Source organism: Phacochoerus africanus, chromosome 5 (genome assembly GCF_016906955.1).
Source record: "Phacochoerus africanus isolate WHEZ1 chromosome 5, ROS_Pafr_v1, whole genome shotgun sequence".
Taxonomy (NCBI): Eukaryota; Metazoa; Chordata; class Mammalia; order Artiodactyla; family Suidae; genus Phacochoerus; species Phacochoerus africanus.
The window spans coordinates 50,375,182-50,426,087 of record NC_062548.1 but is presented as its reverse complement, the minus strand read 5'-3'; the positions used below and the strand labels follow the sequence as shown (position 1 = coordinate 50,426,087).

The 50,906-nt window shown below is 44.4% G+C and overlaps 1 protein-coding gene and 1 long non-coding RNA gene across 2 annotated transcripts; one reads left to right on the top strand and one right to left on the bottom strand.

Annotated features, from left to right (window-relative positions):
• Positions 1 to 23,206: 23,206 nt before the first annotated feature.
• Positions 23,207 to 30,331, top strand: LOC125127748 (uncharacterized). Its single transcript, XR_007135049.1, has 3 exons — positions 23,207 to 23,317; positions 23,634 to 23,697; positions 30,193 to 30,331. It is a non-coding gene; the product is annotated as an uncharacterized LOC125127748 (long non-coding RNA).
• Positions 30,332 to 32,507: 2,176 nt separating this feature from the next.
• LOC125128434 (spermatogenesis-associated protein 31E1-like) lies at positions 32,508 to 38,073 on the bottom strand. Its single transcript, XM_047782787.1, has 5 exons — positions 37,992 to 38,073; positions 37,389 to 37,449; positions 33,456 to 37,130; positions 32,727 to 32,769; positions 32,508 to 32,657 (listed from the first exon to the last, which is right to left on the bottom strand). Exons 1-5 carry the CDS (start codon positions 38,044 to 38,046, stop codon positions 32,508 to 32,510), a joined length of 3,984 nt encoding a protein of 1,327 aa, XP_047638743.1. The 5' UTR covers positions 38,047 to 38,073.
• Between the last annotated feature and the right edge of the window lie 12,833 nt (positions 38,074 to 50,906).

The window sequence follows — 50,906 nt, the reverse complement described above, 5'->3', positions numbered from 1 at the left end:
GTCCCGAATATATGGAATCCTCCTTGCCCAAACTGATTCCATTTAATTTGTTCACTGAGGAACAAATGCACATTTGTTTAGGTAGAGGTACACTGACATTCAAGTATCTGAGTATATTTAAAGCAACATGGAACAGATATTTCATTTTCTACACAGCTCTCAGAAGTTGTCTATTAAGCAGTGTTAATTTTTAAACTTTAATGAAAAATTGTTGTATCCAGCTAAATTAGGTTTAGTTTGCAATTCATATATAGATTTTAAAAAAATTCTCTCCACTGAGAAACACATTTATTTGCATATACTTCATTTTTTTTTAAACAGAGGGTAAGTTTTTCCTATGAGAATATTCTATTGACTTATATTAAAAATATTAATAGAAAGATGAAGGGTACATAAAGTGATAATTCACCCATTAACCCTTCCTCTTGACTTCTTGACACAAACCCAGTCCATGTCCACTTGTCATTCCCACACCAACTCCATAACTCTGAGCCTTCCTCAGTGATGGGAGGGCTTTGGAAAGGCTTGCAGATGTCTGCTCACTGGGAAGCCCACTCACAGGGCCAGAGGCAGCCCCACTCAGTTGCTCAGGGACCAGGTGGAGGTCTTCAGTCCACCCACACTCTGAATGGGGAGACCAGTCATTCAGCTGCCATCCAATTGTACATTTACCTGCTTGTACAATATTACTTTGATTTTATTCCCTGCCAATTCACTCACAAAATATGATGTCACCCTACAATATTTTTACTATTAGATTATACCGTAAATTGTGTTTTGTACATAGGAAATCCATAGTGCCTGCTTTGTTCAGATAGCTCTTAGAGTAAGGAAAGATTAAAAGTCAAAAAATAGAAATATATAAATACTAAGCCTAAAATGGATTTTCATAGATATTTGCCAATGTAGGGATAGACCTAGGTATTAAGTTATTATTATTATTATTATTATTTTGTCTTTTTAGGGCTGCACCCACAGCATACGGAAGTTCCCAGGCTAGGGGCAAACCAGAACTGAACAGCTGGCCTACACCACAGCCACAGCAATGCCAGATCCGAGCCATGTCTGTGACCTACACCACAGCTCACAGCAACACCAGATCCTTAACCCACTGAGTGAAGCCAGGGATTGGACCCGAGTCCTCATGGATACTAGTCAGATTCATTACCACTGAGCCACAATGGGAACTCCATGTTGTTGTTGTTATTATTATTATTATTTGAACAAAAGTTTCAGCTAATGGAAAATAGCTGTGGGTTCTTTAGATGACACAGAGATTTAAAAAAAGTGGTTATTTTATACTTGGATTGGTTTAACTTCTGAAATCCCCTCTTACATTATTTTCCTACTCCTGAAAGGAAGATTTTCTTTTTCTTTGTCATTTATGCCATACTACTTACATGATTTTCAAGGCACCATTAAATGGATCACTTCAGGAAAGGAGAGGGGGGGAAATCACAATTTCAGTTAATTCTCACAAAACTCCTATGAGTTGCATCTTCCAAAAGCAGACAGCACAGCAACATCGAGCAAGTTACTGGGAGTTCCGCCCAAAGGTGGGGCAGAGGGGGGCCTCGGGTGCAGGCCCTGCTTTCAGTGCACCTGCTGCCCCTCTGCAGGCCTCCTAAGAGCAAGGCCAACTGTGCTGATATAGGCAGATTCTGCTATTGAAACAAGAGTGGTTTATATCAATTAAATGATATATACCATATAGAGAACTTAATTATATATACATATATATCCTTATATATACAACACATATATACATATATACATGTATATATATGCATTGTATACCTATATAGCACATATATACATACGTATATATGTATATCTAAAATGCCTAAGAGGTTTTCAATGGTTTAAATTATGCTATAAATTATTTTTAAAGTGCACAACAATTTTAGAAATATGTTTAAGGGGGTTCCCATCACGGCTCAGCAGAAAGGAATTTGACGGGTGTCTGTAAGGATGTGGGTTCAATCCCTGGCCTTGCTCAGTTGGTTAAGGATCTGGTGTTGCCGTGAGCTGTGGTGTAGTTTGCAGACGCAGCTTGGATCCTGCATTGCTGTGGCTGTGGTGTAGGCTGGTGGCTATAGCTCCATTTGGACCCCTAGCCTGGGAACTTCTATATGCTGTGAGTGTGGCCCTGAAATGCAAAAAAAAAAAAAAAAAAAAGGATGTTTGACATTTAAACTATAATAAGAACCACAAATCTCAACAACACTAATTCATCTGGAAAATGTGCCCCTCATCCAGAAGCTGCAGCAGATGCTTTATCTGGGAGTAGAGGTCTCCTCTGGGACACAGTCCTGGAGAGGACAGCAGAAAACCTGCTGTGTTTCAGACTCTAGGTTTCAGGTATTAGATAACCAAGGTTTACACGGGCCCCCAGGCTCCCAAGAACACCATCTGGAGCACCCCTGATGGAGTTGTGAGCCATGCCTGGACCATGCTGAGCAGGCCATGTTCCCCTCTTCCCACCCCTCGTCCCTTTCTTTGCATCAACCTCCAATGTTCTTGACAACATCTTGTGCTATATTTAAGGTTTTTTTTTTTTTTTTTTTTTAATATTTGAGGCGTTCCATCATGGCTCAGTGGTTAACGCACCTGACTAGGATCCATGAGGACATGGGTTCAATCCCTGGCCTCGCTCAGTGGGTTAAGAATCCAGCATTGCCATGAACTGTGGTGTAGGTCACAGATGTGGCTCGGATCCTACGTTGCTGTGCCTGTAGTGTAAGCTTGCAGCTGTAGCTCCAATTCGACCCCTAGCCTGGGAACCTCCACATGCTGCCAGTGCGACCCTAAAAAAGACAAAAGAATATTTGACAGTATATGTACATGATAATCATTAATCATAAATTCTCTGTAAATTCTTCCAAATACTCTACCAAACCTTTGTTAGGTAACCCAGAAAATGTACAAAAATATTATCATGTAACTTGACATCTTTAAAAAATATGTGGAATTGAGCATAATCTTAAAGATTTCAATTGTGTCAACAGAATTGTGACAGTTGCTTTTGTCCAAGAGGGGATGAGAGACTGGAACCTCCCGCAGGAACCTCATCCACCCGGTCTGCCTCTTAGGGACTTATGCTTGTATCCATGGTTCCTCCACCCAGAAGCCTGACACACAAACTTGACCACACTTTGGTCCTTCAGGTATTTCAACAGTCATGATCTTGGGTGCCTGCTACTTCCCTTCTTGTTGATTGCAACAATGTTCATAATCTTTAATGCTGTCTGAATGAGACAGGATTGGACCATTTGTTGCTGTGGCTGCAGTGCTTGCACCAGCACAAACATCTCCTGGAGCAAAAGATACAAAGAAACAATAAGGGTCTAAAAATAGCTGTGTACATGCAGTTGAGGCAAGAAGATACAAAAAACCTGAAACCCCAGCTGCCACTCCTGAAGAGCTGAGAACAAAAGCAGGTGTTGGGAGAAAAAGCAGGGTGCAGCACCCAATACCACGGAAGGGGTGGTGGACCATCCAAGCCACCCCACTGACCCCATACCTGGATCTGTTCTACCCTCACCCCATATAAGGAACCAGCTTGCCTCCCCCACAGCCAGGGATCCAACAAGCCAAGGAGCCTAATGTTTTTATTTGCTCCCTTCTGCTGCCACAGGGGCCCCAGGAAAGCCTTGCCTGAATTTTCCTTCTGGCCTCTTAGCAATTTCTATCCTTGGAGGAAGGCCAAGAACTCAGGTCATAGCACAATCACGCAATCTCTGATTCTAGTCCTTCTCAAATGCAGAAGCATCTCTTGTGTGGTGAGCATGGGGCACACCCTCTTGACAAGGAGACTGCTTCTCTGAGTGTGGACCAAGCGGAGCCAGTGTCACTGTCACATATGGACCCAAGACCTTTAGCTGTGGTTCACTCAGGGCTTGAGGACAGTGAGCTCTTGGGGGTCTGGGAAGGCCAGGGAATGTGCGGGGCCCTCAGCTCCTCCTCAAAGGAGCCCCAGATGGGCAAAAGCAGCCCCTCAGACCTCCTGTCAGCCCCCATCTTGCCAGCTTCTTCCTAAGCATTGACCTTCACTGCCACCAAGGGGTCTCACCTCAGACCTCCTGGCCCCTCTCCTCCCCCTCCCCCATAATCTCTCCTTTCCCACCCTGGCCTCTCAGAGAGACCATTTGAGACTCCATTTCCTCCTCCCTCTCCCACAACATTCCTGTTTTATCATCTATGAAGAGACATGCATTTGTTTATTAGCAACTGTGTGGGAACATGTCAAGGAGAGTTGAGTCTCCTTAGTCCTTGAATGTTCTACAAAGTCTCTTTTGACAGTGAATTAAGGAATATTGAACCACTGCTCCTCAGCGATATATGGACACATAGCTCACATAATCTATCCTCTTTCAAAGAGTTCATCTTGGAAGATTTTACCTTTATTTTACAACACAGAATTCTGGGTTCAGATGTGTTAAGTGACTTGCCACTCCACTAGCAGGTGCCAGAGTTGACACTTCCTTTCAACTCACCCCAGAGCCAGAACTGCTCTCACTGTCCTGGCTCCTTCTGTTTCTATCCTTAGTCATTTCTACCTGAGAGCCAAGGCCACACAACAGTTGTCTCATTCATCTTCAGTTAGTAACACACTCATGGAGGGATTCAATTTTTTTTTTTTTTTTTTGGTCTTCTTAGGGCCACACCAGTAGCATATAGAAGTTTCCAGGCTAGGGGTTGAATTGGAGCTGCAGCTGCTGGTCTACACTACAGCCAGAGCAACACCAGATCCAAGCGGTGTCTGTGACCTACACCACAGCTCACCAGAACACCGGATCCTTAACCCACTGAGTGGGGCCAGGGACTGAACCTCTGTCCTCATGGATGCTAGTCAGGTTTGATTCTGCTGAGCCACTATGGGAACTCCTCCATCACTTTTCCATCCCTTTTCAGGTTGGAATGCACAGGCCTTCAGGATGCCCGGGTGTAACTCCGCCCTACATCCAGGCTGGGTCAGCTCACTGCTGCTTACCTGGCCTGTGCTTCTCCAGGCAGCTTCCAGCGCTAAACTACCCACCAGCTCTCCACCAAGTAAACCCTACCTGGCACTTTCATTTAAATACAGGTGGGGACCCAGTAAGCGAATTTATGCCCCTTTGTTCATGGCCCCTGCTTCCCCTTTTGTGTATATCATCTCTCTCCTCCTTCCCTGCTTCCTGAAAGTCCTTGAAAGGCTTTGTACCCATGACCTATGGAGGTTTCCAGATTCCTAGGGGTTGAATCTGAGCTGTAGCTACCAGCCTACACCCCAGCTCACAGCAGTGCCAGCTCCTGAACACACTGAGTGAGGCCAGGGATTGAACCCGTGTCCTCATGGATGCTACTCAGATTCGTTTCTGCTGAGCCTCGGCAGGAACTCCATTTTTTTCCCCCCAAGCTATGGGCTTTAATTCCCCAGGATTCTCTCATCCATCTGCTGATTGGTACTCCAGCTGTACTTAAAGCCTGGTTTGTGTGCACAGCGGGAGACAGTGAGATGGGTAGGTCTGGTCACTTGGCCTTTTTCATAAAAATGTGTGTTCTCTGTTTTTTTTTTTTTGGAAGTTCAATTATATGAATTGAATTCTCATCTGCAGAACATTTATGGAAAATAGCTTTTAAACCAACTTAATTTTTTTCCCTTTTATTTATTTTTGTGAAGTTGCGGAAAAAGAGGAAGACAGGGCACGCAGGGGAGCTGAGCCAGGGCCGACCAGCTCAGAGTGTGGAGAGCTGGAGGTGCAGTGGCTGCAGCTCCAGCCTCAGAGCCTGCGCTTCCAAGTGGCCAGGGCTGCACTGGGAGGGAGGCGGAGGGAGGAGGGAGGGGAACTGGGGCTGGAGGGAGTGTCGAGTCCGGTCCAGGTTTTGCTGGCAATCCCCCACCCCCCCACCCCCGCGCGCGGCGGCGGAGGCGGCTGCAGAGGCAGCGGAGACGAGAGCAGGTGCTGGAGCTGGAGCCCAGCGAGAACCAGTGGCAGGACCTTGTTCCCCGAAGCAGGGCCCCGCCTCCCAGCCCTGCCCGGCCGGCGCCCAGCCTTGCGTGCCACCTGCGGAGTCCAGCCGCCTCACGCTGCCCCCTCCGCCAGCCGCGCCGCCCTTCCTGGGGGCGATTAGGTGCCTTTTGCTGTTTTTTTTTTAATTTGGGCCATGGGAGGGGGAGGAGGGGCAGGTGCTGCAGGCCCCACCCCTCCTCCCCGCCTCCGGCCAGCCTTGGCGGCTTGACTCCACCCTGTCTCTGGGCACCGCGTGCTGCGTGGTTGGAGGGATCGCACAGCCGAGGCTTCGCCCAGAGAGGAGCGCAGTTCTCCACCCCACCAGGCGGCAGCGGCTAGGACGACTCTGAGAGCCGGTAGGTGTCCGGCCATGGCCCTCCGCCGACCCCGGCAGAGGCCGGCTCTCTCCCCTTCCCTGCCTCCCTCCCTCTCCTCCCCCGGGGGCCCTGTGGGTGGCCAGGGCCGGAGTTTGCTGCAAGTAGGCAGAACGTTTGGCTGCGCGGGCTCCCCTGAAATTCAGGTGTGGAGAACCAGGGACGGGAAAGGAGGGGTCCGGGTTTGGGTGGGTCAGAGGGTGCCGGTGGCCTGAGTCCGGGAGCCCCGGCGGCTGGGAGCCCGAGCTCGGGGAATCACTCGGTGGCCCCTGCTGTACTCCAGCCTCCCCAAGCCGCAGTCACCTCGGTTGCAGATCATTGAGTTGAGACCAAAAGAGGGGTTTTAGGGGCGGGGAGGGCAATTTGGGAGCCATGGCTTGGGGCTGGGGCTCTGCCTGCGGGCTACTGTCCCCTCCCCAGGTCCTGGAGCCTCTCAATTTTTTTTTAATGAGGAGGTGCTGCTGGCTTGTAAAATCATATTCCTCTCTCTCAAAGAAGAATTGTATTTGTAACATGGTTTGAAGCAGGCAAAGGGTATAGTTACTGCAAAATTTAAAAATTGGTTATAACATGCATATTTGGATAGTAGCACACCATTTAGGAAGATTGAACTCATGTACTGCAGCTATTCAATTACCATGAAGCAGTAGTAGAACCCCAGTTCCTCACTTAATTACAGGATTTAATTCTGAATTCCAGACACCATGACTTTGAAAAGAAGCTTCCATTTCTATAGCATGTAAGGTTCAAATCTGCAAGTTTTCCCAGTGATATTTCTTGAGATTTACTCTGCTTTTTAGGATCCTTTTACCTTATTTAAAAGAAAGAAAGAATAGTTACCTGGAGAAAATATAAAGATAATGCAAAATGACACTCATTAGCCAGTGGCTTACAGTATGCTTGTCATAGGCCTTCCTTCACATTTAAATACTGAACATTCTTTGCTTCTTCCTTTGATGATGAACATATATCAAATTTGCATTTTGTAGGAGCCATGTTATATTACTCTGGTAATAAAATAAATTTACTTTAATACAAAATACTTCTTTGAAATTCTCTTATGGTGCAGTGGGTTAAGGAGCTGGCACTGTCACTGCAGTGCCTTAGGTCACTGCTGTGGCAGTGGTTTTATCCCTGGCCCAGGAATTTACACATGTTGCAGGTGTGGCCAAAACAAAAACAAAAATAAAAACAAAAGAGAACCAACCCCCCCCCCAAACTCCCAAACCTCTTTTCCCCTTTTATTCAGATCAAATCTAGTTTCATGTATATTCATGACAAATGATGTTTGATATATATCATAGAGTAGCAATGCAAAACCGAGACTCCTTTGAGATCCTAACTAAAAATATGGAGAGATTCATTCTCTTATCTTCCACTTTGGAAGTGTGTGGAACACTTTGGACACGGTGGTTCTTTGCAGCTTTTTTTGTTTTACTGCCACACCTGCAGAATGTGAAGGTTCCCAGGTTAGAGGTTGAATTCGAGAGAGAGCCGCCAGCCTCCCACAGCCACAGCCAATGGGATCGTACCCATGACCTCATGGATAGTGGTCAGACTCATTTCCACTGAGCCCCAACAGGAACTCCCTTTGGCAGCTTTCTAGGAGCATCTAAGAAGCCCACAGCACAAGGGTGATCTCTTGGGCTTTCCTCTTCCAGACAGATGGAAGAGGTCCCCTGGAGTCATTTCCTGTGTATTGCAGCGTTATAGCAATGCCAACATTCCCATTCATCTAGCTCCTTTTTATACACAACATCTCAAGAATCCAGGTGGAAGAGTTACCTCTTTGCCTCTTTGTTTAAATGTGGATTGTGGTAGTTGCATAATTCTCAAGTGGAGATGTTAGACATTGTCCAATGGTACTAATCCACAATTAAATCATGATTACTGTGTATGTGCTATCTTTGTAGAGCACCTAAAGAAAAATCTTCTTAATAATAATCTGAAACTAACATTTTCACTGTATCTTTTGATCAGAGTCCATAACCATGGAATTCTTAGACTAATTCTCTTCTAACCCAAACTAAAGTAACCATCCTTCTTTAATAGAACCGTTCCTGTGTTTCACGGGTGGTTTGGAATAACAGTTTTCTTCAGTAGGGGCAGTTGTCAGACAGCATATTAATATTTAATATTTCTTTTCCTTTGCCAAATCCTGAGGACAAGCTGAGAAGGAAATCTCCTCAGCAGGCATTAGGGAGGTGGGAGTCATCGTATCACCTCTTTTTGAGGGGCCCAGACATAAATACAGTCTTCCAAGGAAACAAATTTCCATGGGTAGATGTATGATAGAAGTCTGCGAATAGCTTAAAAGCATCAGGAAAATTATTTCCTTACAATCTACTCTTTAATGCAGTGTACAGTCTGAGCATTTCTGAAGTAGTCAGGACCTTTTATGAGAAGTGACCTAGTGAAAGTGATATAGCAAAACCCAGTTTCTCAGGGTATTGCCATTGTCAATTAGTCTCCCCCGCTGGGAGTTTGGCCAGCATTTCATCATTAACACTGAGAAAAACTTTACAGTGTGATGACAGAATTTTATTTATTTTTAATTTTTTATTAGAGTATAGTTGATTTACAGTGTTGTGTCAATTTCTGTTGTACAGCATAGCGACCTAGTCATCTATCTCTCTTGTCATCTACCCTTATATATACATTCTTTTTCTCCTATTATCTTCCATCATATTCAATCCCAAGAGGTTGGATATAGTTCCCTGTGCTATCCAGTAGGACCTCATTGTTGATCCACTGGAAATGCAGTCATTTGCATCTACTAACCCCAAACTCCCCATCCATCCCACTTCCTTCCCCCTCCCCCTTGGCAACCACAAGTCTGTTCTCCATGTCTAGACATAAACTTTCTTTTAGGTTGAAAATTGGGAAATTGAAGATGAAAACAATAGATAATTTATAGAATCTTTCTATTGAAGAAACTAGAAGATTAGAAATTGCTTTTAGGAGTTCCCATTGTGGTTCAGTGGCTAACAAACCCAACTAGTACCCACAAGGACCCAGGTTTGATCCCTGGCCTCACCCAGTGGGTTAAAGATCCAGCATTGCTGTGAGCTGTGGTGTACGTCACAGACTCATCTGAGATCCCACATAACTGTGGCTGTGCCTGTGGCCAGAAGCTACAGCTCTGATTAGACCCCTAGTCTGGGAATCTCCATATGCCTCAGGTGCAGCCCTGGAAAAAAAAAAAGAAAGAAAAGAAAATTGCCTTTTAAAAAAAGCTATTTGCCAATCTTATGATTCTAGGGCTGATGACAAAACTCCAGGTTGCTCACTTTCCTCTGTTTTTCTTCCTGTTACTGTGGTTGAAGACAGTGGCCTTTGTGGGAACCATGACAAGTGCTGCCTCTGGCTTAGCTTAGCCTTATTCCCTCCAACATCTGGGACAGGGTGTGTGAGACATCTGAATGGGGCCCTCATCCTCCCTCCACTCAGTAAAAGAGGAGCACAAACACCACAATATCCTTGACTTTGACTGATGTAGAAACACAGGAGGAGCTCGTCTCTCTGAGACCTATGACAGAGGTTGGCAAGGCTTTGGTAAGATGCTGAAAATAGTCTCTTAAAAAAGAAGACTTCCTAGGAAAATGCTCAGGTGGCACACCTGGCTGCATTATGTATATTAAGTCCCTTGATTTAACTCTGTTCCCACTGATGTTTTCATGTCAAATATGGGAGAGGCATTGGATATCTTGCTGAACTTAGTTGATGGCTTTCCAACTAGTTTAGCATAAGATGGTTTAGTAATCTTTGGGAATCTTCATCCATTCATGTGATAAAGTTGGATACTCTAAATGTGGGTGAGTTCATTTTTGTAGGACTCAGTTTACTCATGTATATTCAAGAGTGTTCATCTAGATAAAGCATAGACTCTAATCCGTGTGCATGTCTCATTCAAGAGAGTAAGTAGTGGAAGACAATCTGAGATGGGGCTCCAATTCTCAGAGCCACAGTTTTGTGCTTCCACAAATAGCTGTCTGTGTTTTCATCAGCCTGTCTTTATTCATCACCGAGCATGCACCTCCTTGATACACTTGATATCTAGACATAAAATGTGACAGGAAAAATCATCGATGTGTATTTTCTCCTCCATTTCATCATGAGTTGTATTTCCTTTTCCCATCGGAATCAATTTTCTGCATTTCTTAAAGGAGAGTCTTTTGACAAAAATGTGAATTGTTTATAGGCTGCTAAGAGAGAGGATTTTGCCCTCATTTTGCTGAAGATACAATTCCAAATCATGAATGACAGCTCCCATAGTAGCATCAGTTTTCTTGACGTGGTCTTTATTTTCGTTTTCCTCTTGGGCACATGGGAATGAGCATGGTAAGTGTGCTCCTGATTTTTGTTTTTTTTTCTTTTACCTTATGTGAAAAATCAAAGTCTAGTTTTCTTGTCCATTAAAAGACAATTTTCTTTTCTTTCAAGTTAGAGATGGTCTGTAAAAAGACTCTTTGGGGGACTCAAGAAACAATTTTTTTAAAGTGAAAGTAAATGTTGCAAAATTACAAAGCAGATATCATTTCACAAAATGAAGCAAAATGAGGAATTTTTAGAATAGTCAAGAGTAAAGTCTATATATTCATCCTGCTAAGCCCAATCAAATCATACTGTTAACTTAGCTTAATTTACAAAATTGTACATTTATTTGAGCTTTAGAGGGCAGGCAAGGGTCAACTAATAACTACCCTCTTAATGAGCTAAGAAAACAGGTTCCAGTGAGTCCGAATAAACAAATTCGGAGGTGTCTGACTCAGTGGCATTACACAAACCTTTTCCAAATGTAGCCATTGTTGTAATGAACCTCTCTACAACCTAATTCATGATTTAAGCTGTGTGAACAGCAAACATAATTTTTTCCATCATGTAGGCCTCTTGAAGTACTTTAGGATTTAGTTCTTCACCAATAAAATAATAATGTATAAGGGTTATATTAATGATCTCTAGAGCCTTACTCCAAGGGTCTGCCAATATTCCCCCAAACTGTGAGGATCCCCTGTCGTGCGCTCTCAGGGAAATGCAGCATGGTTCTGTCCTTGTTTGACTCTTCAGTGAGTGATGTGATAAGAGGCAGCACTTTCAATAAAAAGAAAAGGCCCTCAGACTCGATGTTGTAGTCTGCTCTTCAGAAAGGCCGTTTTATAGATATGGTCACTCAGCCCATCCCTTCCCTTCCCTCTACTGGAGGGAGATTCCTGGTATTACTTTTTAACTATGGCTGATGATAAGTGTACCACAGTGACCGCCCCCCACCCCAGTCAGTAGGAAATATATGGGTACATCCATTTTCTCCCACTGCTATAACCCATGAACAAAATGATACAGAATTGATTAACTTCAAAGCTTAATGTACTCTTCTTGAAAGTCTCTTTATACTTGAATTATTTGATAGAAGAGACTTATCGTGAGAATGCAGAGCAGATAGTGTGCAAGAAATGACACATGCATTGTTAACAATGTCTCATAAAAATTGCAGAGTACACAATGCCTTAAAAGAACATGATTAAAGAGGGAAAAAAATCTTTGGAATTCAGATGACTCCTGGAAAATTCACGGACTCCTTTAGTATTGCCATCTCTCTTCTCTTTTGGTTACTATTTGCATGAAGTAGCTTTTCCCATCTTTTCGCTTTTAACCTATTTGTAGATCTAAAGTGAGTTTCTTGTAGACAGTTGGTAGTTGGATCATATACTTAAAAAAAAATCCTTCTGCCAATTCTGACTTTTGATTAGAAAGTGTAAACCTCTTAATTTAAGGTAATTATAGTAATTAGGAGGGATTTACTTCTGTCATTTTGCTATTGGTTTTTTACATGCCTGCATTACTGTTTTATTTTGTGTTTAGTTGGGTTTTTGTTTTTGTTTTGTTTTGTTTTGTTTTTGTCTTTTGAGGGCTCCACTCATGGCATATGGAGGTTCCCAGGCTAGGGGTCGAATCTGAGATGTAGCTGCTGACCTACCCCACAGCTACAGCAAGGAGAGATCTGAGCTGTGTCTGCGACCTACACCACAGCTCATGGCAATGCCAGATCCTTAACCCACTGAGCGAGGCCAGGGATCGAACCCAAAACCTCATGGTTCCTAGTCAGATTCGTTTCTACTGTGCCACGACGGGACTCCTAGTTGGGCTTTTTTTGGTGAGGAAACACTTTTTTTTCCCCTCATTTCCTTTCCTATGTATTCTTTAGATATTTTGTTTGTGATTTTTGCAGAAATTACATTTACCATTTTAAAGTTATAACGTTCTAAGATGAATTTATTCCAGTTTAACTTCAGGAACAAACAAAATCTTTGCTCCTTTAATGACTCTGTCTCCACCCCTTTTAGTTGTTGAAGTTACAAAATTGTATCTTTATAGATAATATGCTAAACATATAAAATGGTATGATTTTTACTGCATTAGAATGTGGGGTTACCAACCAAAGTTACAATCATACTGTCTTTTGGACTAATACCTTGTTTAAAGCATCCTAGTCTCAAATCCTGTCGAAAACGAAAAAGTGAAGTTCCACATCATCATTACACACCATCGTTACAAGCATGCTAGCTTTTATAATTGTTCATTTATTTTCCTTTCCTAAGATCTTTATTTCCTCCTATGGCTTTAGGTTGCTGCCTAGTATTCTTTCGTGTCAAACTGCATGACTCCCTTAGCATTTCTTGCAGTTTAGTATTGAGTTCCCTGAGCTTTTGTTTACTTCAGAATGTCTTAATCTATCCCTCATTTTTGAAAAACAGTTTTGCCTGAAAGAAGGATTCTTGGTTGACAGTTTTTGCTTTTTCTTTTCTCTTCTTTTTTTTTTTTTTTTTTTTTGTGTGTGTGTGTGTGTGTGCTTTGATTATACTAGCTCACTGCCTTCTGGCCTCTGAAGTTTCTGATGAGAAGTCTGCTGATAATCTTACTACGGACTCCTTGGATGTGCTCAGTCCCTTCTCTCTCGATGCTTTCAAAATACTCTTTCTGTCTTGGCCTTTTGACAGGCTGAGTGTGATGTGTTCCAGTGGGGATCTCTCTGAGTTCATTCTACATGCAATTACTTGTTTCTTGGACGGTTACAATGACGTCTTTCATCAAATTTTGCAAGTTTTCAGCTATTCCGTCTTCAACTAGTCGTTGTCCCTTTATTTCTTCTTCTGGGACACCCACCAGGAGGAATATATTGGTCAGCTTTATGGTATCTCACAGCTCCCGTAGGCTTTCTTTGTTTTTCTATAATCTCTCTATTTTTCTGTCTCTTCCTCAGACCAGATAATTTCCATTCCGTTATCTTTGAATTCACCGATGCTTTCATCTGCCTGCTCAAAATCACCTTTGAATCCTTCTAGTAAATTTTAAATTTTAATGATTGTACTTTTCAGTTCCTGATTTCTTTTTTAGGTTTTCTATCTTATTTACATGTACATTTTATGCATATGTTATTTTCTTGGCTTTCTCTGTGTCTTCTTTTAGTTCTTTGAACATCTTTAGGATAACTTTTTTCAGGTATTTGTCTAGAAGATCTGTCATTACATCTTTTCCAGGGACAGTGTTTGTGGGTTTGTTATTTTCCTTTGCATGAGTCATATATATCTGGTTTGGTTTGGTTTGGTTTGGTTTGCATGGCTGGTGATTTTTTTTTTTTTTTGGTTGAAAAGTGGACATTTAAATCAAATAATATCATAACTCTGGGAGTCAGATTCTCCCCCTTCCCCAGAGTTTTCCTGTGTGTGTGTGTGTGTGTGTGTGTGTGTGTAGAACATTTTAGTCTGTCTCTGTGCTGGGGACCACCTTGAGGGTAAATATAAGGTCTCATCAAGTCTTTTCTGAGTCAATACCTTATCTTGGGGTTTTGTGGTGACTTTCTTATTTTCCTCACATATGTAATTGTGCTTTACTATCCTAGTTTTCAATGTCTGTCTCCCCAAAGGGGGAAATAGTAAAACAAAGAGGAGGAAAAGGCACCATCCCTCTAAATCTCATGGATGTCACTTTAGCTAGAGAAAGGGGCTTTCCACCATGAGGTGAGGGGCGACAACCACTGTCATTGCCTGTCTCTTTGTCTGCACTCTGTGATCAGAAGCAGCAATCAGTGATCAGAGCAGAGAGTTCCAATATTTGGAGAACAGGGTCCTTTTTGCCCACCATGGCTCCTGCGAGCTGTGTTCAAACTGCTCAGGAAACATGTAAACTGCTGTCTGCCCTGAGCAGGGGAATAGGAGATTGGTACTTGCTACTGTGTTAGGAGCTGAAATTGGCCCAAATTAACCACAATGTATTGTTGGAGTCTTCCCCTGGATGTTGCAAGCCTTCAATAGACTCCAGAGTTCCTAGTTAGTTGCATTAGACAGAGTCTGCCAGTGTAAATGTTTCCTAGGTGGGGAGACCAATTCCTGGTACTTCCTCCTCTGCTATCTTTCTAGATTCCTCCTACATAATACACTTTTAAACTTTATTTCAAAGAAATTAATAACAAGTTCTCCCAGTATATTTTCTCATAGACCTTGTGTTCCTTCCAAGTATATTATCATACAATTTTATTTTATTTTATTTTATTTTTGCCATTTCTTGGGCTGTTCCTGCGACATATGGAGGTTCCCAGGCTAGGGGTTGAATTGGAGCTGTAGCCGCCGGCCTACACTAGAGCCAGAGCAATGCAGGATCTGAGCCTACACCACAGCTCATGGCAACGCCAGATCCTCAACCCACTGAGCAAGGCCAGGGGTCAAACCTGCAACCTCATGGTTCCTAGTCAGATTCATTAACCACTGAGCCATGAGAGGAACTCCCATTATGATACAATTTTAAAACAACACTATAACTGCAAATACATGGTAATGCAAATATCAGTTTAAAAGTAGCACTGTTTATTATGACCAGAACCTTTTAAGAATTTTAATGTTACCTTTACACTTCAGAGAGATCTGATGATTAGAAAAAAATCAAATAAATATGCTTCTGCTTTGCATGTTTGTGTTGACCTTTGCAGCCCCTTGAAGTCTCTACTCTTTCCCCATTTCTGCTCACAAGATGCTGTGTGGACCTTGGTGTGTGGCATAAGGTCCCTCAAGTGATGTCAGAGACTCCCCCCTCCCCCAGGGTCCTCACACAGCATCCTTCACATATGGTGGCTGACCTGCAGCAAGGCACATGGACTGCACTGAGTGCTGTGAGCAGCAGCTGGCTCTGCACTCACAGAGGCACAGTTTCCAGACATACAAGTGAAAGGTCACAGTCATGGACTTTATGCTCCAAGGGCGTGGCCTCTCTCATCACAGTGTCTGTGCTTTCTCGTGTCATACAACCTCCCAGTGGGACATTTCCAGGAAGAAAAAGCCAAGGCCATTTTCCCAGCACTTAGTTCAAAACCCTGACCACTCTCTCAGTCTTTTTCAGGACTTGATTGGCCAGTAGAGCAATAAAGACCTCCTTTCTGCTAGTTTGTAAATGTTCGGTGTTCATCCCACATTGAGGACAAATAACATGTACATCTTTTAATCAAAGGGGATTTGGCTAATAACACGATGCCTTCGGTTTCTGAAAAGGACTTTGTGTGCCATTCTTTCCATACACTTTTCACAATTAGGAGAGAACAAGTAATTAGCATGGATTGGATCTAACACAACTTTTCCTAGAGATGACAGTAGGGGCCAGAAATGCCTCCTGATTCTTTTTCAAAATCAAACACCTATAACATTTTGATTTCTTCCCTTTAGATTGTCTCAACATGTTGCTGTTTTTTTCCCGAGTTCCATCTTGGCTTAGGGTTTCAATATTTATTGAAATTATTAAAATCTTTCCAGTCGGTCTCCCAGAGGAACAGTTATCCAAAATATGAATTTACATAGATAAAGATGATCACTATGAAACGCAGCTTGCATAAAACCCTGTCCTGTTTCAGGAGCTCTCACGCCTTGGGGTATGTCTCTTGGGCCAAGTTCAGACCCCTCTGTTTGAGTTCTAGGACCACCTACAATCTGTGCCCCCTGTACATCCCAGAGCCACATTGTGACTGATTCAGGAGCCTGAGCTTCAAAAGAAGACCAGAAACCTAGTTAAGAGTGGTTAAGGCAGTCCTGAAATCAGTAATGAAATGATAGGAAAAGGAAACTCATATTCTAAAAAAGAAAAGAAAACGGAAAGAGTAAAAATGTGGGTAAATACAATACAAATATCTTTCTGGTCTTGAGTTTCTAACTTGTATTTGCAGGTTGAAGCAAAAATTACTACCTTGTGTGATAAGGTTTTCAACATATATAGTTGTAATATTTAAAGCAAATTATAAAGTGGGAAGGGTAAGCTACCTCCATTGCTGTGTTACAATGCCCACACCACAGAACTACAGTAAGTTATATAAGATGACTTACCCAGAGTAACAGCCAAAACATCTATACAAATGATACATTTAAAACAAATATAGAACACACAGGTGCATGTAACTTTTTCAAGGAACTTTTTTGTCAGGATATACGCCCCAGAGTGGGATTGCTAGCTGTGCAATAGAAAATTGACAGAACACTGTCGAGTTCCCGGGGAAGCTCAGTGGTTAATGAACCTGACTAGCATCCATGAGGATGTGGGTTCGATCCCTGGCCTCACTCAGTGGGTTAAGCATTTGGCATTGCTGTGAGCTGTTGTGTAGGTCACAGATGTGGCTCAGATCCCACTTTGCTGTGGCTGTGGTGTAGGCTGGCAGCTGCAGCTCTGATTTGACCCCTAGTCTGGGAAACTCTATATGCCACGGGTGTGACCCTAAAATGTTACTGAATGATAGTTGATTTCCTGTTGTGATCATTTCTGCTGTACAACAGAGTAATTCAGTTATATATGTACACACATCCCATCTTTTTCAGATTCTTTTTCCATGTAGTCTATCACAGAATATTGGCTAGATTCCTCTGTGCTATACGGCAGGTCCCCATTGGCCTGTCATTTCATATACCTCAGTGTGCATATGCCAGTTTGGAGTTCCTGCTGTGGTGCAGTGTGTTCAGAATCCATCTGCAGTGTTTCTGGTTGCTGCGGAGGCATGGGTTTAATCCCTAGCAAGCACAGTAGATTGAAGGATTTGTTGTTCAGTCCCTGGTCCAGAAACTTCCATATGCAGTGGATGTGGCCATAACAACAAACAGACAAACTCTGTGTTCTGCAACTTGATTGGATTTATTAGTTCTAATAGCTTTCTTGTGTATTCTTTGGGATACTCTCTGTATTAGATGATTTCATCTGCAAAAGAGATAGTTTGGGCTCTTTCTATTTGGGATGCAGACCAAGTAGTTCTGGTTAGAACTTCCAGTAGAATGTTAAATAACAGCAGAGGAAGTGGGCATTCTTGCCTTTGTGACCCTAAAAGACAGCATATAGAGGTTCTCAGGCTAGGAGTTGAATCTGAGATATAGCCGCCAGCCTACACCACAGCCACACCAACACCAGATCTGAGCTGCAGCTGCGACCTACACTGTAGCTCACAGCAACGCCAGATCCTTAACCCACTGAGTGAGGCCAGGAATCGAACCCGCAACCTCATGGTTCCTAGTTGGATTCATTAACTACTGAGCCATGACAGGAACTCCTCTAATGCATCTGTAATTTAAATCTTTAGAATATAGAAAATCAGGCTACAAGCAAAATTACAGTAGTAGTAGCTTTCCCAATTGCCTATGCATTTACCTTTATCCTAATTTCTTTATGTGGCTTCAGGTTACTGTTTTCCTTTTATTTCAGCCTGAAGGACCCCCTTTAACATTTCCTGAAGGGAAGGTCTAGTGGTAATAAACACCCTCGGCTTTTTAAAATCTTGGAATGTCATTTCTGCCTCATTGTTAAAAGATGGTTTTATTGGATATAAAGTTGTCCATTGATATTCTCCCCCCGACCCTTTAAGCTTATTGGTTGTATCAACCCACTGACTTCTGGCCTTTAGGGTTTCTGATGAGAAATTGGCAGGTAATCTCTTTGGGAATTCCTCGTATGGGATGAGTCAGCCACTTTTGCTCCTTTTAAGATTCTCTCTTCATCTTTGTCTTTCAGTATTTTGATGATAATGCATCTCAGTGTGAGTATTTTTGAGTTTCTTCTACTTGGAGTTTTTGAGCTTCTTGGATTTATAGATTCACTTATAGCCATTTCAGTTCTTTAAATTTGGGAAGTTTTCAGGAATTATTCATTTTGCTCCTTTCTATCTCTCTTCTCCTGCTGACATTCCCACAATGCCTGTGTTGGTCCACTTGATGATGTTTCACAAGTCTCTCAGGCTCTGTTCATTTTTCTTCATTTTTTTTTTCTCTTCCTTAGACTTGATCATTTCATTTGTTCTTTCTTTATGTACACTGATTGTTCTGCTTGCACAGATCTGCTTTTGAACCCTTTTGAGATACTTTTCATTTCAGTGATTGGACTTTTCAGCTTCAAAAATTCTTTTCGGTTCTTTTTGAAAATAATTTAACCTCTATCGATATTATTTTCTACATATCATTTTTCTATTTTTGTCCGTGTCTTCCTTTAGCTTTTTGAGCATCTTTGAAATAATTGTTTTTAAGTCTTTGTCTAGTAATTTTGACATCTGGGCTTCCTCAGGTACATGTTCTGTTGATTTATTTTGCTTCTTCTTTTTAAGGGCTGCAGATGCAGCATATTGAAATTCCCAGGCTGGGGTCAAATCAGGGTATAACTGCCGGCCTACATCACAGCCACAGCAATACCATATACAAGCCATGTCTGTAACCCACACCACAGCTCATAGCAACACCAGATTCTTAACCTAATTAGCAAGGCCAGAGATCAAACCTGCATCCTCATGGATACTAGTTGGGTTTGTTTCCACTGAGCCACCATGGGAACTCCTATTTTGCTTCTTTGAATCAGCTAAACGTTGCTCTTTTTTTGTGTGCCTTGATTGCTTTTATTGAAAATTTGACTTTTGGATTTGATGAACATGGAAACTAGAGAAACCAGATTTTCCCCTTTCTCTAGAGTTTTGTGGGGTGTTAAATTTTTTTATTTTAGGAAATCTTAGATATGGCCATTGAGTTCTAAGGATAAGTTTTCAGACTCCTTATCTCCTGTATGTTTTCCTCTAGAGTTATTTTTGTCCCTTAATGTTCTTTCTGTGATGTGGTGTCCATCCCCATTGAGGCTACTAAAGTAATCTAATGATTGATCGGTATGTTGAGATTGTTGCTGTGTTCCTTCAATGGTTAGACATGTTTTTTCATATTTACTATCTATAGCATGAATTTTAAAACTAAAGTGCATATTTAATCTCATATTTCTTTTTCCTCCTTTAGTCTTCTTAAAATGTAATGATGTCTTTTATAATCAATAACTTCTTAGGGTGAAAATAGGGATCCATTCCTCTGATTATGTTCACTTAATTTCTAATAATGTACCACACGGTGAAGTATGTAAAGCACAGCTGTCTTGCCAAGATCGATCCTAAGGAACTGGTTTTCATTCTGGAATGATCCTTGAATTTCAATTTCTCAATAAACCCAAGCGCACTTTTCTCTCCTGTGATGTATATCATATAAATATTATTTTAGGTATTATAGATGCAAGTAACTGCTATTTGATGTTGACTCTCCACTTGTGTTCAGTTGCAGATGGCAGGGGCTCTGTGGCCCCATCATTTCCATTGAGCTCTCAGTAAAAAGATTAACATTTTATCACAATGCTGTTGCTGCCATGATTGTCATTTCTTTTTTTTTTTTTTGTCTTTTTGTTCTTGTTGTTGTTGTTGTTGCTACTTCTTGGGCCGCTCCCGCGCGGCATATGGAGGTTCCCAGGCTAGGGGTCCAATCGGAGCTGCAGCCACCGGCCTACGCCAGAGCCACAGCAACGCGGGATCCAAGCCGCGTCTGCAACCTACACCACAGCTCACGGCAACGCCGGATCGTTAACCCACTGAGCAAGGGCAGGGAGCGAACCCGCAACCTCATGGTTCTTAGTCGGATTCATTAACCACTGCGCCACGACGGGAACTCCCCATGATTGTCATTTCTTTAGCCTTTTCTGCAGAATGAATTCTGTAGGAATATTTAATGTAATTCACATTTGAATTTGCTTAACATACCAGCACACTTAGCTTTAAAAACAAAGGAAGGAGACTACTTGCTTTCTGTTCTCTGCCGTCCTCTTTTCCCTCCACTTGGCTGTTCTTATCTCAACATGCAAACATGACTGTAGTATTGAACTGGACACATGGAGCAATTTCTTATTCTTTTGTGAATGCAAAATTGGATTGCAAGCTTTATCTCTAGTTTAGAAGCAAAAGTCAAAACCAAAGGACAGCTTCTACACTGGTGAGAAAACTTGTTAATGAGAATGCTCAATACACTATTAGAGTTGAACAAAAGGAATTGTGTCTCAATTTTATGTATGTGCATAAATAATGAGTCTTACTAGAAGTCTTATCTCAAGAAAATATGCAATTAACTTAACCCAAATGTACTATACCACTGTTCCCATATTAGCCCTCTTTTCATTCCGATGTTACATGCTAAAGAAACCCTTCTATATGCCACGTAGCTCTAAATCTGGCTAAACTGCACCTGCCCTTCAGATGGTAATAAGAAATAGTCAAAAATTACACCATAGCAGTACTTTAATTTGTAATCTCTAGTTGGTTTTTGAAATCATAAGTGTTCACCTGACTTTTTGAAGTCATTATGATTCACATGATTTTCTGCCTACCTATTCTACCATTTATTGAGTGACGAGTCCTTATCTCCTACTGTAACTGTGAGTTTGTGTATTTCCCCTTTCAGATTGATCAGCTTCTGCCTCACCTATTTTGATGAGGATTCTCATAATGATAAAGATAACAATTCTCCAAAAAGACACAGTGCCAGAGGCCAGCTCCAGCGGCCAGGGAGTATACATCCCGATCAGAGAGGGACACAGTGTCGGCAAATGTACATATGGAGACAGCCTCTTTGTCCCTTCTTTTAGGGCGCTGGACTGCTCAAATTTTTTTGGCAAAAGTAGTAGATTATATAGGCAGTTTTTCACTACAAATTACATCGTAGTGTTAAAAGTACATTGGCTAACTTTTACATGGTACAGCAGCTATACATCACGTTCTAACATATTTGTCTTAACTAAGTGAGTACAATTTAAGGGCAATTAGGTACAATACATCATGTGGAAAGGAGGAGACCCAGTACAAATCATCCCATGGCCAGCAAGTCTCCACAAGTTGAAGAGGTCAGAGACACAAGAATTGGGCATTCCCAAATCTTGTTTTTAGACTGGTGCTTATCTTTAAAGCATTATGGCAGGGAGACAGTGTAAGAAAATATAAACCAACTTAACTAGATATCACTTAAGAGCTTCTATAACTCATAGCTAGGTGTCTTTTGGTCAAGAATAATATATGTCTAACTTCTATGAACCTCATTAAAATCCTAACTCTAAAGTTTACTGTATAACTAGTTAGTAGATAAACACTATATATTAATTAAGTTGGATTTAAATAGGGGAAAGTCCTTCAGGATGAAATTCTTATTATATTATTGTTGTAACTTTGTTAAATCACAAATCATCACAGGAAAATAAGAATGGAAAATAAGAATAAGTAAATAATCAGGAAAGACTGAGGAAACTGAATAACAAATAAAACAACAGGATAGATTAGGTCACCTGAGAAACAATCCATGTTCTCCAGAGCAAACATGGAAATTGCTTTCCCAGGAAAGCCCCAATTCTTCCCCATAAACATCAAAATGAGAGCTGTGTAACCTGAGGCCTGTCCTCAGCTTGTACTGTTCAGGCAGGCTTTTTATCCTGACCAGAAGCCCACCTTCGGCATGCACCTTTCATGTAGGCTTTTTATCCTGACCAGAAGCCCACCTTCAGCTTGTACCATTCAGGTGAGTTTTAATCCTGTCCAGAGGCCCACCTTCGGCATGTACCATTCAGGTGAGCTCCCTTCCTTGGTTAGGAACTTGCCTTCAGGTTTTTCTGCCATCAGGCAAGGTCCTTTTTTTGAGTCCTTGCATCTCCTCAGCTCCCTGCAACACAGCAATTTTAAATGTGTATGCACCTAACAAAAAGGATTTCAAAATGCAGATCCTGCTACCCACCTCCCCCAACAACTTGGCATTCATCCACAGAAACAGGTGACTTTCTGGGAGATGAGAGATTTCAGCACCAGGTACCAAGGGTCCTTGGAGGAGTCTTGCCCTTCCATGTGGAGGGAATTGGTCCTGCCTGTGGACACTGTAGTAGCCCGTGAACCTGCTTCAGCTCTGCTCAGCTGGGCTCCAGAAGTCCCTAAAGAACACTGACTCTGACAGTCACTCATGGGTAAGAGAGACTTTGAGGAAGTCTAGGTTTCCAGGGAAATACTGGCACAGCACTGGAGCAAAATATGTGTGTGTGTGTGTGTGTGTCAGGGGGTAAGAATATTTCAGATCCATTCTTCTAGCAAATTAAGTATATGGTACATTATTATGAATTGTAATCCCCATGCTGTACATGAACTTTTTAGACCTTATCTGTCTTATAACTGAAAGTCTATACTCCCCATATTTGTAATTTAAATTATTAGACAATAAGTATGCAGGCATATCTTCCTACCCTCTCCCTTACATATCTTTAAAATAATGTTTTGAAACATTTTCAGTTTTTTCGATAATTCTAAAAGTAATTTTCAAACAGGCAAAAGTGCATATGGGGTTCTTTTGCACTACTTCATTTTACATCTATTTGTTCTTTTTTTCTTTTTTTGTCTTTTTAGGGCAGCACAGATCTGAGTCGAGTCTGAGACCTACACCACAGCTCACAGCAACACGGGATCCTTAACCCACCGAGCTAGGCCAGGGATCGAACTTGCGTCCTCATGTATACGAGTCAGATTCATTTCCACTGAGCCACGACAGGAACTCCCTAAATATATTTGTTCATAAACCAATGGTTCTCCAGACTTTTCAGCATACTGAGTGCTAAAGCAAACAAGAGGTAATTGCTCCTTAGTTTTAGAACAGTAGCTTTACAATATATGTAGCTGTTGCAAATTACATATTTAAATTATATCGCATGTCTTTTTTGGTAATAGACTTTGTTTTATGAATTTGTGTCAAAACAGAAATAATACTTTGAAATAAATTTGCTTTTTAATCCTTCGTCTGTGAATACCTAAATTTTGCAGTGAAGAATTTAAAAAGCTGCAAGGATATTCCTATTTGAAATGTAAAATAAGTGACTTAGACTCAATAATTAGGAATTTTCTTGGCACTGTGAAACTTCAATTTTTAATGCTATTTTATTCTTGCAGATTCTTCTCAAAATATGTTGGTGGCTTGAGAGATGTCATTACCAAGTGGTGATCTATACAGAAGGTAAGTTAGAAAGCTTTAATTCCTATGTCCATGAATTAGCCAACTTTTTCCCTTTTTTTTCAAGTTTTTTTAAGTATAATTGACTTAGAAGTTGGTGATAATTTCTGCTCTACAGCAAAGTGATTCAGTTATAGATTCTTTTCCCACAGAGATGATCCCAGAATATTGGGTCGAGTTCCCTGTGCTATACAACAGGTCCCCGTTGGCCAATCATTCCATATTCCTCAGTGTAATTAGCAAGCTTTTATAAAACACTTTTCATCAGGGAATAGAATACTGGGAATGTGGGCTGACTTCACTCCTCACCCTTGCCTGCAAGACCTTTCATTGCCATTGGAGAAACACCTCAAGATATGTGGAGGCTGTCAGAGGGAAGAAGTGCAAGGGGTTCCAGACAACCATAGCACAGGGGGCCAGCCCTCCGTGGGGAAGTAGGGAGTAAGAAGTGTTTAGGAAAAAGGCTCAAGCATGGGGGTATTCTCCTTGGGGTGCCAGAGTCAGCTGATTAAGATGAGATCATTCCCGCGTCCATGTTCTCCAGCCAAAAGCCAGCAGGAACACACCTGAGAACGAGTGGAATCTAGAACAAGTTGGGTTTCTTCCTCATTGCCCTGAGTGTCTCAGGAGGAGGATGTTAGAAGAAAGCCACTGCAGGATTTGGGCTTAGGTTGGTGATTTGAGGGAGAGCCTGAAAGTGGTGGGTCATTTAGATCAGATGCTGAAAGTCAGGGCAGTTCTGTGATTCATCTGTCAATGAATGTTATGGACAGGAGGGAAGATGATGGGTAGGAAAGAGCCATTCCTGGAAACAAAGTAGCTGTCATTCATTTTAACCAAAAGAATGGAGTGTTTGGTATTTGAGGGGTGGCACAGTGACCTTTTTTTTTTTTTCCCTGTACTTAGAAAACAATTATGAATTGCCATCATTTTGTCTCACTTTATCATGCTCTCCAAGTAATCTTACTTGGTGTAGGTATTCTCTGATACTTCTTGGTATTTATGTCCAGGCTCACTAGTGGATAGCAGCAAGGCTGTTGTTTTTGTCTTTGTTTTCTCCTCACAAGGAACATGAAGCATGAGGGAGGCTTTTAGCTTGAATTGGAAGACATCCTTCTAGAATGTTAGCAATCAGTGAAAAAGTACGTGTCTTCTAGGCACACCCACTCCATGTATGAAGAAGAAACGTGAACAGAAGAAGTACATTCAGCTCGTTGCTGGCTTGCATGTATTTTCTAAGATTTGTTTAAACGCCTCTACTCTGGAGTTTTATATTTGTTGTATTTTGATGTACTATTCATAAATGTTAAAAACACCAGTTAGATTTCAGTTCATCCATCCTCCTGTAAGGATTGTCTCAGCCTGGAGCTGTGGATTCTCTTGGCTTAGAATTTAATCCCCTATCACTACCCCTCCCAGCTCGATTGATTAGGAAACTGGTGCAGTGATATCAGAATGGAATGAGAGAAAACCAAGAAGTCATCCATTACAAAAACTGTCCATAAAGTCTGCTCCTAATTTGAATACAAAATGTTTTAACAAGCAAGAATTTAACCACTGCTCGAGTTCCCTTGTCAGTGCAGTGGAAATGAATCCAACTAAAAAGTATGTGGTTTCAGGTTCAATCCTTGGCCTCCATCAGTGGGTTAAGGATCTGGTATTGCCATGAGCCATGGTGTAGGACACAGACTTGGCTCGAATCTGATGTGGCTGTGGTGTAGGCCGGCAGCTGTAGCTCTGATTGGACCCCTAACCTGGAAACCTCCATATGCTGCAGGTGTGGCCCTTAAAAGCAAAATAAAAATAAAAATAAAAATAACCACTGCTAAATTATCCATATGTTGAGTAAGGCTAAAAATGTTACCCTAACAAACATAGACATGATTGCCCACGAGGCCAGTGGGATGAAGTTAAAAATACAGTACTTGTCCAGAGATTATCAGTCAATCTTTTCTGTAAGTTTGTAGTTTTTAGATTTTTTTTCAACCATTTCATTGTGTGTTGATACATCTCATATCATGAAATGTTTCCTTTGGAGTTCCAGTTGTGGCTCAGTGGAAACAAATCTGACTAGCATCCATGAGGACGCAGGTTCAATCCCTGGCCTTGCTCAGTGGGTTAATGATCTGGCATTGCTGTGAGTTGTGGTGTAGGTCATAGATGTGGTTCAGATCTGGTGTTACTGTGGCTGTGGTGCAGGTCGGTGGCTACAGCTCCCATTTGACCCCTAGCCTGGGAACTTCCATATACTGTGGGTACAGCCCAAAAAAGAGAAAGAAAAAAAAAGTTTCCTTTGATGGTCATCTGTCTGAGACCAGGTGGCAAGATTTTCACACTTTCGCTGAATCTTTCCCTGCCATCCAGCTTCACCTTGACAAGCATGTCTGACCACTCCACTGCTATGGAGATCACTGACTGTGTGGAGTAATGACAAGTCTACTGAAGATGACTGGGTACGTTAGACAGTGTACAGTGGCTCAACCGATATAGATGCTGAATTCAGTCCATTTTCTACATCCAGTGATGTGTCCCAGTGATTGATTTTGGCATCAAAATGGAAATCCTTCTCTTTCTTAACTTGCTCTTCACACATCATCTTCCAATGGCAAGTGCTCACAACGACAGATGCCGCCTTCACCACAACTTGGTTCTTGGCTAAACTCCCTTCCTCTTAGCTTGCGACCCCTGCCTTGGGAGAAACTGTAATGTGCCTAGGCCTCAGCTGGATCCCAGCAGTTGCTTGGCCTAAGAGCTGGCACCCTTTCCCCATATGCCAGTTGGGGAGCATAATCAGTGGTTGTACACCCTAGGTGTCTTGACCAGATGCTTCATTTTGGCCAGGATTTTTACTCTCCTGGTTCCTAGGCAAGTCACTATATCCATAAACTTGACTGAACAAGTCCATTTTTCTTTTTTCTTACCTGATCCAAAACACCTTCCAGTAGATTTTTCGTATGTATTAAAAAATCAGTAAGTAAACTGCTGCCTGTAGAATTTTGCCTCTAAAGCAACAGGACCCTTCCAAAAATGTAATGTAAACACAAACTGTTGCATTCTTAACAAAAAGCCATTCTTCTGGGTGCTGTTTGTGCTTCGGTGCACCAGTCTCTGCCAGATGCTGCCGGAAGTCCCCATTGCTTCTGCACACGTGGACACACACACCCTGCAGCTCTGATGGCCCTGGAGGGGGTATAGTTTCCTAAATTGTATTCTCACTGCACTGGTGTTTGCAGGTGAATGGGGAAAAAATTCACTCACCTCCACGTTATCTCCCTTCTGCCTACAAGCTGAATCTCAGGGCTGATGAGGCCCCTCTGAATTTCAGAGTTTGATGAAACATTTTCTAGAGTTTATTCATGGCCCTTCTTCTCCCTGGACAGGCCACATGTGTGCTTTGCCTGACAGAGCCCAGTCCCCAGGGCTGTTTTGGATTCTGGTTTGATTCCTTAGAAAAGACCAGGAATCTGGTTCATATAATTGTTTTCCAATATTTCAATCCTCTTGCTCAGTAAAAAGTTCTCTGACATGTGAATTAAATGCATGTTCTACAGTTCTATAATTTGTATGCATGACAAAACTTATATAAGCATAGGGATTTTAAAAGAATGAGATGAAAAAGAATCCAAATGGAAGTTCTGATATTTTCTTCCTGTATCTGGGTGTACTGTCTTCCACTCCAATTGGTGGGCCTGAGAGGTCTCACTCTGAGAGAACCTCAGTGCCTCTCAGGTGAAGGTGTGTTGGGGGGGGGGGGACAAAGGAGGGATGCTATCTACAGGGATGGTTGAAAGTATTTTTGCCTTCAACCCTCAAAATCTGCCTGGATGACCTTGGACTTGTAGGTGAATTCCAGATTCAGGGAAAGGTGTGTTTTTCATAATGGAGTTCTACCCAGAACGAAATGGATCACACTATATTGTGCTGTTTTTCATGAAAGTAAATTGAATTTCCTTCTCTTGTTATTCTTTTCCTTTTAAACATACCATGAATAAAAATAACAAACTGCTGAGAATGGTGCTATGCTCTGACATGTTTTATCCATGTGGCAAAATGATGTCTTGGGGGGAGGGGGCAGAGAGTAATAGGTGCCATAACCTGGTGGCGGTGGAAATGATTTGCTCTAGGGAGATCATCTGGATGACCCAGGAAAAGGATTCTTTCTCGCAGGTTGTATACGTTGTGGCAGCAGCAGCATTTGGTCTGAGTCCGTTGTGGAAAGCAAGCACATGTGTAGTTTGGTGAACCGTTTTGTGCCTCAGGGTCTCCATTTGTTAGTTAGGTGACCGAACTATAGAAGAGGCTCCAGTCCTATGTTTGGTAATGGCTCTTCCTCCTCCTCCTCGTGTTCCCCCTGCACTCCTGCTTCTTCTTCGTCTCCTCGTCTACTTCACCCAAAGTCCCTGGTAACTCCCTAGGCAGCGAAGGAGGGCTCTGGGGTGTGGGGGTGATGAGGGCAGTGTCCTCTTTGCCTAAATGGAGAGAAGGAGCAGCACGCATCACTTTGGGCAAGTTGTGGTTCCTACTTAAATTATGGACAAATATTTTAGATGGTGTCCTGGCCAGGGTGTCAGAGCCTAGACCTGCCTGTCTGCCCTTCTTGATCTGCTCTCTGCAGTTTCTTTTATCAAACAGCCTTGGGTGAGCCCTTCCAGTTTTGGGGTTTTTTTGGGTTTTTTGTTTGTTTGATTCTTAAAATTTTTTAAGCTATAGTTAATTTACTATGTTCTTTAAAATTTTTTTTTTTTCTTTTTAGAGCTGCCCCCATGGCATGTGGAGGTTGACAGACTAGGGGTCAAACTGGAGCTGTAGGTGCTGGCCTACACCACAGCCACAGCAATGCCGGATCCTTAACCCACTGAGCGAGGCCAGGGATCAAACCCAAAACCTCATGGTTCCTAGTTAGATTCATTTCCACTGCACCAAAGTGGGAACTCCTACACAAATTTTTATTGAAGTATAGCTGATTTACAGTGTTTTGTCCCCTTCGAGTTTGAATAGCCTAAACCTTATTTGTGGGGCAAGGATATCTCATCTACCTTCCCAAAGTCTCCACCTTTTTCCCTACGGGGAAATTTCAAGGACATGTAATTGCTTTTCCAGAAAATATGTGTTAGTAATTATTTTTGCCCTTGTGATCCATTCCAAAAGGAGAATGGTCATAGAACCTAACTAATAAATCACATATCCTTTGCATCACTTATATAAAAATATTCTGATCCCCAAATTAAAAAAAAAAAAGAATTTTAGGGAGTTCCCGTCGTGGCGCAGTGGTTAACGAATCCGACTAGGAACCATGAGGTTGCGGGTTCGCTCCCTGCCCTTGCTCAGTGGGTTAACGATCCGGCGTTGCTGTGAGCTGTGGTGTGGGTTTCAGACGCGGCTCGGATCCCGCGTTGCGGTGGCTCTGGCATCAGCCAGTGGCTACAGCTCCGATTGGACCCCTAGCCTGGGAACCTCCATATGCCTCAGGAGCGGCCCAAAGAAATAGCAAAAAGACAAAAAAAAAAAAAAAGAATTTTAATCATCCAATGCACAGGACTAGCTAAAGTACATGCACACATACACACGTGCTTACACCAAAAAGCTGTATCATCCACATTTCTTGTAGTCAAGATGAGAAGAGGAAATTGTGTTTTCCTATGAAAGATGCTAGTATTTCCTCTATCCTCAACTGTTGTTGAGCTTTACCTTACTTTATAGTAGTTCGTACTCAAATTTAGTTTTATCTCAAAGACGTGGTTTAGAAATCCCAGTTTAGGAGTTCATTGTGGCTCAGTGGGTTAAGGACCCACTCTAGTCTCTGCGGATGTGAGTTCGGTCCCTGGCCTTGCTCAGTGGGTGAAGGAACTGGCATTGCAATAAGCTGCAGCATAGATTATAGTGTGGCTTGGATCCAGCATTGCTGTGGCTGTGCCATAGGTTTCAGCTACAGCTCCAATTCGACCCCTAGCCTGGAAACTAAGAAGAAAAAGAAGGTTTTCCAGCTTAAATTTCCAAAAAGAGAGTGTCATGTTTTTGACCGTGAGATATTGTAGGTGTACAATAACTATGCTGTTCTAGTTAGTAAATATTATCCATTGGACATTCTTGGACATGGTGGCCACTTTCCATAGGTCTGTGATTCAGTAACATCAGAAAATATCACAAAGGAAGTACATTTCAAAAAGAATAAAAGCTTTGATTTTGTAAACTATTTTACCACCTGAATATGTTTTTTTCTTTATTGAAAAAGTACCCTTCACAGAGCCCTCCCGTCAGCTTTGAGAGAAAGGGCCATGATACTGTCACCCCAAAGAGTGACCTGAGCGACTTCACCAGACATACGCTTGACATATGTTCACTATCGAGATTTTCCTGTGTCGAGAGCAACAGACTTTTTATGACCAATGAGAACTATGGAGTCTCAACTGAGCACGGTTTGGAAAGTCTGAGGCAGACAGTGAGACTTCATTAGTCTTATAATAGAAATGCTGATTGAGTGTATACTTTCTTTAACAGATGCTGAAATGCCAATTCTCAAGAAATTTGAGGTAATGTATATTGAGTGCCATATTTTCTAAGAGATCAAAATTCTTTGAAGCAATATATCCTTTTTGTAGCCCTACAATAAATAGAAAATAAATATAATAAATATAAATTTCCTGAGACTTGGAAAAATGTGCATTTTTTAGAATGACAGAAAATGTGAATCCTTCTGCATGGTTCAGAAGTTTAAACTATCACAGCTAAACATTAGGGTTTTTTCATTTTCTAGAGACATGCGTACCACTGTCTGAACATTCTACTGTATTTTAAAAGGAGCCAAATGAGCAATATCATTTAATACTAAGCAGTAAGTACAAATACACTAGAGGATGTAATCGAAGTATTACCAAAAATTGTCTCATTCGTGATAAGCTTCATGTGTTTGATAATATGGCTGCTTTCATTACAAAATAAAGCCAACCTCACAGACCTAACACAAGCTCTTCTGTACAGAATCACTTGGCTGCCTGCAAGCTAGCAAAGAGGCGTCAGATGCTTCTCTGCTGCTTCATTTCATCCTGGATCCCATTTGCCATAGGCCTCCCTACCTCACATTTCCAAAGGAAAGAAGTCACTTTGAGTATAGGAACTTGTCCCCCCCAAAATGAAGCATGAGACCCCTGAGGCCATTGGACTGAATGGTAACTGAAACTGGACAAATACTTTGCCTCATTCGATGCCAACAGAGTTTGGCTCCTTTTCCAAATTTGTCTGTTCTCTCAACTGTGAGTCAGAGCTCAAGCTAGTGAAAATGCTGGGAAGGAAAGGATTTTGCAGGTTTTCATGAGGAATCTAATTCTTTTTTTAAGAAGTAATTAATAAATACACAAGAATTTCCTTGGTGTGTGGGGGCCAGCCTCCTTCACTGTCAGTTTGCTGTGTGGCTTGGGATCTGCTCAGGGTCTGTCTCTGGGTGGCTGGCTCAGGCTTCGGTTTGAGGTCCCTCTGTGCTCTTGGTGGAGCACTGGGTGCCTCTGTGTGGACCTCCTGGATCTGTGTGCGGATCTCGGAGATTTCTCTTCCCTGAGAGTGGCCTCTGTATGAGGTTCCTGTGGGAGTTTTCTCTGTGTGAAGTCTGTGTCATCTCTGACAGGTCTCAGTGGGGGTCTCTCAGAGGTCTCTGTGTGAGGTCTGTGTATCATCTCAGAGATCCCTGTCAGAGGTCTCGGTGCAGTCTGTGTATCTTCTCCATGAGATCTCTGTGGGGGTCTGTCAGGGGTCTCTGTGGAGGTCTCTGTATATGATCTCTGAGAGGTCTCTGTGTGGGTCTCTTAGGGGAGTCTGTGTGGGACCCTTGGTGGTGGGCTTCCCATTGCTGGCTTTCTTATCTTATGGCAGAAGGGCAGAGGGACTTGCCCTTTCTTGTTTCTTGCTGTTCTCTCAGTTTCACTGTCTGTGTCCCTTCTCCTGACAGGAGCCAGCTCCCCCCGTCCCCAGCCCCACCTCTCCCTGCCCCTGAGAGGACACAGCAGCGGCCAGTCTCAGGTCCCGCTCTGGGCCACCCTCTCTGAGCTCCCGAGGGTGTGCTCTGCTCTGGGTCCCGGCCCCTCCCCTGGTCCGGACTGCGCCATCACTGCTGTGCCCACCCTGGAGGATGGGGCCCTGAGGCAGGACCTGGCTCCAGGAAGAAACCTGTGCCTGCTCCCCCCTCCTCCTCCTCCCATGTCCTGGGCCCACATGTTGGGTCCTGACAGGCATGGGGCAGGGCCCTTCCTGCTATCACCTGGATCAGGTCCCCTCCTGGAGAAGGCCCCTCCACCATGGGAGTGACCATGACACAAAGCACCGAGGGCTCTAGAGAACTGCCCTGGTCCCCCAGCTTCCCATGTAGATGGTGGGGGAGGGGACCCCCTGCGCCCTCCTGCCCTGCAGGTCACTTCCTCCCTACTGTGTGACAAATCCTGTCTGCTGGCCCTTCCCCCTCAGGGCTCTGGAGAGAGCAAGGCTGCTGCCAGGTGACACTTGCTAGAACCCTAGGACAGTCCCTGGCCTCTTAAGTGCCTGGGAGCCGCCCAGGGCCATGTATGTAGGTAAAGGTCACAGACTGCCAGTCTGTCCAGAGCTGCCCATCCCGTAAAAGCTGATGAGATCATGGTGGGGAAGTGACCCGCCCTGTTGAGGCTCTGCTGCCTCCATGAGCCTCCCCCCCACCTCCATGAAGGAGCTACAGGCATCCTTCCTCTGGGCTCTGGGAGCTGGAGGAGCAGGGAGGCTCTGGGGTAGGGCCACCAAGAGCCAACTTCTCCTCTCTGGGCCAGAGATGTGGTGGGACACCAGAGGCTCCTTGATCACTGCACCTTGCCTGCATCCCAGCCTGGGCACCTCTTCCACTTGCCTCCTTCCTGGCACCCCAGCCTGGGGTACAGTTTCCTCCACCAGGTGGTGAGGTGACAGCACACATGGTCTTGGCCCTGCTTGTCCCCCAGGGGATGTGGGCACTGTGAGCAGGAAGAGTGGACAGGCTCTCAGCAGCCTCAGTGTCCCCCACCCTCCCCCTGCACCCTCACAGCTGGGAGTGCCTGGTCCTCGTCCTCGCCGCTGCTCCAGAGCCTGAGAAAGGCAGAGAGAGGGTGACCTCCTGGGCCATCTCCCCCCCAGCTCCCTCAGCCAGAGGAGAGGCTTCCTGGGAGGAGGTCATCTCCCCACCAAGGCCTGGGGGGCAAGGCTACCTGCACCCCAGCGCTACCCCCAAATGCCCTCCTTATTCTGACATGGGAACTGGTCTCTGATACTTGTTGGAGCCTGAGGGGAATTTCAGGCTCTGCCACCCACCCCCATCCCCTACAGCCACACAAGTTCAAGGTAGACAGAAAGCGGGAGAGGATGGCTGAGCCAGATGCTGGCATGGGGGGGAAGTCTCACAGGTTGCATTCCCCTGCCATGTCCTGAATGCTGTCGCTTGCTTCGGTAATTCTGGTATTAGGGGAGCTTCAGGTGCCACGAGGGAACTGGGGGCGAGCATTCCACCCTGGGACCGGCCTCCCTCTATGGCCCTGTCCCTTCTGGAAGCCAAAGCAGACACCTGGGAAAAGTGGACCCTGACCCCATCCCTTCCCCCTGCAGGCACAGACAGAAACCGCCACCTCTTGTGGGAAAAAAACATGTATTTGGGGAAACAATGAACATTATGGTAGGAATAAGCCATTGGCACATAGAAGATGTGCTAGCATGAGGGAGAAACATGTTTCCTTAGCATGGACGGAATTCTCCTCCCAGGCAAAGCTTGGGGAGCACACCCTGGTTGACCAGCAGATGCACCTTTTGGAGGCGAGCATGTCAGGGGATGGTGCAGGTGGCCTGAGGTACCTGCCACCATTGGTCCCTGCTGGCAGGGTCTGCCTGGGGTCCCCAGGTCCTTGGGCGGGGAGGTCCCCTTGCCAGCCTTGTCTTTGGTGCCCCCACTGTTGAGAGAGCTGGGGTCCTTGGGGGTGGTTTGGTGACCGTGAGCTCGATTTCTCAACAGTCTTTTCTGTTCAAAGAACATCCGAATCTTCTGGTAGTGGGACTGCCCCGCTGCTGGGGGCTGGAGCTGTTGTGTGTGCTGGTTTAACTCTGAGGGCTGGAGGTCTTGACGAAGCCCAGGTTGCTTTCCAAGGATCTGTCCAATAACAGTTCCAGTCACCTCAGCTTCTGGATCCCCGGATCTACATTTGACTGGTTCCTGGCTTGGAGCAGTGAGTGATACAGGCTTGCCTTTCTGAAGGACTGTTTCTGTTCCTTTACCTTTTTGATGGGGACTTACATACTGCAGAAAGTGCTTCATCCTTCTTCTGAAGGAGCTTTCAGGTAAAATGTGTTCCTTCCTTGGTGAGAACGGGAGGTCTTTGCTCCCAAGGGACTCTCCTCTTTCCTTGACCTTGGGAGGATGGCTCACAGCATTGGCTTGGGAAGCCCTTAGTCCTGAAAACTTTTCTTCATACGCTTCTGATTGGAGCTTCGTAAATCCCCTCCGCTCATCAGTTGGGGCAAACCTCTCTCTCCAGCTCTTTCTTTGTTTATGTGCTTTTGGCTTGGGCCTCTTGAAGCCCTGCCACTCCTTATCTGGGGCAAACATCTCTCTCTGGCTGTTTGTTTCATCGTCATCTTCTGGTAGGAGCCACTCACAGACCTCCTCATCATCTGAGGCCATCTGGCCCTTACATGGGTCTCTCACTTTTGGGTTTTGGGGTTGCTGTGGTCTCTGGCTGCTCTTTGAGTTTTTGTGCTCTTCAGGTTGGAGCCTCTTAAATCCCCTCCACTCATCAGTTGGGGCAAACCTCTCTCTCCAGCTCTTTCTTTGTTTATGTGCTTTTGGCTTGGGCCTCTTGAAGCCCTGCCACTCCTTATCTGGGGCAAACATCTCTCTCTGGCTGTTTGTTTCGTCATCATCTTCTGGTAGGAGCCACTTGCAGACCTCCTCATCATCTGAGGCCATCTGGCCCTTACATGGGTCTCTCACTTTTGGGTTTGGGGGTTGCTGTGGTCTCTGGCTGCTCTTTGAGTTTTTGTGCTCTTCAGGTTGGAGCCTCTTAAATCCCCTCCACTCATCAGTTGGGGCAAACCTCTCTCTCCAGCTCTTTCTTTCTTTATGTGCTTTTGGCTTGGGCCTCTTGAATCCCTGCCACTCCTTATCTGGGGCAAACATCTCTCTCTGGCTGTTTGTTTCATCGTCATCTTCTGGTAGGAGCCACTTGCAGACCTCCTCATCATCTGAGGCCATCTGGCCCTTACATGGGTTCCTCACTTTTGGGTTTTGGGGTTGCTGTGGTCTCTGGCTGCTCTTTGAGTTTTTGTGCTCTTCAGGTTGGAGCCTCTTAAATCCCCTCCACTCATCAGTTGGGGCAAGCCTCACACCCTGGCTATTGTATGGGTCCCTACGTTTTGGTTTTATGGATTTCTGCTGCCCTTGGCTGCTCTCTTCGATCCCTTTGAGGTCAGCCACGAGCCCTGGGCTGGAAACCTTGGCTTTGGAGTGTTCCCTGGGTTGCTGGGTGGCTGAGGGGGAAAAGGTAGACCTTGGAAGGGGTGAGGGCTGAGCCCTACTTGGCTTGAGATGTATAGGTTCAAAGGCCTGGGTAGGAAAGTCCCACATGTGCCTTACCCGAAAGCTCATAATATGTACTTCCAGCATCTGTTGAATGCCAGGATTAAGAACAGACATCTCCCTGGAGGTGTTTACATATGGCTTCCAGTACTTCCAGGATGCTGGAGTTTGGCTTTTCTTGACACTGTGGCACTTAGGAAGAGACTGATTGACAGCAAGCCAGGATTGCTGTACAGTCACAGGGATCAAACCCTTATGAATCTCCTCCACCTTTTTCCTCAGGTGGACTTTGAGGGTTGTTTCTAGATGTCTTCTATCTGGGACCCTGGGGAAACACTTTGCAGAGTCCCTCTGTAAGGACCTTTCTGCCCCCATGTCAGAGGTCCTTTCCAGAAACGTGTCTGGGAGGCTGGCCCTGAGGAGGTATTTTGAGACCCTCCTGAGACACGGCTCTAGAGCCTCGAGGAAGTCCTTGCCTCGTTCGTTGGTCATTTGGCATCTCCGCGGGGATCTGGTAGGGCTCCTGGCCCTTGTCTTGTATGGGCCCAGGCCACTACTGGCTGTGAGGGGAGAGGGCTGCCTGGGTTCTTGTTGGCCCTGTGCAGGCTGCATGTCTGCCAATTGGCACTGAGATGGATTTATTGCCAGAGACAGTGGGATCCCGAGAGGCAGGCCCCTGTCTCTTTGATTTTGGGTGATCCTCTTTTGCAGCTGTTGCTTCTGCAGCCAGGGGCATGCCAGAGGTTGCATTTCAGCTGGGGTGAAATAGAGTGCCTTTTTCTGGAATGTTGGGCAATATAGCCCAAGGGTCCCCAGCTGGGGTGGAGCAGAAGGTGGTCTGAACAGGAGAGACAGTGGGAGGAAGGGCTGGGCCTGGGTCTGAGGCAGGAAGAGGGCCTGGGACTGAGGCAAGTTTTGAGTGGAAGGCTGGGGTTGGGCCTCAGGGCAGGGCAAGAAAGAGTCCTGGGAAAAACCTCCAGATATTCTCAGTGGAATGGGTTCTGGAAAGCCACTAGAAATGCCATAGAATAAAATGGGGGGAGCCTGTAGTTGAGAAGAGCTCCAAGGGACAAAAGCAGTAGTCACCAATGCCTTGCTGTGCAGAGAGGGGAGACCCCAGAAGAGCTGGCTGTATGTGCACTCGACGTAGTCCCTCAAGACCTCGGGGTATAAGAACTGCTGAGGACCAGGCAGCAGCTCTGCTTTGTCTTTGATGTTCCCGAACGATGGAAGGGTTGTAGCCTCCTGCTGCCGACTCAGTGATGTCCATATCATCCCTAAAGAGCTCAGGGGGTAGGCTGAGCTGCTTTGTGTTGAAAATGACCCCTCTTTTTCTCGCTCTTTGTGAAACTTCAGGTCCAGCCTCTTGGGGATGAGGATGTCCAGCAGCCTCTGGCTAGGCGGGCTGACAAGCGAGGGGCCGCTCGTCTCTGCCCAGCTGTGTGTGGGGCTTTCCCAGTTGGAGGCCTCCTCCGGTGAGGTGGGCTCTTGCTGGGCCTCCCACTTGGGTGAGGTGGGGAAGAACAAGGCCTTGGTGGTCTCCCACCAGCAGGAGAGGAATGCCATGGGACGGCTGGCGAGGCCAAGACTCCAGATGGCTGGGATGGCAGATGCCCAAAAGGAGTTACCTGGAGGTGAGGAAGTTGTGGCAGGACCCTGCAGGATGCTCTTGATGTTGCATTGGTCTTGCGGGTCTGCTGCCAGGATGGAGGCCAGAGGGGTCAGAGGAGCCGGGGAAGCTGATAGGGCCATGGTGGGAACAGCCTCTTGTGCAGGCTCCCTGCACGGCTGCTGGGCTCCAGCGGGCACTGCTTGGCACACCTCGCCAAGGGGGTCCGGACGTGAGTGGCGGTGAAAGCGGCCCCTGTCAGGGCCTCTGCGCAGGTGGCTGCAGGAGACAAGAGGCACAAGCTCTAGGCAAGAGCCGACGGGGCCCGGCAGGGGTAGGCACCTGCGGCCATGGCCCCCCACAGCCCCCACGTGGACTTGACAGTGCAACCTGCTGTCCCTCCCCTTGGGACTTGAGATGAACCCCGCTGCCATGGCTCCCCCTCCCAGGTCATCCCCAGGCTGCCTGCAGCCTTGGGGTCCCAGCCTGGGCCCTGGAAGGAAGGAGACCCCAGGAGAGAAAGGAAAGATTCTTTACCTTTGCAGACGTGCCATCAGGCCCCGAACACGTCCCAGCTGTTGCAGGCAGTCTCTGCAGGCTGGAAATCAGGACACTGGGTCATGGTGGTGAAGGCAGGGGCATGAGGGTTTTACAGGAGGCTGGTCCCTTTAGGGGACACTTTTGGGAGACTGGCGCCCAAGCACCAGCGTCCAAAGCCACATGGATCCTGACAATGATGGAGAAGCTCCCAGACAGTTTTCTCATTGGCAAAGTGCTTCCATATCTATTACCCCTGGCTGCCCTCACAACTACCCTGGGGGTGCGGGGGTGGGGGGGCAGGGAGGCCTCACAGAGGAATCCCGGCCATGTGAAACCACTTGTTCTCAGTCCAACCTGGAGGGTCCACCTCCCAATCCGGGTACTCGTGGTCCAAGACAGCCCACACGCCCCTGCTGGGTCAGGCCCTTTCCCAGGCTCCTCCCAGCTTCATTCCACAAAAGGACCTGGTTCCTGCTTTCCTTTCCTGAGGGTTCTGTTCCCTGCCACTGGCATCCTTAGAGACCACGGAGCTGGTCCCTCAGGGCTGGGAGAGATGGAAGCAGACTCTCAGGGCGCACAGGGCTGAACGTGGAAGCTTACCTTTCAAAGCGCTCTGTCTCATGCTCCTCCTCCTCCTCCTCCCCAGAGGCTCCATTTGTTTCTGAGAAACAGAAAAAAAAAAAAAAAAGAAAGAGGGGCTGGTTCCCACTTCTCACTCTGCCTTCTCTAAAGCCTCAGACACTCAAGACACTCCACGACCAGGCATACTAGGACTTTCTCTGTGGAACTCATGGAGCTCTGTGGGTTTTCTTTTCTTTCACTCATTTTTCCAGCAGATACAAGTGTTCTGTGTTCCTTCATTGAGGAACACAAGGAAGGCTTTTCTTTGAGATCTACTCTGGATTTCTTGTGTCACTGTTCCTCTGCTCAAGAAACACACCTTGTCAGGTCTCTGCTCCCCGAGGTGGGGCCCCACCCGCTCAGAGGCTCCCAGGGCCTCAGCACTGCCCTCAGACGAGCCCTTGTTCAAGACCCTTGTTCGTGGCTGGTGAACCAGTGCTCAGGGGCTTGACCTGTGGCTGAGATGGAACTCTTAGTATCCAGTCCTTGGCCGCTGGTCACTGCATTTGGGACGAGCCCTGGAGCCCTCTCCCCTCCTGGGACACCTGGTCTGAGATCTTTGGCCAGAAATCCCAGCGCCCACTCTATCCCCTGTCAGGCCTGGCTTGTCCCTAGAGGGATGGTGTGTGTTGTTTCATGATCCTAGATGTCCTCTTCTTTCCCATCTCAGGAGACTCTCTAGTTGCTTCAGAAAAGTGAAAGTAATAATAGGAAAGAGAGACTCATGTGCTCTTGGGTCTGGGCCCCGGGTTCCTTACCTTCCTGATGCTCCCGTGTGTCCTAGGGTGGTAGTGAGGACGGATCACTCCTGAGGTAGGGGAGTAGTAGGAAGCAGAGCCCCAGTCCACACACCAAGGCAAGGATGGTTTCATCCACCCAGGAAGCAGGACTGGGGCGCCACCAAGGAGCACCCATACTGTTCACAAAAGAGCTGAGATTCTTCATCTCTTCACAACACTTTCACAGGAGATAGCACTGTTACCCTCAGGTAACTGAGCCCTGTGAATGACCTGGCAGTTAAAGCCCCAGGCTCATATCACAGAACTGCAGCCACATCACAAAGGGCTCTTGAGGGCGGGGGAGGGGACAGGAGAGGAGGAGGCTGGGCCAGCGCCCCTCCCCTGCCACCCAGCCCCTCAGCTCTCTCCTTCCAGCCTCTTGGGCCTTCTAGACCTCAAGCAATTTTCTGATCATTACACCTGAAAGCCAGGTATTTCCTGGTTCCACAGGTCTCTTGGAGATCTTGTCTTGAACCCACCTATTTCTTAGCCTTTGAAAGTCTGATCCTCTCCCAGGCATTTGGCTGTTTCCCAGGGACACATATATAAACTGTCAGCATCTCCTCTGTCCACAACTTCATCCTTTTTTTCACCTCACCTGTTTACATAGAAGTTGTACTTCCTCAGCAGATTTCAATGATACCACACAGTGTTATCAGCTCATGTTGTACATTAGATCCCGAAACCTTCATTTCATAATGAAGCCTGTGTCAGGGAGCAACCGTTAGGGAGTGTCCTTATGGCCCTGCTCAGCCACTGGTGGGCATTGCGGTGGGCCCTTCCCCCAAGCAAGCGACAGGGAGTGACCATGGGCCCCTCCCCCTCTCCCCTTCGCTCTGGATAAGCGGAGCCTGAATTGGGACTGAGGCAAGATGGGTTTTTGAGACATGAGTCTGCCATCTTGTCAGTCTGCCAGCTTTCCGATTAAAGTTGCTGTTCCTTGTCCCAACAACTTGTCTCCAAATTTATTGGCTTGTCGAGCGGCACACAGAGGAGACTTGGGTTGGGTATCATCTGTATCCTGTTCCTGGCCTCTTATTTCCTTCAACCCCTGCCCGTGGCAGCCACCTCTCTGTTTCTATGAGTCTGACTTTTTTCTTTGTAGGTTTCACATGAAGTGCTAATGGGCTGTTTTTGTCTTTGTCTGGCTTATTTCCCTTAGCAGGATGTCCTTTAGATTCATCCACATGGTTGCAAATCTTGTCTGTTTTTCCCATGTGGTAAGTTTTTGACTTTCCTCAACCCAGAAATAGAATTTTATTGGATCCTGACTTAATGTTGAATATTTAATTTGTGATTGTTTCCATCCACCTTTGCCATTTTCACTCAGAATAACTGACACAAAAATTCAAATAAATGATTTATTACTTAAAATTTACAATACTGAAAAGATAAGTAATTAAACATCTAAATGATATGGTTTGTGTTAGTAACATTTACACTTCTGAAGTTAGAAAATCTTCACAAAGGCATATGGGACATGCTGGACACATACAAACACACACCCATACACATTTGACACACCAGTGCAGTCATTTCAAATCTAAAAGTTAAACGTGTCCTCGTGTTCTTTAAATTTTGTTGTGTGTATGGTCTTGACCACATTTCTTCTTATTCTGACCAGAATGGACAGTCTCCATTCTTCAAAGTCTAGAAACCTGTGTGGCACACCCAGAAGCTAGGAATGGTTTAATGGAACTCAAATTCTAATCTTAGAGTGGACACTGGGGCTGGAGGCCCAGGGCCTGGGTTTGAGTCCTCTTAAGTAGCCTTTTCTGCCATCACCAGTGTGTTCTGCGCACAGTCTCTTCTTCAGAGTATGCATTGCCTTCCCGCCTCTACCCTTCACACTCCTGGAGCCTCACATCTTGCTGGTACTGTATAGAAAGGGTACTTTGATTCTTATAGGAAATTCCCTTGTGATATCATTGGACATCCCTTTTGGCAGGTGGAATTGGGTATTCATTTAGGGATTGTACTTTTTAATCACCACCTGGTGAGTTTTTCTTCATGTGTGAACTATTCCTTGGGCTGTACTGTCATGAATGTTCATGTTCAAGAACACATGTTTGGCATCTCCTGTTGCTTTTGATTCAATGTCTTCCCCCTTTATGACATTGTCTGTGGGGCATTACAGTCCCCAGTGTGGGCAACTAGGGTACCTGAGCAGTGTGGAGGGTCCTTCATTGGAACGAGTAGCATCAGTGGAGATCATGGTGGCTCCTGATTTCTGCTTCGTTTGCAAGGGCACTTGTGATGAAGATGTGGGTCTCCTCTTGACCGAGAAGATCAGGCTTAGGCACGCAAGCAATCCACTTCCAATATGCTTCTGTGGGATAATAGACTGTATATTGGTCTCTGCCACCAGTGCCTGGCACAGAGCTCCTGAAACCCGTGTAATTTCCTAGGTGATAGGTGTGTCTTACTGTTCTCATGAGGTGAGTGTGGGTGGGCTTCTGCATGGCTTCAGCATGAGGGCTGGTCAGAAGAAGACCAAGCCATGATGGAGGCTTGAAAGTTTCAGCCCCCGCCCCATTCTCTTGAGAAGGGAGAAGGACTGAAAATAGAGATGATGGTTGATCATGCTGAAATAAGGAAGGCCCCCTCAAAAAAATCCCAAGTACCAAACTCAGCTTCCAGGTGGATGAATACATGCACATTCTGGGAGGGTGACGTACCCCCACCTCCATGGGGATAGAAACTCCTGAGCTTGAAGCCCTCTCAGGCATCACACTGTGTCTCTCTTCATCCTGGTGTTCATTTGGATCTTTTGTCATATCCTTTAATAAGCTGGTAAATAGAAGTATTTCCTTGAATTCTGTGTGCACCTTTAGCAAATTAATGGAGAAGGGCATCTTGGGCATCATTTCCTGAGTACAAATGATTAATTCTGTGAACTTCGGTACATAGGAATGCTTGGATATTCAACTTTGTAGTTATTGGATCATTTCATATACACAAACTTATAGATTATGGAAAGGTAATCTTTTAATTGATAAAAAGATAGTCTTGGTTTTACCAAAAGGGGTCTTGTGTATTTTGCCCTTAGTACTCCATGCTGGAATATTTGCTTCCAACTTATGCAAATTTTTGATCATGGAATGACTTACGGCATAGGTAATTTGTAGTAGTCACCAAAATCATGTTTATGTCTTTGCTCTTCCAATGATATAGGTTGTCATTGGATCTGAAGACAACGTAAGTGTTTCCTTTAGTATCAAAATCTTCTCATTTTCACTATGCTGTATTTTGCTGATGATATTTTTCTGAGTTAGGTATCTGTTTATTTGGGAAATGTGACTTTTCCTGCAATGAAAGGTTCCTGGCCCTGTTAACAGATATGCCATGACCTCCTCCACAGTCTTCCAGTTTGCCCCTTTCTTTGGTCTCAGCATCCTCTGCTGTGAAACCCAATGCTGATGTCTGGATTGCAGCACATTTAATTCTAGCAAGAGGAAAGGAATGCAAGAGGATGAGGGACCTCTAGCCATGCTAGCAATGAGGAAATGAAAGTTCCTGGGGAAATGGGAATGGACGCAAAAGCCATTAAAGAAAGTTTCTTTCACAAGGGCAAGGTTGTTTTCACCTTCAAAAAAAGCAATGATGATTACATATCATATGAATAAACTAAAGAAGAACACTCCAATGATCACCTCAGTATCTGCAGAAAAGAATTTGGTGTAATTCAGGATCTGAAACGTCTTAGTTTTCTGTTGCATTGTCTTCTTGAGCATTTGAATTTGGTTTCTTCTATTTAACAAACTCGAAAACCTAATCCTGTTCAGCGTTTGTTCTAGGTTTCCACGTCCATTTTTATGAAGCCCTTAGGACATGTTTTTTAAGATATAAATCAATAAGAAAAGTCTTACAGGAGTTCCTGTTGTGGCTCCGCAGGTTCCAAACCAGAGTCGTAACCATGAGGATGCAGGTTCAGTCCCTGGCCTTGCTTAGTGGGTTAAGGATCTGGAGATGCTGTGAGATGTGGTATATGTCACAGATGTGCCTTGGGTCCTGCATTGCTGTGGCTGTGGTGTAGGCTGGCAGCTGCAGCTCCGATTAGACCCCTAGCCTGGGAATCTCCCTAAGCTGCAGGTACGGCCCCAAGAAGAAAAAAAAAGGGAGGGGGCAGAAAACTCTTCCAGAAAACCTAATCCAACTAGAATTGTGTGTACCATAAAGAGGAACCCTGGTATTAAAGACCCCCTAAAAAGGTAGCCACATTACATTGGGTTATTTACCTGACATATGTGATGATTTCATCTCTATAATAATAACAGACAAAATATATAGGAATTGCCTGATGCTCAATTTTAAGGTGAATTTCAGAAAAACTCCCCTTCTCTCCTACTGAATCATTACTTATTTCAGTAGAATCTAAAAAGCGATCAGAAGGCCATTCATATACCATACATTTTCTCTCCCTTTCGAGTTCTGATGAGTTTTTGTATGATGTAATGTTGTGATGACGTTCAGTTGAGAAACTTAAGTGTCTTGTTTTTTGACAAGTCATTTGGGTCAAAATCAACCATAAGGTTTTGTTAATTTTATTAATTCAAGTGGTCAACAGATTATCTGATTCACTCAGATAATATACTCCATAGCTGTGGATCTCTTTCTAATTAGTGTTCTCTAAAGAGAAAGATGAAGAGAACTTTTTACAATTTAAATGTCATTGGTCTCCTGTCAGAATACCTTTTTATAGTGTTTTATTATACAAGATGGTCCATTTCCATCTTATGTCCTCAGTTCCTCACCAGGTGCATTGGGTAATGGATTTTTCCTCAGCTCAAATCTATAACAATGGTATTAGGTCTACTATCTCTGACCTATTTTGACCTTTGGTCTTCTTTGAGTCCTAAATGTATGTTGCACTTCTTTCTAAGATCCTAGGAGGTGTGGCCATTTGAAAAGCCTTGATTTTTTAATTTAATTTTTATTTTTGTGTGTGTTTTAGGGCCACACCTGCAGCATATGGAGGTTCACAGTCTAGGGGTCTAATTGAAGCTACAGCCGCCAGCCTACACCACAGCCACAGCAATGCCTGACCTGAGCTGCCTCTGTGACCTATACCACAGCTCAAGGCAACACCGGATCATTGACCCACTGAGAGACCAGAGATCGAACCTGCAACCTCATGGTTCCTAGTCGGATTCGTTTCCGCTGCACCAGGACGGGAACTCCAGAAGGACATTTGCTTAAGACTAAAACGCTTTAGTAATTTGGAGACTCTGATTTCAGTCGTGAGGTTTCCCAGCTTCGGCTTGGGACCCCCATATAAGACAGGGGTATAACTGGTCTAAGATCCACAGTGTGGGGACACACTTGACCCTGGATCTCAGGGCACCCAAGGCCCTGGAATGAGCATTTCTCTGGCATTTCTATCCAGCCACACTAGACAGTTTACTTGATTAAAAAGTACAGGGGCTGGGGGATCGGGGCTGGCAAGGCACCCTGATGATGCACTCTCCAGCTCTAACAGCCTCTGGGTCTCTAAGACCTCCCCCTGCACCTGTGCAACCTGGACCCCACCTCTTCCCTTCCACCTTCACAAGCCTCATCCCCAAATCCTGGAACCTCTAGGTCTTGGCCAGGGAACAAGCAGCAGGCTCTGCCGTGGACCTCACGTGGCCTGGAGGTTTGCTGAGAGCTGTGTTCTTGTGGCAGAGGCATAAGCATGATGTCTCAGGATGCCCTCTGACCTGGCGGGACCCTGCAATGCCCACGTCTGGCCAGGACCTCGCCCGAGGTAGGTGGGTGGGGGATCAGTGTTGCTGCCCTGTGGTCTGAGGGCATTGTGTATCTAAGACCCATTAGGAGCTAGTGCATGGCTGGTATGGGGACCATGAGTCTGGCCCTGCCTGCTGCCTTGCGGGGGTAACGGGGTCACAGTGGGAGGAAAAGTTCCATGATAGCGCTGGCGGTGGGCTGGAGGAGAGGTGGTCTGAAGGGCAGCTCTGCTCTGGCTCTGGCATTGCTGTGATCTTTTCCTGCTGTATAATCTGTGACCTTGGGCTGAAGAAGTAACCTGCGGGAGAGTCAGGTCAGTGGTCTGAAAAGGAGGCTGTGAATGATGTCTGCCTTACGGCATTTATCTGAGTATTCGATGTGCTGTCTTTTTTTTTTTTTTTTTTAATTTTTTCTTTTCAGCTTCAGCTTGCAGGGGCTCAATGTGGAATCTTGGTTCCCAGGCCAGGGATTGGATGCCGGTGGTGAAATTACAAAAAAGCCCAGCAGGGAGCTCCAGGTACGGTGTCACACAGGAGTCAGCAATGTGTCAGGTACTAACCCCCCCCAAAAGTGTTAACTGCTGTTGCATGTAGATGACCCTTTCTTCTTTTCATGGGGTGGTTTACATAGGCCTCAGGACTCTCTCCCCATATGGGTATGGGCACCTATATTAAACATGAAGAGCAGAAACCTCTGAGTCTCAGGATGGTGAGGTGGTCCTGAGTTTCAGAGGGCAGGTGAATTCTTCAGGCTCATCCAGGTTGGGACAGAGCCAGGAGTGGAACAGGGCATTCAGACTGTCCAGTCATCAGAAGAATCTCATCCGGAGTCCCTTTTGAGAAACTGTAACCCACTTAAAAGAAAAAAAGAGAACAATTTGAAAATTGTCTCAAAGGACCCCATATTTTTTTTCTGGACTTCCCATGGTTTCCGTTATTCAAGGAGTAAACAGTTTGCCTGGTAAATAGATTTAAAAAATGCAGCCTGTGTCTTTTTTCTGCATTCATGTCAATGAAATAGTGTCATCCTCTGGTGTCTTAAGCATCTGTTGTTAGTTTTTTGTTTGTATTGTTTCAATTAATGGAGAAGCTGATTTTTACTCAATGAGCCCTGATCATTTCAAACTGGAAAATAGACAGCACTTCCAGTGGGTCCTTCCCTTGCTTGTTCAGGATTTAGAGAGAGGAGGTAGGGAGGCTGCTCCTTGGCTGGGTTGCTGAGGTGATTGGGAGGTGAAGGCAGGGACTCTCATGCAGTCCAGGTGTTCTGACCCTGTCATCTCTCTGTCCCCTCAGCTGAATCTTCACAGTCCTCTCTCATGTCCCAAGTGCTCCAGAAAATGAATCTATTTGAAGTGAGCTCTTTATTTATCCCCCACTTTGTACTGTGATGGATTTCACTCTTGATTTCCAGTTGCTCTCGCTTGTGTTACACATCCTTTATGAATGAAAGTTAATTACCCCTTTGCAATGAGTTTGCTAAGATTTTACTTGAATCATGAATGTGCTCAGAAATAATCCTATTGAATATTTGTTTGTATCCATTGGAGTAAATGTATAGCTTATTGTTGTTTTTCAGTTTGTAACTGCCATCTTTTGCGCCTATCCTATTTGAATTTTTCTTCACATTGTACTGGCTAAGTGGATTAGCCTATAATTCTGTTTTCCTGTGTTCCTGCCCAACTGTGATATCTTATTGAGGCATTTTCCTGCTCTTTTCTCTTCTCCCCTCCCCCCTCCCTTGCCTTTCCCTCTGCTCCCCTCTCTCATTCACATGACAAAATCACCTATTACAGACTTCATGAAACTTAGCTCTAAAACGGGACTTTGTGAGTACGTGTTTTTATGTGTCGATGTAGATTATTGAGTCACTTTATTTAAACAACCCTGGGTCTAGTCTTCTTTATATTATTACTATATTTTCAGAGAAAACTGAACATTTTTATCTGCTAGGAAATGGATTTTCAGAACCTTGTTGATAGTACTCTCTTATATCTGTTGTTCTGTTGATAATTTCTGTCTCCAGGTGTTCAAGTAATGTACTTAATAAAGGGAATGGTGATCAGAGGCCAGCCGTATGTGTTGCTGGTTGGCTCTGTCAGAAATCTAGATATTCAGGGTCTGAGGATGAGCTGGAGATTTTTACTGGTAGTATATTCTAAATACTGAATTGAGGGAGCATTGACCAAGCAATTTTGCTGGTTCCCACCTCAGCACACCAGCTGTCCATTTATTTTTTAGATAAGTGATGTGTTCCTCTGACTCTCAGATGTATCTTTTTTTTTTTTTTAGGACCACAATCATGGCATATGGAAGTTCCCAGGCTAGGGGTCAGATCGGAGCTATAGCTGCAGCAACACCAGATCCGAGCCACATCTGTGACCTACATCACAGCTCATGGCAACACCTGATCCTTAACCCACTGAGCAAGGCCAGGGATGGAACCTGTGTCCCCATGGTTGCTATTAAGATTCTTTTCTGCTGAGCCATGATGGGAAGTCTGGGACACTCAATATCGAAACAGAGGAGTTCCTGCTGTGGTACAATGGGATTAGCTTTTCTGCAGCACCAGGACACAAGTTGGATTCCCGCTGAGCACAGTGGGTTCAAGGTTCTGACCTGTGGTTAGGCTTTGATTCTTGTCATGTAAACTCCACATGGGTCGGCCAAAAGAAAGAAAACAATCTAAACAGAAAGACTCATTGAATTCTGTGACCAGTTTGAATTAATTATTTCTTGTTTGTGGTGCAAAGTATGAATCCAGGGTATTGCTGTTAATGTATTTTCCAATGGACATTTTTAGTCTTGTATGATTTTTCTCAAAATACACTTTCTGCACTGAATTGCCCAAACACATCAATTAAAGAAATGTGTGCACATTTTGTCCCATCTGTCATTTTTGGTGTTTCATTTTTGTGAGTAGCACACACTGTTTTGATGAGTGGCTGTATGCTTTGTCTCAAAGTCAAGTAGTATCAGTCCTCCAACTTTGTTCTTTTCAAAATTGTTTTTAGATTGTAGGTTGTTTGCTTTTCTACAGAAATATTAGAGTCATCTTATGATTCTCAAAAAGCCTGGATAGCTTTTGATTGTGATTGCGTTGAATCCAGAGATCTCTCTGTGGAGAACTGACATCTCCATCCTATTAAGTCTCCTAATCTAGGGAATTCAGTGTTTCTCTCTGTTTACCAGGTTATCTAGAGAACTTGAAGCTGAGGAGGGACACGTGTCACTCTTGAGGGTGGACTCTAGTGGGGCAGTGGTGGCAACAGATGGTGTCATAGGCCTCTTTCAGTACTTCTTTCAAGAAACGATTGTATTTGGACAGGATCAAATATTGGATGGATTGTGAAGGCAGAGAGCCAAGCTTCCCTAGGACATTGCAAATGAAGAGTATACTGTCAGACACTTTAAATTTTGTGTTTTTTTTGGCTGCGTTTGTGGCACTATGCAGTGGCCCAGGATGAACCTGCTTCATAGCAGTGACCCAAGTCACTGCAGTGGCGATCCTGGATCCTTAACCTGCTTCAGCAGCAGGGAACTCTAGACATTTTTTATTTTTTTATGTGAAAAACACTTTAGATTTTGTGTTACATTCCTAACATAAACTTGATTGGAATTAGTTCCAAAGTTATTTTCCATGTCACCCTTGTCCTAAATCTTTGGATTGCTGAGGAGTGTGCTTTCACAGATATCAGTGTCCTGTAATGTATGTGACTGTGGAGTTTACCCAGGAGAAGTGGCAGCAGATGAGCCCTGCTCAAAGGACCCTGTACAGAGATGTGATGCTGGAGAACTCTAGTCACCTTGTGTCATTGGGTGAGCCTGCTGTATCATTCAACCCCACCTGGAGTGCAATTGGTTTTCTGTTTCTACTTCTTTTAAAACATCACCTATATTGAGGTATGATTAAAGGGAAGTAAAATGCAGGAAGATTCAGTAGGCAATTCAATGAATTTTGAAAAATGTATCTAGCTATATCACCAAAATCATGAAACTAGATGATTTCTATCACATGAGAATTTTTCTTATGCCTTTCTTGAGAAGTGTGTGCACATTGTGTGTGCCCAATGATTGATCATTCTTTTCTTCCCACCCATTTTCTCTTCTTTTTTCTTTTTTTTAATCCCTAATTTCTGATAATCACCAATCTTCATTCTAGGTCAATACTTTTTTGAAATTCCATATAAATGGAATCAGACTTTGTGTGCTCTTTTTCCCTATGGCTTCTTTCCCTTGGTGTAATTCTTTTAAGATTCATGGATAATGTTGTGTGTATCAGTATTTATTCCCTTTATCAACAAGTAATGTTGGTTCTATGTCATGTCTTTCCAATTGCTGAGAAGACATTGAATTCTTTTCCATTTGGTGCTTTTATAAGTAAGGGTACTATGAATATGTAAGTCCAAGCATTTTCATTCCGTTGTGTAAAGACCTTAGAAGTTTGTTTCCTGGGCCTCTTGGTAAGTGTTTATACTTATAGGAATATCTCATTTTATTGTACTTTAATTTTTTTTCCACTTCCTGGCTGTTTTTTTTTTTTTTTTTTTTTAAGAAAGAGAAAGCTTGGCGTTCCCGTTGTGCTCAGAGGACACGAATCTGACTACCATCCATGAGGACACAGGTTGATCTCTGGCCTTGCTCAGTGGGTTTTAAGGATCCAGGCATTGTCTGTGTGGGTCGCAGACATGGCTCAGATCCCGTGTTGTCTGTGGCTGTGGTGTAGGCCAGTGGCTACAGCTGTGATTTGACCCCCTAGCCTGGGAACCTCCATATGCCGTGAGTGCGGCCCTGAAAAAAAAAACAAAAACAAAAAAAAAAAAAACAAAAAGGGAAAGAGAAGGCTTGTAGCAAGCCCTGCGATTCCTCTATGGATCTGGGCAATGTCGACTGGGAGCCTTCTGGAAAGTGTTGACCGTTACAGATGCCATGAGGACCTGGTGATTCCTGGGGAGAAGTCACATTATCAGCCTGAATAGGAGTTTGGGGGAAGTTGATTCCTACCCTTATGGATGACTTTGAAGGGGTCTGAACTTCACTTACTACTAGTAATTGCTAGATGTAGTCGAAGAAGCAGAGAATTCGAGGTAAAATCTGAAGATGCGATTCATTTGTTTCAATCCCATGATAAAAATTTAATGATTGAGGAGTTGCTTCTGGAAGGAGCAAAGAAAGTAGTTTTTTGCTATGGAATTACTCTGGTGAAGCCGCTGTTAAGATCCTTCACATTACAACAAATGGATTTAGAATATCACATAAAGTTAATAAAGACATGTTCAGTTTTGAGAGGATAGACTCTAGTATGGAAAGAAGTTGACAGTCAAAATGCTGTTAGCTAGCTTTGCATTTTTCAGAGAAATCATGAAAGGAAGAGTCTGTTGATGTGAAATCCTTCAGTAAACGCCGCCGTTATTTGTCAGTAGCAATCAACATTGAGACAAGACTCTCCACCAGCAAGAAGATTATTAGGCCAGAAGGCTCATATGATGGTTACCATTTTTTTCACAATAAGTTTTCTTTTCTTTTCTTTTCTTTTTTAAAGCCCTCACCCTTGGCATGTGGAAGTTCCTAGGCCAGTAATTGAACCCACACCTCATATGGGACCTACACCACAGCTCCAACAAAGCTGGGATTTTAACTCACTGCACTAGAGGGGAACTTGTGGTGCAATAGTGTTTTTTAGTGAAGTTTCTATATATGTATGTATTTTTGCTTTTTAGGGCTGCACCTGCAGCCTATGGAGATTCCCAGGCTAGGGGTCAAATCAAAGCTACAGCTGCAGGCCTACACCACAGCCATGGCAATGCAGGATCCTTAACCCACTGAGCAAGGCAAGGGATGGAACCTGCAGGCCCTCATGGTTCCTAGTCAGATTTGCTTCTGCTGCACCACAAGGGGAATTCCTAGTGAAGTTTTTGTATTATTTTTATAAGACATAATGCTATTGAAGACTTATAGTCTAAACAGTGTGTAACACAATTGGTTATGTACTAGGAAATCAAAAACTTTTACTCACTTTGTTTGTGAAATTCACCTTAGTGCAGCTGTGGACCCACGCTTTATGTGTGAATCTAGGATATGCCTATATATGAAGAAAAAGAAAAAAGACCTGCCAAATGCTTATCATTATTTGTATTATAAAATTGTTGAGTTTTGCTCTTTTTTTTTGTCTTTTTTTTTTGCTGTTTCTTTGGGCCACTCCCGAGGCATATGGAGGTTCCCAGGTTAGGGGTCTAATCGGAGCTGTAGCCGCCAGCCTACGCCAGAGCCACAGCAACGCGGGATCCGAGCCGTCTGCGACTACACCACAGCTCACGGCAACGCCGGATCCTTAACCCACTGAGCAAGGGCAGGGATCGAACCCGCAACCTCATGGTTCCTAGTCGGAT

What these genes read in the sequence shown, in the direction of transcription:
- LOC125128434 (XM_047782787.1), bottom strand. Translation starts at nt 38,046, where the DNA reads ATGGAGCCTCTGGGGAGGAGGAGGAGGAGGAGCATGAGACAGAGCGCT. An exon ending in GAGACAGAGCGCTTTGAAAG is followed by an intron (nt 37,450 to 37,991) that starts GTAAGCTTCCAC and finishes CCTGATTTCCAG; the next exon opens with CCTGCAGAGACTGCCTGCAA. An exon ending in CTGATGGCACGTCTGCAAAG is followed by an intron (nt 37,131 to 37,388) that starts GTAAAGAATCTT and finishes TGTCTCCTGCAG; the next exon opens with CCACCTGCGCAGAGGCCCTG.